Source organism: Silurus aristotelis (assembly GCF_946808225.1).
Source record: "Silurus aristotelis genome assembly, chromosome: 16".
NCBI classification, from domain to species: Eukaryota; Metazoa; Chordata; class Actinopteri; order Siluriformes; family Siluridae; genus Silurus; species Silurus aristotelis.
In genome coordinates this window covers 11,888,295-11,960,383 of record NC_139589.1, presented here as the reverse complement: position 1 = coordinate 11,960,383, position 72,089 = coordinate 11,888,295, and the positions used below count along the sequence as shown (strand labels likewise).

The 72,089-nt window shown below is 38.5% G+C and overlaps 3 protein-coding genes across 3 annotated transcripts in view; 1 reads left to right on the top strand and 2 right to left on the bottom strand.

Annotated features, from left to right (window-relative positions):
* Positions 1–3,290, bottom strand: part of LOC310739358 (granzyme K-like) — a 3,850-nt gene extending 560 nt beyond the window's left edge. The window contains exons 1-5 of the mRNA XM_083565276.1: positions 3,130–3,290; positions 2,898–3,042; positions 1,578–1,725; positions 1,223–1,492; positions 1–842 (exon numbers count right to left, since the gene is read on the bottom strand). The exon at positions 1–842 is cut by the window's left edge and continues 560 nt beyond it. Coding sequence (XP_083421402.1) covers positions 672–842; positions 1,223–1,492; positions 1,578–1,725; positions 2,898–3,042; positions 3,130–3,184 — 789 coding nt within the window. The 5' untranslated portion in view covers positions 3,185–3,290 and the 3' untranslated portion in view covers positions 1–671. The remainder of the gene's footprint in view (positions 843–1,222; positions 1,493–1,577; positions 1,726–2,897; positions 3,043–3,129) is intronic.
* Positions 3,291–30,566: 27,276 nt separating this feature from the next.
* rxfp3 (relaxin family peptide receptor 3) lies at positions 30,567–31,945 on the top strand. Its single transcript, XM_083564301.1, has one exon. The coding sequence runs from the start codon at positions 30,673–30,675 to the stop codon at positions 31,876–31,878; it is 1,206 nt and encodes a 401-aa protein (XP_083420427.1). The 5' UTR covers positions 30,567–30,672; the 3' UTR covers positions 31,879–31,945.
* Positions 31,946–35,756: 3,811 nt separating this feature from the next.
* Positions 35,757–65,672, bottom strand: slc45a2 (solute carrier family 45 member 2). Its single transcript, XM_083565166.1, has 7 exons — positions 65,144–65,672; positions 63,374–63,550; positions 54,762–55,102; positions 46,251–46,394; positions 39,408–39,531; positions 38,625–38,830; positions 35,757–36,018 (listed from the first exon to the last, which is right to left on the bottom strand). Exons 1-7 carry the CDS (start codon positions 65,595–65,597, stop codon positions 35,791–35,793), a joined length of 1,674 nt encoding a protein of 557 aa, XP_083421292.1. The 5' UTR covers positions 65,598–65,672; the 3' UTR covers positions 35,757–35,790.
* Positions 65,673–72,089: the final 6,417 nt, after the last annotated feature.

The following is a 72,089-nucleotide window of genomic DNA, read 5'->3' as shown; positions in this document are numbered from 1 at the left end:
CTCAAAACCGGTTTCAGCAAGACAATGCTCCTGTTCACAAAGTGAGCTCCATGAAGTTATATGGTTTACATGGAGTGAAAGATCTTGAGTAGAGCTCTGACCTCAACCCTGCTGAACACCTTTGGGATGAATCGGAAAATTGACATCGGTACCTGACTTTTCTAAATCCCTGTTGGCTGAATGAGCACAAACCTCCCCAAATCTAGTGGAACAATTACATAGAAGAAAGATCATTAATAAAAGCAATTACTGATCTGAATTATCAAAGAAACCCAAATGTTTCATAAAAGATGAGTCTAAAACTTGCTTTTTATTTATTTTTTTGCTTATAATGACTAACAATTGTGTTTTTGCAAATCACCCACTGGGGGGTTTCTCTCAAGCAAACTTTCTGATGTGGACTCCACAGACACAATGTTATCTATTGATAAAAAAAAAAAAAGAACAACACACAAAGTTGCTGACAAAAACAACCAAAACGGAAAGAAAAACACAAACGCAGCTTTCAAGACCACACAAATGTACATTTGTGATTTTGCAGTATGTGTGAAGTAAAAGATAAAGGAAAATCAAACAGTAAGTAAAGATCAAGTGAATATTACGTGGTGTATACACCAATTGACTACTGTATACAACTCCATCTATTGCAAGCATTGATGAACATCATGTTTTTAAACATTTGTGCTGTTGAAATGCTTTTTAAGTTTGTTGTTGATCCAGAGAACGTGCCTCTTGGAGAGAAGAGTGTAGACGCCAGGTTTCTTGGGATTGCCACAGCCATTTCCTCCTGACACCACACCCACAATATCTTTTTTACACTGCAAAGGTCCACCCGAATCTCCCTGAAAATAGATCAAGGCACAATTCATTCTTCTGGATGCTGAATGGAATCTTATTTCTTAGTTTGAGAAAATAAACTTAGTCAAACTCAGACTCTGCCCACATCAGTATAATCTTTATTCATGTGAGCCTCTGGTATTTTATTTATTTATTTTTTATCTTTAAACCACTTATTTTTTATAATTTAACACAGCTTTATGTTAATGCTCATGTTCAAATCTGTTTTTGTTTCTATAGTAACTCATTCACAAGGACATGCTTGACATGTTGTTTCTTCTTGACCACAAGTTAATATATTGTAGTCAAGAAGGACTTGTTCTGTGAATAATTTTAACGGTTGATATTAAATGTATTCCCCTAATAGTGAAACAGCTTGACTTACCCAGCATGCATCTTTGTTCCCTTGCTTGTTTTTTGCACACAGCATATCTTCAGTGATGTTAGGTTTGCCGTTGTAGAAGCAGTTGCACAACTCTCTGTCCACAACCGTCACCTCCAACTCTTGCAAGGTGTCACATGGTTTAAGGGCATCTGTCTGAGTGGTTCCCCAACCCATCACTTCACATTTTGTCCCTGTCTGGATTTTTATGCCCGATTTGGGAATTGTCTTCACTTGGATTTTGTTTTTCTGAAAATGGACATTGTTTTGGAGCTGGAAAAAAATAGTATCAAAATCTTAATGCACTGTGCTTTATGAAAACTTTTGACAATTTTTTCATTACAAGACTGCTCTTTACCTTCAGGAGCATGATGTCATCAATCTTTTTTTCAACACTGAACGTTTCGGGGATATAAGCGCTCTCAACTTTGACTCGTACTGCTTTTTTGTTCTTTGTCAGAGAGTGAGCACCTACAAGCACTGTCATTGGTTTAGATTTGGAAGAACTGAAACAAAATTCGAATTGTGGTTAAATTAGGGATAATGTGCATTTTATTCTTTTACTCTTCTTATATTTTTTTATTTATTTTATAAATATATATTAGAAATATCACTCAAGGACAGATTTATATAGGGTTATACTAATTTGATTTGCAGGTAACACTATTACATTTAATATTAATATTTTATATTAAATTTAGGAATGTATCTGTTATTTTAGTTCTTGTTATTGCTATCATGGCAACTACATGACTTGTAGCGGAGTTCAGCAATAAAAACAGCCACGTTTCTCAAATTTCTTTGATATCTGCTACACTGATTGATTCTGATTCAGTGCAACAACTTTTTTAGGTCAACTTTAATAGACCGAACTTTAATGACCTTATTTTTATTTACTTATTAAATTATCAACAAGCAGTTAATTAACAGTTTGCTGCTAAAGGTCGTATTTAAATGTTTTTTTAAATCAAATAATAATTTTTTTTTTTTTTTAAGAAAATGTCCATTTTATTTTGCCACCATTTTTTCAAGTATTTTTCAAAGGTTCTATGAAGGTCCTATTTAAACCTTTAGAACTATTAGCTTTTATGTGTATGCTGTGAACCCTTAAATGTATTTAAAATAAACCTCCATCTTTCCCAGGAAAAAAGTTTTATAATAAGAATAAAAAAAGCATATAAATGTATAAGACATTGTTTCAAACAAGGGAATAAAAAGCAATTATCAAAGAAAATTTTCAAGAACATATTTGCTAAAAAGTGAACCACCCCGAACTATTGAGTAAACCAGCAAAGCGCCTTTTAAGTGTATTTAATGTATGATTCAACACTTAAGTATTAAAAGACCACCTGAAAAAACATCTTAAAAAAGACCAGAGACCAAATATTACAAAAAAAAAAAAAAAGGAAAACACTTAGAGAAAACATACGGAACATGTGGTAGAAAGAAAACACTCAACTATTATCAGAAAGGAAAAAGACACAAAACAAAACACTGACCAACCATTTGTTCTAAAGAGTGAAAAAGTAACTCTTGAAAACTCTATTGAAGAACCCTTTTTCTAAGCAGTGCTGTAAACTAAAAAGAAACCACCAGAAGAGACAGAAGCTCGAAATGAACTCAAAATGATAACTGTTGGAACATTAGCACAAAATAAAATATATTCAAAAATGCATACAGTTTGCAGTGTGCAGCCGTCAGAACCCACTGCTTTTGAATAAGAGTTCCTCCACAAATGTGCATGTTCTCGACCTGGACTGACACCATCCATGGTTTGGGTTTTTTGACCTCATGGCCTCCTACAATAAGACTGCCTGAGCAAGCTGTAATAAGAGTAAGCGCTATTAGAGATTAAATTGTTCATTGGTCAGATATATATGGTTTCTATAAAATAAACAGAAGAATTTTACCTGTTGCTTGAAACAGAGTGAAAAGCAGAAGAAGAAAACACTCTTGAATGAACATGGTGTGCTCTGAGTAAAGAAATGGAGATTGGGTAAAGATCAGTGAAAACAAAACTTTTGAGATTAAAGACAGATGCTAAAGGAAACTGTGGTCAGTGTTGTGGGTGAAAACTTTCTCAGGAACACAGCTAGATCACAGACAGACAATGCTCCTCGTAGGTTTGTGATGTGATGCATGCAGCTTGCATAAACCCTTTTAGGTGTTATATGTGTGAGTTTTCAAAGCATCAGCAATGCAAAAAGGTATCTGTAAAAATCTGTATCTTTGGGCATTCTATAATAAAATATTATAAATTCTAAAAGGAAACTAGATATTGAAAAACTGTGTTCATAATTCAAATCTTTGTTGTCTACAATACAATGCATATATCTAAAATATACAAGGGGTTTTTCAGAATCTTAACCTTTATAAATACATATCTTGTAAAAAAAAAAAAAAAAATAATAATCATTAGCTTTTCCAAACACAAAAAAAATCTAACTTCTCTTTTCTGGTTATCCTGCTAAAGAACCCCTTAAATGTTCTGTGTATAAATAATGTTTTGAACACTTTTTGGAAGCAAAGTCCTGTAATTAAGTTAATAAATTATTGACAGACCAACTTTTCTAAGAAGAGAGAGTTGGAACCTTTTTTCTAAGAAGTGGAAAACAGTTAACTGTCAAAGCAGCCCTTAAAGGACCCCCTGTTGAAGTGTTTCAGTGAGGGTTCCAAAAAAACACTTAACTATTAATAAACTATTGATAAACCATCTTATCTAAAAACAACAGACAAAATAAATATTGTGTCTAAATGTATTACTACTCAGTTACTGGCAATAAATGGTTTTAATGTCAAACAGAAAAACAAATTAAATAACTAAATAAATTGGTGTAAGTGAGGAACCCAATCTATGTGTCAAATGATGTGTCCCTCCTCCTGACATTCACCTCCATCACCAATGTCATTAAGCCCTGCATGAGAGAACATGCTACATGTCGTAGGCGGTAAGAGGTGATGCTTACAAGAAATCTCACCAGGGAGAAACTAAGTCCTCTGCTCTAAGATAAATCAAAGTGGGGTAGAACTCAGCAGCAGCCACTTTTCACGCCTCTAATAATGATGTGAAAGCTGCAAAGCAAATACCCAAAAACTCAGCAGGAGGGCAAAAAGGCCGAGAAACACAACAGAAACAGAGAGAACACACTGCCCTGGTATAAATGTATGTACAGTACGGAATTGTGTGTGATTCTGAGAATGTAATTAAAAAAAAATTAAAAATGAATAAAATAAAACAAAAATATGCATAATGAAAATAAAAATATGCATGTGTTTGTCAATATGATTGGCATCTCTGGAATATTTTGTAGCTAAAACTTGCCTAGAAATACCGAAAAATTGCTAGGATAAATATTTATCCTAGTAAACTTGAATATTTATATATCCTTTTCTATCTTTTTTCATCTTTCAGTAAAAACAACATACATCATTAAAATAAATATTATACCCAATAGTCATTTTTGATAGCCATAGCAACTCTGGATGTAGTTCTTGTGCCACAAATTTTCAAAGTCAGTTGGAGGTTGCAGAAAAAGTCGCAGAAAAGATCACAATAGGATGCTGGAATGAAATGAGCTGGAAGATTACTCGGGCTCGCTTAGTGACTTGGAGAAAGTACAAATCGGCGCTTCCAGTTTTCACCTGCAGCATAACAGACAGCAGGAACCAGATATGTGGTCAATGCATCGCTGAAGAACAGTTGAAGAAAATTTTATTTTACAAGCAACAAAATATAAATAGCCAATTATATAACAGATGTCATTCAGTTTACTATCCATAGTGTAATCTGACAGGAGAGAGGTAAGAATGTATACAATGAAAATCACTCTAATCAAGATGATTTTGAAAATGTTGCCAAGGTAAGGGTCCATGTTCATGAAACCCAACTTATACAGCAATTGTATATTCAGCAATTTTTCCTGTAACTAATGTCCAAATAAAATTTCCAGATTGTGTGTAAATGTTGCTAACCTGTTGACATGGTGATTAGGTTTATGTTTTGAACATCTCCTTAAATAAAACTTCATCATATCATTACATGTGTTTTTGTGTTAAATAAAAACAGATGTTTCCTCTCTCTCCCACACGCACACCGACGCACACCCACATACACATATAGTCAGGATGTAATAATACATTATTGATTGATGATTGAGCACAATGACAAAACATTTATTTTTTTCTCTTTTTTTTCTCTTCTCTTTGTAACACCACTGCCTTTCAGTGTTGCTATGGCTTTGCTTTTTCTACAGCAAAGTCATACTGCTTTTTGTGTTGAAAATCAATTGACATATAATTTTAAAAAACAAATCTATCCCTGTACAATTCAGAGAGAAGATGAGAGGGTCTACACTTACAGCCACCATGAAATAATAATGACTAATTTCCAGATATTTGTCAGATTCCTTTTATCCTTCAACTAAAGTTTTTTTTCCCAGTGTTTTGCTATGCTAAAATGTTTAAATGTAGTAGCATTTGGTATCTATCGGATTGATTCTAATTATGGATTTCATCTTTCAAATTCTCTAAATAATTATCTGACCTTTCATGGGGAAGGCATTACATGTTTGGTTTATTGGGTATGAGTGGGGGCTTGGTAGCTATCATCCAGTTAAATATTATTACTCTACATGCAAACAAGGAAGCAATGGCAGTGCATTTATTCACAACCATGACTCCTGTGGAGAACTTAGAACAATGCCCACAGAGACTCAGGCTTTAATTTTGTGCTAAAGAACTGCTGAAAGAAGAGTCTCAAATACAGAAAAAAGTGATACAGGAGGTCGTTTGCACCAACAGTGACGTGTTGTGATACTACACAGTGATGTGATGTTATACATTTTCTTTTTAATAAAGTATACTTTTAGTGTAGAATAACTGTCTGTGTCAATTCAAATTGGGATGAGCCTAACTGCCAACCAAAATACCTTCATCCATCTTTCTATCTATCTATTTATTCATCCATCCATCCATCCATCCATCCATCCATCCATCCATCCATCCATCCATCCATCCATCCATCCATTTATCCATCCATCCATCCACAGAAAGAATTGTTAAAATTGGTTGTATCTATAGGTCAGTAATAGTGCTCCAGTTAAGGCCCCCAGAATATGTGGATTAGGAAGCCTTCTTCATGCTGACAGCTGTTACACAGCAGACTAGCTCATGGGTAGATTCCAGCTGATTTAACTTTTGACACATGAGCTTTGCCTACTACATAAAATTGGATGAGTGAGTGTGTGTGACGAGTGCACTATTTCTAAATGAGCTGCAATTACTTCCACTACAGATCAGATCCAGAATAGCTCTAAACTCGGAGTAGAAAGCCTCCCGTGATTCTGACCCTGTTCGACAGGAAGACGAACACTTCAAAATGGAAAACCTGTTGTTTAAGGAAGATGATAAAACAGCAAGAGCTAACAGAGAGTTTTAGCTGGAACATTCAAGCATCACAGTACCCGATTATTACCGAGTAACCCCCAGGATCCATTTTGCTTTCTCAAAGCTTACATTATCCTGTCAGGCTCAGGGATAAAGGAAACTGCTGTGAGCATCTTCCTCCTAAAGAAAAACTTTACAGCATTGGTTTGTGCAAAGCATAGAGCTTGTAAAATAATAAGCTGCCTTTCTGAATTCAGTGTAACATGAATATGATTACATATAAACACTAATGCTAATAATAGTAAAAGATGATGCTTAAAACATTATTATTGTTCATATTTGGGGGGTGAGATTTTAATAATTAGAAATTTGCTAAATATGTGTTAGCATACAGAAATGACAATAATGCAAAAAAAAAAAAAAGTCTTTTAAATATCTTTGAAAATATTAGAAAATTAACTTAAAAGGTCAAAATGTCAGGGTTTTAATAAACTTTTTTTTATTATTATTTTTTTTTTATTTACCAAAAATATACTAATCTGGCAAGAAATATAATTTAATCTTTTATTGACTGATGTATTTTAATACATTATAATAGCCATTGGTGTAACTGCAAATCACAGGCTTATATTGATGTCCCTGTTCTATCATCTTACAATAGTTAATAATTGTAAGGTACTTACCCAGTTTCTAGAGTTGCTAGAGTTACAGATTACACTGGAACTTTTATAATGTTGTATATTGTTGTTAATAAACACAAGAATGATAAGTTTAGAAGTTTTTCTTGTCATTGTCGTCACTGGATCACTTATTTAGGGTTCATTCTACTAATATAGGGACAAATCTATTAGTTAAAAAAATATATATACTTTATCTATTTATTTCTGCAAGGCTGCTCTGTAATAATGTACATTGATAAAAGTGCTATACAAATAAAATCTAATTGAATTGATTATATTGGGCAAGACAAGTAAGCAGATTCAAAACATAACATCATTAATTTGGTCTCCAGTTTCAGCACTTTGTAACATTAGTAAAGCTGGAATTTTTAAGATTTCGGAAACAGGGAAATTTACACTAATGTGAAAAAGGAGAGGTTGTGAGGGACTGGAATAATACTGTGGGTGTTGTTCTTCAACAAGTAGTAAAAGACTTCAGTACAGCTTTCACACTCTGTCAAGCTCTTTCTTTTTCACTTGTAGCTAAGCCATTCTAGTAGAGCAAATCACACATGCAATCTAACCACGAAGAGAAAGGACTTAATTAGACTAATAAAGAACTTTATTAAGATTGTTTTTTTTTACACAATGTAACTAAAATAAATTAATTTCTCTAAGTTCATATCTAAATAATCATTTTTATAAACACAAATACATACAACACAAATATTCTTGCATAATGATAGCAAATAGTGGCAGGCCACATTTACACCTGCTGCCCTAAATTTAGTAAAATATGTAGTCCTACTTTAGAGAGGACACCTGGGGGCACAGGGGAACACAGGACATGTACTGTATATACAGTGGTTTGGCTGTTTGCATATTGTTTTTTAATTTCCCTGTTTCTGACAATAGGAGCCGAGCAATGAATGTCTAATCAAATCTAATTACTGTTAAAATGATCTGCAATGTGTCACTGCAGAATATTACATATTATCTGTAATTACTATTAGGTGTTATCTGTATTATTGAATTATTTTTATTATTACATACATTGCACTTTGTTTTAGGCATAGTTATTGTGTTTTATTCTCAAAGAGCTCCGCCTTTTTTTCTCTTTCAGGCATAAACCAGAGGTGCAGATTTATTGTATAATTATTAATGATAGACATTTAAAGGCTTTATTTCACATTAATGAACATATCAAATATATCCATTTACTGTGACAGAAATCTAGAGCACTGCATTAGAACACTAGATCAGACAGATATAAAAAAGCATGCACATCTATACGACATCTGATATAGACAAAAGTTTGTATATACTTTACCATATGACTCGTATGTGCTTTTTGAACATCCCCTTTCACATTTAGTTTACATTTGTTGTTAAAATAACCTCCACTCTTCTGGCAAGGTGTTCCACTAGAGTTTGGAGTGTGCTTTGCACTAATTCAACCATAATGGTGTTCAGGGGTCAGGGGTCATTCAGTGTTTCAATTTATCCAAAGGTATTCATTAGGGTTGAGATCAGAGATCAATATCCACCTACGGTCTTTCACTCATCTCATTTTATCTTCTCCCGCTTATCTGGGGCCGGGTCGCGGGGGCAGTAGTCTAAGCAGAGATGCCCAGACTTCCCTCTCCCTAGACACTTCTTCCAGCTCTTCCAGGGGGACACCGAGGTGTTCCCAGGCCAGCCGGGATACATAGTCTCTCCAGCGTGTCCTAGGTCTTCCCCGGGGTCTCCTCCCAGTGGGACGCGCCCGGAATACCTTCTGCTCTGAAGGCGTCCAGGAGGCATCCGGAACAGATGCCCGAGCCACCTCAGCTGACCCCTCTCGATGTGGAGGAGCAGCGGCTCTACTCTGAGCTCCTCCCGAGTGACCGAGCTTCTCATTCTATCTCTAAGGGATCGCCCAGCCACCCTGCGGAGAAAGCTCATTTTGGCCGCCTGTATCCGGGATCTTGTCCTTTCGGTCATGACCCAGAGCTCATGACCATAGGTGAGAGTAGGAACGTAGATTGACCGGTAAATCGAGAGTTTCGCCTTGCGGCTCAGCTCATCCTTCACCACGACAGACCGGTACATCGACCGCATTACTGCAGAAGCTGCACCGATCCGTCTGTCAAACTCCCGTTCCATCCTTCCCTCACTCGTGAACAAAACCCCAAGATACTTGAACTCCTCCACTTGAGGCAGGAACTCTCCACCAACCTGAAGTGGGCAAGCCACCCTTTTCCGACTGAGGACCATGGCCTCGGATTTGGAGGTGCTGATTCTCATCCCAGCCGCTTCACACTCGGCTGCAAACCGTCCCAGTGACTGCCGAAGGTCTTGGTTTGATAAAGCCAACACGACAACATCATCTGCAAAGAGCAGAGACGAAATCGCATTGTCACCAAACCGGACACCCTCCGGCCCCTGGCTGCGCCTAGAAATTCTGTCCATAAAAATTATGAACAAAACCGGTGACAAAGGGCAGCCCTGCCGGAGTCCAACATGCACCGGGAACAAGTCTGACTTACTGCCGGCAAAGCGAACCAAGCTCCTGCTTCGGTCGTACAGGGACCGGACAGCCCTTAGTAAAGGACCCCGGACCCCATACTCCCAGAGCACCCTCCACAGGCCGCCGCGAGGGACACAGTCGAATGCCTTCTCCAAATCCACAAAACACATGTGGACTGGTTGGGCAAACTCCCATGAACCCTCCAGCACCCTGTAGAGGGTATAGAGCTGGTCCAGTGTTCCACGGCCTGGACGAAAACCACACTGTTCCTCCTGGATCCGAGGTTCTACTATCGGCCATATTCTCCTCTCCAGTACCCTGGCATAGACTTTCCCAGGGAGGCTAAGACGTGTGATCCCCCTATAGTTGGAACACACCCTCCGGTCCCCCTTCTTAAAAAGAGGGACCACCACCCCGGTCTGCCATCCCAGAGGCACTGTCCCCGACTGCCACTGCCAAGACAGCCCCACAACATCCAGAGACTTAAGGTACTCAGGGCGGATCTCATCAACCCCCGGTGCTTTGCCACCGAGGAGTTTCTTGCCTACCTCGGTGACTTTAGCTTGGGTGATGGACGAGTCCACCTCTGAGCCCTCAGCCTCTGCTTCCTCAATGGAAGACGTGACGGCGGGATTGAGGATATCCTCGAAGTATTCCTTCCACCGTCCAACGACCTCCCCAGGTGAGGTCAACAGCTCCCCACCTCTACTGTAAACAGCATTGGTAGGGCACTGCTCCCTTCTCCTGAGGCGCTGGACAGTTTGCCAGAATCTCTTCGAGGCCAGCCGATAGTCCTTCTCCATGGCCTCACCGAACTCCTCCCAGGCCCGAGTTTTTGCCTCCACAACCACCCGGGCTGCAGTTCACTTGGCCTGCTGGAACCCGTCGGCTGGAACCCCTCAGGAGTCCCACAAGCCAACCCGGCCCGATTGGACTCCTTCTTCAGCTTGACGGCATCCCTTACTTCCGGTGTCCACCACCGGGTTCGGGGATTGCTGCCTCGACAGGCACTGGAGACCTTACAGCCACAGCTCCGAGCGGCCGCTTCGACAATGAAGGTGGAGAACATGGTCCACTCGGACTCAATATCTCCAGCCTCCCTCGGGATCCGGTCGAAGCTTTGCCGGAGGTGGGAGTTGATGATCTCTTTGACAGGAGACTCGTCCAAACGTTCCCAGCAGACCCTCACAGTACGCTTGGGTCTGCCAGGTCTGTCCAGCTTCCTCCCCCGCCATCGGATCCAACTCACCACCAGGTGGTGATCAGTTGACAGCTCCGCCCCTCTGTTTACCCGAGTGTCCAAGACATACGGCCGCAGGTCAGATGAAACGACCACAAAGTCGATCGTCGACCTACGGCCTAGGGTGTCCTGGTGCCACGTGTACTGATGGACACCCTTATGCTTGAACATGGTGTTCGTTATGGACAAACTGTAACTAACACAGAAGTCCAATAACTGAACACCGCTCGGGTTCAGATCAGGGGGGCCGTTCCTCCCAATCACGCCCCTCCAGGTGTCACTGTCGCTGCCCACATGGGCATTGAAGTCTCCCAGTAGAACTACAGAGTCCCCAGTCGGAGCACTTTCCAGCACCCCTCCCAGAGACCCCAAGAAGGCCAAGTACTCTACACTGCCGTTTGGCCTGTAGGCACACACGACAGTGAGAGACCTATCCCTGACCCGTAGGCGAAGGGAAACGACCCTCTTATTCACCGGGGTAAACTCCAACACATGGCGGCTGAGCTGGGGGGCTATAAGCAAACCCACACCAGCCCGCCGCCTTGCACCATGGGCAACTCCAGAGTGGTGAAGAGTCCATCCTCTCTTGAGGAGTGTGGTTCCAGAGCTCAAGCCGTGCGTGGAGGTGATCTCTAGTCGGAACCTTTCAACCTCACGCACAATCTCAGGCTCCTTCCCTGCCAGCGAGGTGACATTCCACGTCCCTAGAGCTAGCTTCCGTGTCCAGGGATCAGGTTGTCGAGGCCCCCGCCTTTGACTGCCACCCGATCCTCTTCGCACCGGCCCCTTACGGTCCCTCCTGCAGGTGGTGAGCCCATGGGAAGGCGGCCCCACGTCGCTCCTTCGGGCTGAGCCCGGCCGGACCCTGTGGGGGAAGGCCCGGCCACCAGGCGCTCGCATACGAGCCCCAACCCCGGGCCTGGCTCCAGGGTGAGGCCCCGGCTGCGTCATACCGGGCGAAGTCACGGTCCTTGATCTGTTTTGTCTCATAAGGGTTTTTTTTAACCGCTCTTAGTCTGACCCGTCGCCTAGGACCTGTTTGCCTTGGGAGACCCTACCAGGGGCATATAGCCCCGGACAACATAGCTCCTAGGGTCATTCGGGTACTCAAACCCCTCCACCACGTTAAGGTGGCAGTTCGAGGAGGGATCTTTCACTCCAACCCATATCTTCATGGACCTGTCCTATGCACATTTTCATACAGGTTTGGGGTCTAATATTCTGGGAGAAGAACTAAAGACTTCTTCTTCTTCTTCTTTCGGCTGCTCCCATTAGGGGTCGCCCAGCGGATCATCCGTCTCCATACCACCCTGTCCTCTATATCTGCCTCTTTTACACCAACTACCTGCATGTCTTCCCTCACCACATCCAAGAACCTCCTCCTTGGCCTTCCTCTTTTCCTCCTACCTGGTGGCTCCATCTTCAGCATTTTTCTACCAATATAATTCATGTCCCTTCTCTGCACATGTCCAAACCATCTCAATCTCGCCTCCCTCACCTTGTCACCAAAACATCCTACATGTGCTGTCCCTCTAATAAACTCATTTCTAATCTTGTCCATCCTCGTCACTCCCAACGAAAACCTCAACATCTTCAGCTCTGCTACCTCCAGCTCCACCTCCTGTCTTTTACTCAATGCCACTGTCTCTAATCCATACAACATCGCAGGTCTCGCCACAGTCCTATAAACTTTCCCTTTCATTCTTGCAGATACTCTTCTATCACAAATCACTCCTGTCACTCTTCTCCACCCACTCCACCCTGCCTGCACTCTTTTCTTTACTTCTCTAACACACTCTCCATTACTTGCACTGTTGACCCCAGGTACCTGAACTCCTCCACCTTCTTCACCTCTTCTCCCTGCAACCGCATCACTCCACTGCCCTCCCTCTCATTCACACACATGTACTCTGTCTTACTCCTACTGACTTTCATTCCCCTTCTCTCCAGCGCATATCTCCACCTCTCCAGGCTCTTCTCAACCTGCTCTCTACTCTCACCACAAATCACAATATCATCTGCAAACATCATAGTCCAGGGAGACTCCTGTCTGACCTCGTCCGTCAACCTGTCCATCACCACTGCAAACAGGAAAGGGCTCAGGGCCGATCCTTGATGCAGTCCAACCTTCACCCTGAACCAGTCTGTCGTACCTACTGCACACTTTACTGCCGTCACACTGTCCTCATACATGTCCTGCACCACCCTCACATACTTCTCTGACACACCTGACTTCCTCATACAATACCACAACTCCTCTCTCGGCACCCTGTCGTACGCTTTCTCTAAATCCATAAATACACAATGCAGCTCCTTCTGTCCTTCTCTATACTTCTCCATCAACATCCTCAAAGCAAATAAGGCATCTGTGGTGCTCACAGATGGTCACCTCTTCTCTCAGCCTGGCTTCCACTACTCTTTCCCATAACTTCATGGTGTGACTGATCAACTTAATTCCCCTGTAGTTACTGCAGGTCTGCACATCTCCCTTATGCTTAAAGATCGGTACCAGCACACTCCTTCTCCATTCCTCAGGCATCCTCTCCCCTTCCAGAATCCTGTTAAACAATCTGGTTAAAAACTCCACTGCCATCTCTCCTAAACATCTCCACGCTTCTACCGGTATGTCATCTGGTCCAACCGACTTTCCATTCTTCATCCTCTTAATCGCTGCTCTCACTTCCTCCTTACTAATCCTATCTACATCCTGCTTCACCAACTCCACATCCTCCAACCTTCTCTCTCTCTGATTTTCCTCATTCATCAGCTGCTCAAAATACTCCCTCCATCTTCTCAACACACTCTCCTCACTAGTCAACACATTTCCCTCTCCATCCTTTATTGCTCTAACTTGCAGTACATCCTTCCCAGCTCGGTCCCTCTGTTTGGCCAATTGGTATAAATCCTTTTCTCCTTCCTTAGTGTCCAACCTCTTATACAGTTCCTCATATGCCTTTTCCTTGGCTTTCGCCACATCCCTTTTAACCTGCTGCCGCATCTCCTTGTACTCCTGCCTACTTTTCTCATCACTCTGTCGATCCCACTTCTGTTTTGCCAATCTCTTTTCCCTCATGCTCTCCTGCACTTCCTCATTCCACCACCACGTCTCCTTGTCTTGCTTTCTATTTCCAGATGTCACACCAAGTACTTTTCTAGCTGCCTCCCTCATCACTCCTGCAGTAGTTGCCCAATCATCCGGCACCTCTTCACCACCACCAAGCCCCTGTCTGACCTCTTCCCTGAACCTCACACTACACTCTTCCTCCTTCAGTTTCCACCATCTTATTCTTCTTTCAAACCTTACTTTCCCCCTCTTCTTCTTCGCCTCCAAAACCATCCTACAGACCACCATCCGATGCTGTCTAGCTACACTGTCCCCCGCCAACACCTTACAGTCTCCAATCTCCTTCAGGTTGCATCTCCTACACAGAAGATAATCCACCTGTGTGCACCTTCCTCCACTCTTATACGTCACCCTATGATCCTCCTTCTTCTTAAAATACGTGTTCACCACTGCCATTTCCATCCTTTTAGCAAAATCTACCACCATCTGCCCTTCCACATTCCTCTCCTTAAAACCATACCTACCCATCACCTCCTCATCACCTCTGTTCCCTTCACCTACATGCCCATTAAAGTCTGCCCCAATCACCAATCGTTCTTTCCTAGGTACACCATCTACCACTTCATCTAATTCACTCCAGAATCTTTCTTTCTCCTCCATCTCACAGCCAACTTGTGGAGCATAGGCACTGATGACATTTATCATCATCCCTTCAACTTCCACCTTCACGATCATCACCCTATCAGAAACTCTCTTCACCTCCACTACACTCTTACTGTACACTTCCTTCAGAATCACCCCTACACCATTTCTCTTCCCATCCACACCATGATAAAACAGTTTAAACCCACCTCCAATGTTCCTGGCCTTACTCCCTTTCCACTTGGTCTCCTAAACACACAACACATCTACCTTTCTCCTCTCCATCATATCAGCTCTCTCTCTCCCTTTACCCGTCATAGTACCAACATTTAAAGTACCAACCCGAACCTCTACTCTCCTACACTGCTCCTTTTCCTGCCGTCTCTGTAGACGCCTTCCTCCTCTCCTTCTCCTCCTTCGGCCAACAGTAGCCCAATTTCCACCGGTACCCTGTCGGCTAACGATACCTGTGGCGGTCGTTGTTAAACCGGGCCTCGACCGATCCGGTATGAAATTCTCATTTGTGATCCGCATATTTGATTTGGCACATGTTTTACGCTGGATGCCCTTCCTAACGCAACCCTCCCCATTTACCCGGGCTTGGGACCGGCACTAAGAGTACACTGGCTTGTGCCCCCCTAATGGCTGGGTTGGGAGAAGAACTAAAGACAAATATGACAAAATGCAAATGCACAGACCTGAAACAGCTATCTAATTTATTTAAAACCTCCAAACCAAATATTACACCTTAAAGGTGTGGAGTAAATCAAACGTACAAACTCGATTATACTTGGCTATTTTTCATGTGCAGGATGAGGAAATTAAACATGGTCCCACAGACAAGCTCTTGTATGCTCTTAATAGGATTTTATTACTTTAAGGCCTTTTTTTTTATTACTTTAATGCAGTGCTGGTTTAATATCTGCATCTATTCATAGTTTCAAAGCTATCTGCCTGGCTGTGATTAGTGCATGTATTAACTGAGATGAAAAGGTGTGTTAACACTACAAGCTGTTCAGTAATTCATTCATTCATTCATTCATTTTCTCCCGCTTATCCGTAATTCGGGTCGCAGGGGCAGCAGTCTAAGCAGGCCCCTGCCTTCGACTGCTGCCCAATCCTCACAGCACCGTCCCTTACGGTCCCTCCTGCAGGTGGTGAGCCCACGGGAAGGCGGCCCAACGTCACTCCGACGTCACGGACCTTGATATTTCCCTCGTAAGGGCTGTTCAGTAAATTACATTTTAATAATTTTTATAATTTAAGCACTAGACAAGGACTTTCCTAAGCTAATTCAGTAAACCTGAAAGTTTTCAGTAATTCATACAAAGGAGGACAACTTTCACTGATGATTTTGCTGTAGCATATTTATTGCTTAGGCTAACATTTGTTTTTACAACTAAAGCATAATTTAAAAGGGACTGGTACTACTGAAAATAAATAATAACAACATGAAAAATGCAGTGATGAAGCATATTCGAATACAATACTGCTATTTACTTACTGAGCAACACATGAAGAGGAAAAAAAATATTTCCCTATGAATAAATAGCTTTTAGGTTGTCGTTATTGGTGGGGTTTTGCGGGTAGCAGTCATTTTGAAAGTGAGGGGGATACAGAAGTTACTCTAATCTTAAGCTTAGGGGAAAAATACTTCATCTTAGAGTTCAGCTTATAAATTGTATTCACAACCACCTGGCTGGTATCTGCCAACAAAGGATAAGAATATATTAGTACAGTAGGTTCAATCGAATTATTTACAAAGCCTAACTAATAAGGAACTTAGTTGCAAAACAGCCACTAAGTTCTTTCATACAAAAATAACCTAAAACATATGTAAAACATAAAAAAATAAATTACATGATTAACAGGTTTGTGTCAGGTCACAACAGGTCAACAACTTAATAGCCCAGGAAACACAAATACAGTATTAATTTCAGAGCACAACAAAGTTTTTGCTTATTGAAGCTTGTTGGGTGTTCCTTATAGATTATTGGCTGCTGATCACGACAATCACATCCAAATTTGCCCATCACATATCGTTTCATTGCAATCCTTTGTTTTGTAATGTTTTTTTTTTTTTTTTTTTATATATATATATATTTGTTTCCAAATATTTTCATTTCTGTAAGAGATCTATGAACAATGTTTTGTGCAGTCTGGGCATTTCCAGGCAAGAAGTCAGGCCAGGTTGGAAGCTGTTCTGTGGAAGTATGCAGCCGGAGCATGCCTGGCAGACTGGAGCCAGCTCACACGGACTTAGCAGGCTAAAAAAGTGGCTTGCATACACAGATGCTCATTATTGGATTAATATAGACCTTATTGAGTAAACTGCAGATGAACTGCAATGCAGGGAACTGGCAGTGACATTGATTTGGATTTGGTAGATCTGTTAGCTGGGCCAGAAAAATTGCCTGGAAAGCCTTTAAAGATGTTGTTGACAATTTTCTTGCCAACTACAGAGCCCCACATTACATTCTGCTGGTGGACAAACTTCTCAAAGCATAAAAAACTGTGAAGTGCAACATGTCACACAAGATACATTTTCCTCCACTCACACTTCAAATCTCGGTGCTGTCAGCGACAAACATGGTTTCACCAGGACATTGCTACAATGGAAAAACGGTATCAGGGCAACTGGAATCCATCGATGTTGACTACTGTTGGACACAGAAACGTGATGCACATTAAATACAAACAAAAATTAGGAGCAAAACAATTTTAATTATGCTGAACTTAATAGCGTATAAGAAACATAAACACGATTAAATACGTTATTGCCGGTAAACAGTTAACTGCCCATTTCTCAGAGTTCCTACGTGATGCAGCAAAACCAAAACTATACTTGTGAATACCCACCAGGTACCTGTCACAATCAGCAAAAACGTTTCCGAAAGCAAACTTTAAAAAAAAAGTGGTGTGCGTGTTTTTAAAAAGTATGCTTCAGTGTTTTTTTTAGACCTTTTTGTCAGATGTTTCTATGGTATAATGACCACAAGTTCTCAATAAGTTTAAGTTCTGGCAAGGTGCTCCATCATGATGAAAAAGGCATTGTTATTCACGGAAGATGTTTTTATAAATTTATTTTTTTTTGGCCCATTCCATTGGCTGAGAAGCAACCCCACACATGAATGATCTCAGGATGCTTTACTGTTGGCATGACACAGGACTGATGGTAATGCTTATCAGTGCACTTTGTTTCAGTCTGCTGATGCCAATAAAGAGGAGCAAGACACCAGCCTTCGGGAGAGAGCCACCAATCAGAGACTGGAGGAAGGGTTGCCAAACAGTGACTGAACGCGGGCGGGCGACGGAGTAAAGATGTGTCGGCTGGCAAGTGCACTGAGGCGGATGCCAGGGAAAGTGTGTCGGGGTGCAAAAAAACTTGGACGAGCGCTATAAATGGAAAGTGTGCTGATCCGTGAGTGAGGCAGGTGGATGCTGGAGGACGGTGGGCCGATTCTTCAGTGGCCGCCGATGGACATCTAGACTGAGAGGGTGTGTGGGTGAGCCCACATGGGTGGGTACTAAAAAACGAAAGCAAATCAAAGAAAGCTCTGCTTGGTGAACTATTGCCTGTCTCTCTTTCTTTCAGCACAGAACCATTGAAATGCATTACAGTAGTGCCAAAACCCCGTGCTGGAAGAGAGGTATGACGTCAGGAAGACTTTGCCATGGAGGAAGTGGGACAAGGCACGGAGGAGTGCTGCAGCCGCAACAGCGCACACTGGCATCCTGTTTGGCGAGATGGGACCATCGGCAAAAACGGGCACTTCATCTTTCTGCTATGCCCCTTCAGGTAAGTCCATATGGTGACAGGCAGCTTCTCTCCCTCTTTCATTCCCTGTCTTCTGCTCCATCAACCTTCCCAACCCACCCACCCACCCCTCGGAGTCTAAGAGCACTTTCCACCAGCTTCTGCCTCTGGGGGTGGGGATTCAGCTTTGGCCGGACAGTTCCCTGGCCTGAGTCGGGCATTGGGGGTATGTGCCAGAAGTAAGCGAGTGGAGGGCAGAGCCGGATGCAACAAGCGGTAAGAAACACCTGCAGCTAATGAGAGTAATCAGTGTGCTCTGTTTCAGTCTGATGACACGAATAAAGTGAAGCGAGTCACCAGCTTTGGGAAGAGAGAATGCCCTGAAATAAATAAAGGATTGTGTTACTTGCGTTTGCATTTGTCTCTATCTCCATTAAGTGATATATGTGTGTGGCAGCGGGGGCGTGGTCGAGTGTCGGTTTGTGAATTAGGGGCGGGGCAGGACGCAGGTAAGCGGGGATTTGCCTCACCTGCAGCTAATAAGACCTGATGTCTGTGCTCTCTTTTTCAGTGATCAGGAGGCGCATAAAAGCAGAAGTGAGCGGAGGCGTGGGTGTGTATGTGTGTGTGCCAGAAGTGCCGGTTGAGCGCTGTGCGACCAGACACCAGTGAACAAAGAAATCATAAAATAAAAAAGGCGGTGATGATTGTGAACCCACCTGTTGTGGCTGTCCTTTTTCCTCACTCCCACCCGCTATCCCACAATGTGCTATATGTGCTATATGTTATATGTTATGTGACATGATATTATGTGATATTATGTGATGCGCCTCTGCACATACCGTAGCTATAGCTATAAAAAGGACAGTAGGTCTAGCACAGAGCAGCTAATATTTATATACACAGAAACCCCCCGCCGAAAGTAAAGTCATCTGAAAGTAAATTCAGATGACTTTACTTACATATAAATCATACACAGATAGTACATTCCTCTAGGATCAAGGTGCTACATACACTGATCAGATGTAATGTTACTACCATCAGCCTAATTGTGGCACAAAAGCAGGAATGTGTTTGTATAACTTTGCAGCTCTTTCTGCCCTCCGTCTCTTTGTTGTCTTGCCTTTTCTCAAATGCAGGTGCTGGTTTCTTTATTTAGGCATTATTTGGGATCTGCTACACCCCTATTGGAAGCGGATGTCACAAAGGCACATGGCATCAAGGATTAAAGGGGGGCAAATTGTGAGAAAAAAGGAACACAAAGATTTTGGTGCTAAAATCTAAAGCAACACTGTCTGTGGTTTATATCCCTGGTGAATAGCAATAACTTCTCTTTGGCATATGCATTCACACTTAATCTTACATCCCATTCTGCTGCTAACCTGCTGCTACTACCGGTTCGAACACGCCATGTGGACCGGTAATATTGGCACCTCTATATATACCCCACATAGAAGTTTCTCTGTTTAGACCACTATGGTTTGAGGCGAGTTCCACCTGCTGTACATAGGTAGGGAAGTTGTTTGTTTTGTTCTTTATTTTGGCACCGTCCCTTGTTCTGTTGTATATAGATCTGTGACTTACGCATTCAAATTTGTGTTCTACACTAGAAAGTTTATTGAAAGAAAAACTGAAACCAAGTCTCAGTTATATCCTTTCTTCCAACACCCATCACAAAACACCATATGTAACTTCCCTACTCTAGACTTCAAACACTAATATTTGTGTTGGTCCCCCTTTTGCTGCCAAAAACAGTCCTGACACTGATGCACTGTGTATTCTGACACAATTCTCTCAAAACCAGCATTAACTTTTTCAGCAATTTGAGCCCGAGAGACTGATACCCTTAAGAGACTTCCTGGCAGCCTGAAAATCCTTGCCAGATGTGTCTCAGTGGGTCCTGCGCACTGTAGAGCAAATCTATTCGATTTAGTTCGGGTCTTGTCCGCCCTGTTTCGACAGGGTTCTTCCCACTCTGGTAAGAACCAAGCAGGCTCTGGTCATTGAACAAGCAGTAAACACTCTCCTGAGGAAGGAGGCCATCAAGGTGGTTCCCCCTATCAGAACGAGAGTCCAGGTTCTACAGCCAGTACTTCATAGTTCCCAAAAAGGACGGTGGGTTGCGTCCTATTCTAGATCTACGTTAGCTGAACCACTCGCACGCAAGACAGGATGCTGACCCTCAAGCAGACCGTGTCTCAAATTAGATCCAAGGATTTAGATCCTTAAGATCTAAAGCTTGCGTACTTTCATGTATCCATCCATTTTTCTCACAGGAAGTTCCTGAGGTTTGCTTACAGGGGTCTCAACCCCTGTTTCAACAGGGTGTCTGCTGGTTAGTTCAACCGACCCAGGATGTAAGATGCTTTCACAGAGAGGCGCTTCCCCTGGGTCCACAGAAGGATCTGGTGCACCAGCCTGTACACAGGCTGAGCGCAGACCTCCTTGATGGTAGATTTATGAAACCTCATGACCGTTTGCTACCCCGTGAGAAACATATCCATCGTTAGCGTTAAGCGACAACCGGGAACTCCCAACACAGTCCAAACATCTAAGGCACGTAGGCATCACTGCGTGACCTTGATCATATGGAGGAGTTTGTGAGAACCTTCTGTGAGAACCCATGAGTCCTGAGCCACCACTGAAGAGGTCTTATTTACAGAAGGCCAAGTGGGATAACACTGGATGCAGCTGCCATGAGTCCTACCAGTTTCTGGAACTGCTTGACAGTAAGAGGCTGTCCTTCTCTAAACTTTCTGATGGCTGTAAGGATGGACACAATGCACGCAGGAGAAAGCTGCATGCGCAAAGTATTCGAATTCCAAATGACGCCAAGATTTTTGGTTTTCTGAAATGGAGAAAGCACACTCTTTATGGCATTCAGCCGAAACCCCAAAGCCTTCATGTGAGTGAAAAAGACATCTCGTGCTGGACCGGTAACTGCTCTGATTGACCCAATAGAGTGTCTGATCGAGCCACCTAGAGTGCCTGGGTGGGACCTGGCCATCTTGTTGGAGGCTCTGCCTGAACCCCCTTCAAGCCTCTGGCTGAGGCATCTTGAAGACACGTTTCTATTAAGACTGCGTTCTTCTTTGCCATTTGCACTTTCAAAAGAGTCTGCAATCTACAGGCCCTTTCTGTGGCCCCCTCCTTTCTGGAGTTTACTCCAGGTATGACCAGTGCCTTTTTATAACCTAGAACGGGTTATATCCCCAAGGTGCCCTCGGTCGTCCCACGACCCTTGGGATTACAGGCATTATACCTTCTCCATTTCAGGCCCCAGACCAGGAAAAACTAAACCAGCTGTGCCCGGCATGAGCACTGGACACTTACATCCACAGGACGGGTCTCTGAAAGAATTCTGACCAACTGTTTGTTTGCTACGGCCCTCCTAGGAGAGGCCTTCCTGCTAATAAGCAGACTCTGAGCAGATGGATCATTAATGCATCCGCTTATGAGTCCTCTGGTCTCCCCGCTCCATTCCGGCCTCTATGGCTTGGTCCTCTAGAGTACCCCTCCAAAACAGGCTGGTCCACCCCGCTGACCTTTGTCTGGTTTTACAACCTGGACAACATTTTCACTCCTGGTACCATTGTCCCTCAACCTAGCTGTGCCCATACACACTAGTCAGGGACTGGTCAGTCTGGTGTGATTGGACACTTGTTCCCAAAGCGTTGCGACACAGCTTAAGTTCCTGAAAGGGAATGCCTTTAGGTTATATATGTAACCCTAGTTCCCTGAGGGCCACACTGCCAGCATCCCTGCAGCGCTTCCTTCTCTTTTACAAAAGCTGGCGCCGGCTTCACTCAGTGTGTGTTTTATACTTCCTGGTCATGATAATTAATAATTTTTTATTATTATAATAATATAATTAATAATATTTTTTTGGTCTTTAAACGTATTTATTCATTCATGAAAGGCATGGTATGTCATTTAGTGTTTAATATAAAATATAAAAAATTTAAGTCATAGAATAAAAAAATAAAAAAATGTTTACAAAGAAGACTTTACCATATGATTTTATATATATATATATATATATATATATATATATATATATATATATATATATATATATATATATATATATATATACTTAATTTAATCATGTCACTTGTCACAACCCGACACAGAAACATTTTTGACCAGTTCGAATCAAGAATTCAATATATATTTTTAATGTTATCTTTTAAATTTCAAAATTGCACTACATGCTTTGGCTTTTCCAATAAAAAATGTATATTGAAGGGAATTTGTGAACCCTTCACCCTATAGTTTCATAACCTATTTTCTGGGTGTTTAAGTTGAGAGACGAAAGCAAATATTTATGTCAAGTTGTGATTAGGGTTCAATAGAAGGAATAAATAGTGCCACCTAGTGATGACCTATATAATTCAGCCTTTAACATACTTCAAAATGATACCAAAGGATTCAATGAAAGGATTCTTTATTTGATAAGTAAATATATTTTGGAGAAAACTCAGATTATATTACTTTGAATGGTATCACAAAAATAAGATGCCTTGGATGTTCTTCCTTAGATAGTCTAAAGACTGGAATTGCTAAGATCTGTCTTGATGAACAGCTGATAACTCCAGTTAATTAACAAGCTTACCATGGTTTGACTATTTATACACTGATCCCTAGAAGTATTCCTTCCCTTCCTGTTCAGAGTGAATAAGTATTGAGATAAAAAAAAAGGGACATTCTCTGGCCATTCAGGTCATGTTATATATATGATATCCGGTTAGGCCAATTTGTGGTCCTACCCCCTCCACAACTTTCTTGCTTTCTGCTTTGAGAGTCTGAGTCCCTATGATGTTTAATTATAGATAACAGGATGAGTGGCACTCAGAGGAAGTGTCATTTAGCTCGTAATGCATGGAGAAATGGAACGATCTTACAAACTTCAAAAGAAAAAGTTTGGCAGATCTTTGAGGCTGTTCTTGCGAGACACTACTGTCTGGATTTGCTTGGGAGATTGTGCGTTTGAAGCCTAATGATGGCTGAGAGAATGCATTTGTCCCACTGTCTGGTTTAGAAGACCCTTTAAGAGGTGCACTCTTGAGATCTAGTATACTTAGATAAATTTGAATCAACATCTCAGAAAGGTTCTGTTTTCTTTATATCAAAGAAAGTTAGAATAGTCCAGAATAACTGTCAAAGAAAACATAATATCAATGTTCATTAAATTAAATGATATCAATGTTCATTAAAAATAATTGCCTAAATTCTTTAATTTATAAAATAATAGGTCAGGCGAGGTTGCTGGCCAATCAAGCACATGGATACTATGTCCTTAAACTAGCTTTTAGTATTTTTGGCAGTGTGGGCAGATGCCACGTACTGTTGGAAAATGAAATCAGCATCTCCATAAAGCTGGTCAGCAGAGGGAAGCATTAAGTGTTCTAGAACTTCCTGGTAGACAGCTGTGCTGACCATGGACCCTATATAACACAGTGGACCAACACCAGCAGATGACATGACTCCCCAAACCACCACTGACTGTGCAAACTTTACACTGGACCTCAATAAACTCGGATTCTGTGCCTCTCCTCTCTTCTTCCAGACTCTGGGACCTTGAATCCAAATGAAATGCAAAATTTTCTTTTCTTTCACCTGAAAAGACGACTTTGGCCCACTGAGCAACAGTCCAGTCCTTTTTGTCCTTTGCCCAGGTAATACAACTCTGAAGTTGTCTCTGGGTCAGGAGTGGCTTACGTCTGTGTGTGGTGGCTCTTGAAGCACTGACTCCAGCTACAGTCCACTCTTTGTGAATCTCCCCCAAATTCTTGAATAGGCTTTGTTTCACCTTTTAATTTTTTTCCTTCCATTCAACTTTCCATTAATGTGCTTAGATACAGCACTCTGTGAACAGCAGCTTCTGTAGCAATGACCTTTTGTGTCTTATCCTCCATGTGCATGGTGTCAATGATCGTCTTCTGGACAACTGTCAATTCAGCAGTTTTTCCCCATGATTGTGTAGTCTAAACCAGACTGAGACACAATTTTAAGGCTCAGGGAACCTTTGCAGGTGTTTGGATTTAATCAGCTGATTAGAGTGTGACACCATGAGTCACCGATATTGAGAGGTACCAGACTCAAAAGGGAACCAAACATCTATTAATTAGAATTCCATTGTTGATGTTACCAACATAACAAGTTACCAACTGCTTAGTGATGGACACTTTAAAAGAAGAACTGACAGTCCAAAGTCATCCTTAAGCATCCTAAGATGAATCATTTCATAAATCATAAATAATTTCCATAAAAAAACACAATTTTTATCAGCAGAACATTTCTCTTGCAACAGTCTTTCAAGCAAAAAGATATTGCTTCAGTAGTAATGTCCCTACAGCTAAAATTGATTCATGATGCTGCATGCTGTGATATTTATGAATGATTTGCAAGAACACCAAGAAAGCCTGAGATGCTAAACAATATTGGATCCAAATGTTTAGACAATGTACTTCTTTCTACTCAGACATAGTGACATAGTTAGTTATATTGATCTATATAGAGCACTGCAATCCAGTGTGCCTCTATTAAAAAGGATTCTGAGGATTCTGAAAGCCGCAATAAAAAGCTTGAATTGAATTGAATGGTTAAAACTTGTGAATGTAATTCATTAGGAGAGAGAGAGAGAGAGAGAGAGAGAGAGAGAGAGAGAGAGAGAGAGAGAGAGAGAGAGAGAGAGAGAGATGGACACATAATGCTGAAGACTGAACTATATTTTCCTGATGTGCATAGTAATATATTAAAGCAGCACATGTGTGTGTCAAGGATGTACAATTCTTTGCTCATTCTAGGTCATTGTAAAGAAAGTACCTCAGCCATCAGTTACCTTGGATCAAGTAGGGTTGTAATAGGTTTTTTCCACTTAAAATGCAATTCTGTACAGCTCTAAATAAAGCACATTTTATTGTCTACATTGCTTCAGAATCTGTCAATGAGCAATGAGAAACATGGATAAACAAAAATGATACTAGCAATAAACTTCCTGCTTTGTTTTGTTTTTTTTTGTTTTTTTTTCATCTATTATCACTTTCCCAATACTTAAAACACTATTAAAGTAGCACTGTCTACTTTATCCAACATACATGAACTTACAGATGGCCACATTTGTTAATTGGACAGGAGTCTCTGTGGATAATGATGTTTGCGGATGATATTGTTATTTGTGGTAAGAGTAGGGAGAAGGATAAGAAGAGCCTGGAGAGGTGGAGGTACGCACTGGAGAGAAGGGGAATGAAAGTCATTAGGAGTAAGACAGAATACATGTGTGTGAACGAGAGGGAGGACAGTGGAGTGGTGTGGTTGCAGGAAGAAGAGGTGGAGAAGGTGGAGGAGTTCAGGTACCTGGGATCCACGGAGCAAAGTAATGGAGAATGTGTTAGAGAAGTGAAGAAAAGAGTGCAGGCAGGGTGGAGTGGGTGAAGAAGAGTCTCAGGAGTGATTTGTGATAGAAGGGTATCTGTGAGAGTTATAGGGAAAGTTATAGGGCTGTGGTAAAACCTGCAATGTTGTATGGTTTAGAGACAGTAGCATTAAGTAAAAGACAGGAGGTAGAGCTGGAGGTAGCAGAGCTGAAGATGTTAAGGTTTTTGTTGGGAGTGACGAGAATAGGCCGGATTAAAAATGAGTTTTTTAGAGGGACAGCGAATGTTTTACGTTTTGGAGACAAGGTGAGGGAAGCTCGATTGAGATGGTTTGGACATGTGCAGAGGAGGGACATGGGGTATATCGGTAGGAGAATGCTAAGGACGGGGCCACCAGGAAAAGAGGAAGGCCAAAAAGGAGTTTTACTGATGTGGTGAGGGAAGACATGCAGGTGGTTGGGGTGAAAAAGGCAGATGTACAGGACAGGGGGGTATAGAGACGGATGATCCGCTGTGGCGACCTCTAATGGGAGAAGCTGAAACAAGAAAAAGAAGAAGACAGTGCTTTCTCTTTAAGAATATACACTTGTATGTCACAAACATATTGTTTATGGCTTACATCACATAGCATTATGTAATGCATTAAATGGTAGCAGATCATATTTTAGAAAATTATAAAAGAAAATGACCTGACCTTGGCCTGAATCAATATATGGATATCAGTGCATCTCCAATTTTAATATATTAATGTAGGCAAGTGTTTAAATGCAGGGTTTGAGCAATATGCAGCCTATAATTAGCCATAACATCCATTGATAACACATTTTTGTCTTACTATCTTTGTGTGGAAAATTCACTGAACCAAGGGGAGACCTTCTGACTCTTTTTTGTTATTATTATTATTATTATTATTATTATTATTATTATTATTATTATTATTATTATTATTATTAATGGCTACAGTCATGGTGTTAAAAAATACAAACTGCTCTTTATTGATAGCTCAATTTAAGTCAAGAAGCTTTTTATTGTCATTTCAAACCATATATGACGCAGTACACAGTGAAATGATACAACCATTCCTCCAGAACCCTGGTGCTACATAAGGTGAAGGTTAGCCTTCACCCCCGAATTTGGGACTCACTGATTAATGTTAACAGTTCCTGACAAAAGTGGGCTACATACACAGTTTAAATATCTTTGGAAAAAAGGCAATGGGTTTTACTGTCTATCATTTAAAGTTAATATTGCTCAAAAAGATGTTATAGATAATGAAGTACCTTGAATATAAATGTCTTGCATTGAAATTTTTTTAATTTTATTTCATTTCATCTTCTCCCGCTTATCCGTAATTCGGGTCGCGGGGGCAGCAGTCTAAGCAGATTTCCCAGACACTTCTCCGTGTCCAGGGATCGGGCTGTCAAGGCCCCTGCCTTCGACTGCTGCCCAATCCTCTCAGCACTGGTCCCTTACGGTCCCTCCTGCAGGTGGTGAGCCCACGGAAGGCGGCCCCACGTCGCTCCGAGGTTTATTTTTCTCCCCTGGTAAGGGTCCCCCGGAGCATAGAGGGTTAAGGGCCTTGCTCAAGGGCCCAAGAGTGGCAGCTTGGCGATACCGGGGCTTGAACCCCCGACCTTCAGATCGGTAACCCACCGCCTTAACCACTGGAGCCACCACTCCCCCCATTTTTTTTAATATTTTTTTATTTTTATTTATTTCATATATTTTTTTTTTATTTCATATATAAATACTCTACATTAAATCTGTCCTAGAGCAATCCAGAAAAGTAATGGTTTAAATGTCCCATAAGTTTATAGTTAAATTGTCTCGTCCACCCTGCCCCGCCCAGCCACATGTCTCATGAGTTTATATTTCAAATTATATGAAGATGTAATGAAAAATGTGCTGCCTACAAACATTTATCTGAGACTATGTCTGATTCTTTTCTCCCTCCCCCTGTTTGAGAGCCAACAGGTGGTCATTTATACAGTCTACATTCAAATGATTATTATTATTATTATTATTATTATTATTATTATTATTATTATTATTATTATTATTATTATTATTATTAATAATAATATTATTATTATCATTTTGACAATCTTGTTTGTGAACAATGACAAAGGGACGTTTCATTATGATGGGAATGACATGTTTATTGACAAAAATACTTACTTTTGAGAGATGAACTAAGGATTAAAAAAAAAAAAAGTACAGGCTTTTGCAAAAAATCCAATATATTGTGCTGTTTGTACAAATTGTTATGAAAATGCACCTACTGGTTTGCAAATAGTAAGGATGATTCAAGAAACAGTCCAGAGCAACTGAGAAAAGCTGTAACAATTTTGCTTAGTTATTAAGCATCCACTGTCTAATGTCCTTTACACATTCCTCAAAATTGTACAAAACATCCTTCTGCTTAACTGTAATAAACCTGAAGTACTTTTATATGTTCTAGTAAGTGCACAAATAAGCTTCAGTTAGTCTAGCAAGAGTCCTTACCTGAACCAGGAAAAAAGACCACCCCTGTTTTAATCAGTCTACACTGGTTTCCCATTAAATCTCACACTGATTACAAAATTCTACTGCAAGCCTTTTGTCAGTAGGTCTTCCTTAGCTCTTAGATCTTTCCTCTATGCTCTCCCACTTAGTCCCTGATCACACTCCTTAAAAACGTAAACAGTGAGAATGTTTAACAACCTTTATTTTCTCTCTTCCTGCCTCAGTCTAATCGCTTTCTTTGTGTGTGTGTGTGTGTGTGTGTGTGTGTGTGTGTGTGTGTGTGTGTGTGTGTGTGTGTGTGTGTGTGTGTGTGTGTGTGTGTGTGTGTGTGTGTGTGGTATTTACATGAAGTTTTGACAGTGCTTGGCAAAAGTCTGGAAACACCTAGTCTTTAATTGATTTTAAAGTCACATGCATGTTCCTTTTATTTATATGCAAAAGAAAGTGAATGAATTGAAGAAAACTATGTGGACAGATGAGTAGATGAGTACAAATTTGACAGAAGAACTTAAGATAAGGAAGATGTAAAATGAAAGCGAAAATGTTACAAACATGGAGGTGGACGCTTAATGGCTTGGGAATGTTTTGGAGCAGGGAAGGTTGGAGACTTATTTCCAGATGAAAGGAATACTGAAACAACATGGCTACCATTTCATACTTCAACACCATGTTTTATAAGTGTTATTTACAAAGCAAGCAGTCAGCTGTAGTGTTATCTATCTAGCCTATACCTAGTCACTAAACCTAAATCCTTTTGAACTGCTGATATAAACAGGATTGCAAGGTCAGAAAGAAATATCCGAATAGCAAAGCATGGCAGAGCTGATATTTTTTACTGAGGTTTTCTTTTTATTATTATCCGGCACTGACTATATATGGGATTACAAACCTGATTCCAAAAAAGTTGGGACAGGTAGCAATAAGAGGCCGGATAATTTAAATGTACATATAAGGAACAGCTGGAGGACCAATTTGCAATTTATTAGGTCAATTGGCAACATGATTGGGTATAAAAAGAACCTCTCAGAGTGGCAGTGTCTCTTTTAGAAGTCAAGATGGGCAGAGGATCACCAATTCCCCCAATGCATGTGGCATGGGCAGCTTACACATCTGGAAAGGCACCATCAATGCTGAAAGGTATATCCAAGTTCTAGAACAACATATGCTTCCATCCAGACATCGTCTCTTTCAGGGAAGACCTTGCATTTTCCAACATGACAATGCCAGACCACACACTGCATCAATTACAACATCATGGCTGCGTAGAAGAAGGATCCGGGTACTGAAATGGCCAGCCTGCAGTCCAGATCACCTATAGAAAACATTAGGCGCACCATAAAGAGGAAGATGCGACAAAGAAGACATTACTATTCCTAAACTTGAGCAACTTGTCTCCTCAGTCCCCAGATGTTTGCTATGGACTGTTATAAAAAGAAGAGGGGATGCCACACAGTGGTAAACATGGCCTTGTCCCAACTTTTTTGAGATGTGTTGATGCCATGAAATTGAAAATCAACTTATTTTTCCCTTAAAATTATACATTTTCTCAGTTTAAACAATTGATATGTCGTCTATGTTGTATTCTGAATAAAATATTGCAATTTGAAACTTCCACATCATTGCATTGTGTTTTTATTCACAATTTGTACAGTTTCCCAACTTTTTTGGAATCAGGTTTGTATAAATCACTATAAAGAATGAACTGTTTTTTATTTTTTCAATTTTATAATTGTATAAGGTTGTAGGTGTATACCTATATTGAGAAGATACAATCAGGGCTTTATGCTAGAACAAAACTGGTGAAACGAACTATTGCGCATGAAAAATTTCTGGAAATTTTGCATGTCAGTTCTCAGGGAGTCCAATGCTGACATACCATTTTATGACCAATTACTTCCAGTCTTTGAGTAAACCATAAGGATGATTAAAATTGCCACAAAGCACGTTGGGTAGAGGTGTGTGCTGGAGCGTAAAAAGCGCGCGTCCAATCCACAGCTACGAGGGTCCATATAACGCGCCGCACAGAACGTAGTGTAAAGCATAGAGCACAGCTCACACACGGAGAGGAATAGAGGAGGAGAGAGGAACAAGATCTGAGCCCAAATGCTTGACAAACGCACACCATTCTCAACCGTTCCAAGGTTTTTTCTCGGAGCATCAGGAATATTTTAACACCCTTGGGATTTTTTTGAACTGCATTAATGCATTGCATTATTGAACTGCATATTTCAAGATGAGAATGTGTGACATGAAAAGTGTGAAAGTGCGCGTGTTTCACTAGTTCCCACGGAGCGGATACGATGAGCGTCGGCGATGCAGCACAGCTCAGAAATGCGCGACGACACCACGGAGCGCAACGCGAGTTTCTCACTCAACAAAAGCGGAAACCACTCATGGGCTGACTTCCAGGAGTTCTCCGAGAGGAGCGACTTGGTGAGCGATGGCTCAGCCGTGCTGCGCATCCTTATCTCTACTATTTACTCGGTGGTGTGCGCGCTCGGGCTGGTCGGCAACCTACTCGTGTTGCACCTCATGAAGTCTAAACACGCGTGGAAAAAGTCGTCCATTAACCTGTTCGTGACCGGACTCGCAGTGACCGACTTCCAGTTCGTGCTCACGCTGCCGTTCTGGGCGGTGGAGAACGCGCTGGATTTTACGTGGCCTTTCGGCAGAGCGATGTGTAAGATCGTGTCGTTTGTCACAGCGACCAGTATGTACGCCAGCGTGTTCTTCCTGACCGCCATGAGTGTGGCGAGGTACCGCTCCGTGGCGTCGGCGCTGAAAAGCAGGCGCAGGTGCAAGCGGCCGTCTGCGCGCTGCGTCAGCGCCGTGATCTGGGCTTCGGCAGTCGTGGCCGCGTTGCCGCATGCCGTTTTCTCCACCACAGCCACCGTGTCCAACGAGGACCTCTGCTTGGTCAAGTTCCCCGACTGCAACGGCGACGCGCAGTTCTGGCTCGGCCTCTATCACGCCCAGAAGGTATTACTTGGTTTCCTGGTGCCTTTTGGGATCATCTCAGCGTGCTACCTGCTGCTGCTGCGCTTCGTTACGCACAAGCGCGTCAACGCGTCCGGTGCCAGGAGACGCTCCAAAGTGACCAAATCTGTAACAATTGTGGTGCTCTGCTTCTTCTTGTGCTGGCTCCCCAACCAGGCTCTGACCACCTGGGGCATTCTGATTAAGCTCAACGCCGTGCACTTCAGCTACGAGTACTACACCGCGCAGGTTTACGTGTTCCCCGTGACCGTGTGCCTCGCGCACTCCAACAGCTGCCTCAACCCACTGCTTTATTGTCTCATGAGGCGAGAGTTCAGGAAGGCGCTCAAGGAACTCTTTTGGCAGATCGCCTCACCGTCCTTTACCAATACGCGACCTTTCACTGGATGCAGTAAGCCAGAGCATGAGAAACAGGCGCGCTCTGTGGTGCCACTCAGCACCCCCGATCCGGCCCTCGCCTTCTACCCACCTGGGGTTGTGGTGTATAGCGGCAGAAATGACATTTTGCCGAACAGCACGTAGACTGTAGGCCAGAACTGTTTTCCTAGAAGATATTTTAGTCATTATTACTGACTGAATAAACAGCAGAGCATTAACATTAATTCATTTTCTCCCGCTTATCCGTAATTCGGGTCGCGGGGGCAGCAGTCTAAGCAGGCCCCCGCCTTCGACTGCTGCCCAATCCTCACAGCACCGTCCCTCCTGCAGGTGGTGAGCCCACGGGAAGGCATTAACATTATATATATATATATATATATATATATATATATATATATATATATATATATATATATATATATATATATATATATATATATATTACAGAAAGGAGATGTATTTGAATATAAACTCCCAGTGTTCTGGGGAAAAAAAAAAAAAAAAATATATATATATATATATATATATATATATATATATATATATATATATATATATATATATATATATATATATATATATATATATAGCCATAATAAACTGCAAATTCGCAAACACATATTACCATATCTACCTACAGTATAAACAGCAGGATAGACAGTTTAATTATTTATTTATTGTTTGTTTGCTATACAGAATGACATACTTGAAAATGAATGACAAAATCCTTTTTTTTTTTTTTTTCAATATCAGTTTTTCTCCTAACGGATTGTTGTTAATTATTTGCAATGAAAAGTAAACCTTTATTCTATTAAAATTAATTTAATTTTTTAAAAACATTTTTTCCATTTAACTGCATTAACAGAAATATGTAAATGTGTCAAATCAAGCAGATGTTTTTATTATTATTATTATTATTATTATTATTATTATTATTATTATTATTATTATTATTATTATTATTCTACAGAGGTCATGTTACGGGTGTGTACAGTGTATTCATGTGCCGGTTTGTCAATGTACAGTAATCGATTTGTTCAGCTCAATTATCAATCAAAACACAATCAAGACCATTGTGTGTAAAAGTAAAATAAACAATGAAACATCAAAACCACAAATATTGAAATAAAGCTTATCAATGATTTAGTTTTTCTCTTTTTCTTTACTTTTTACTCTCAAAATTCTATCTCACAGAGACACTGTAAATATAGATAGTATCAATAATAATTACTTTTCACATATAAAATGCAGTGTACTGAATAAATGGATATTAAACTGACTAATGAGAGCCATGAATGTGGTAATATTAAATAAAAATTAGTTATAAACAGTCACACAACAATGTTAAATAAAAATAAAATATATCTGCTTAATTTACTGAATCACATCACTAAAATAGTCATATGCTTATATACAAATACCTATAATTGATTTACTAATAGTTCATATATTCAGTATAAACAAGTATGTAATTTTCAATAAACATCTGCACTCTAACAAAATCTGCAAATTGAACTGTTTTTGACTTTAGTTATGATTTGTTTATGCCAGTGGTTTGCTTTTCTAATGAATCATTAGCATGGAAAGATGGAATTTAAACTGTTGTTTAAAACCATTCTCTTACTATCATGTTCTCTTTCTTTCTTGGTTCAATAAACTTTAAAGAATTTCTCTAAAGAAATGAATTTACCAATTTAACATTACAAATGCCTGAACATAACTGTGTTTAAAAAACAAATAGAGGTGAGACAGCTTTCCAAAAACAATATGATAATAACAAACAGAATAAAATAAACCCCTTTTATGAAAGCATCATTATCTGATTAATCTCGAAGAATACACCCTGTTTCCAAGGCCCTGATTTTCCACACATTTAATAAATGTTCGATAATAAATAATATATTACAGATGTTCATGGACCGGCTGCTTCCAAAAAGATATTTTCCTTTTAACATGAGTCATAATTGAAACACATTCCATGATAGACTCTAGATTTAAGTAAAAAAAATAAAAATAAAAAAGATCAAGCTCTTCACACAGCAGATACATTTTTATTCTAATACAAATAATGACCAGATTATAAACTTCAAACATGCACCCAACAAAATGGTTATGTATGTCAATGTTTTATCATTTTTTTACTTAACTGACCACAATTTATAGAATAAAGAATAATGTATTTATTTATTTATTTATTTATTTATTTATTTATTTATTTATTTATTTATTTATTTATTTATTTTTCAAATTCAACCTTTAAATTAGGATTAACCAGTGGTTAATGAAACCTATAAATTTAAACCTATAAATGTAAAGATTTTTTTTTTTTATGTAAACTTTTCAAAGTGCTTGAATCTGTAATTACTATACATTTTTAGGTACTTTGTTTCTCCCATACAAACAGAGCAAGACCACCATGACCTTCTTTAAGACTATCATCTTCTATTAAATAAAAAAATATGACAAAATACAATATTTTGCATATTAATTACATGTAGGGCACTTGGCAGATGCTGTTATCCAGAGCAAAAATTATATTATTTATACAACTGAGCAGTGGAAGGTTAAGTCCAACATCCTAACCACTGAGCTACCACTTCTCTAAATATTGAAAACTTTAATTAACATATTTGAATAAAAGGCTCACAGAACTTTAACCCTGCTTTGTCTCACAGCTTGCCAAGTTTGTCACATTTCCTTTTTGTTAGATATGGGGACCCTGAGGACTGTGATTCTTGAATGTGGAGTTCACTTTTCTTGATATATTTTCAATTTATTGACATATATTGTTGTAAAAAAAAAAAAGGTATTTTGATAAAAATGTTTGCTGAAAAACCTGACTCACAGCTGACTAACAGCAGGCAGTCAACTCTTGATAAGTCATTTTAGTGCAAAGCAAAGGCATGCGTTTTATCCGTTCATACTTCTTCTGCATTGTTTTTCCTACAAGGGGAGCATGCAAATTATACTCGGGGCACAAAGTGGGGGACACCTTGGATGGGGTACCGACCTAGTGTAGGACACAATCGCCTTCATTTACTATGGACAATTCAGAACTGACAAACAGCCAACACATCTTTATATTTGGAATTAAAAGTAAAAAGCATGCAAACTGTGTCCACACAGTCCAATAGGCATTTTTTTTAACCCTAAACACCCAAGGCACCACCAATCACTAAAGCCTTTATGCTTTTTGTATTTTATTGTTTAATTTTACTTTCTTTCGGCTTCTCCCGTTAGGGGTCGCCACAGCGGATCATCCGTATTCATGATCCGCTTGTTTGATTTGGCGCATGTTTTTACGCTGGATGCCCTTCCTAACGCAACCCTCCCCGTTAATCCGGGCTTGGGACCGGCACTAAGAGTGCACTGGTGTGCAACCCTAATGGCTGGGGTTGGTTCCCTGACCGGGGATCGAACCTGGGCCGCAGCGGTGAGAGCGCCGCATCCTAACCACTAGACCACCAGGGAACCTGTTTTATTGTTTCATTAACTTTTGCAATTTTTTATGGTAACATATGAGAAAAAAGCAAAATTGTAAAGTTGATTTTACAAACCCTAGACACTGAAATGGAATTACACTAATAGCATGGTTGAGCCTCTTGTTAAAAGGTGAAATGTTAGAAGATTTGAAGGTTCACTAAACCATTGACCTGAAAAGTACTTACTAAAGAGAAATTGATTGAATTGCAATGATTTTTATCTGTCTCATTTAAGTCTGTGACCCCATGACCCAAACCATTGATTGTATTAAAGGAACTAAAATAATATCTACTGTAGACTGGACTGTTACCTTATAAAGACAGTTAATTGCACATGGTAGCTGTGGAGGTCCGATTGAAATAAAAAAGTGTTTGAGATAAGTGAACTATGAGGTGATCAGCATGGTACACATTGAACATAGACATATTATGTATTGTAAAAAACAGTCATTTTATATAATAGAGAATATAGATAATTTATTATAATTTATACCTTCAAATTTAAGACTAAAATTATGTCACAAATATGAGACTGATATAAAGCATTTATTTTGTTTATTTCAATGTGTTGAGTTTAATGTACATGCTTAATAAAGATAGTAATAAACAGACAGCCGACAAGAGACATGGTTGAAGCTGACAGAACCACCACTACCACGCTCCCGGCCATATTTACTAGAGCTCCTAGTCCAGCTCCCACTATGATCTGAGCTAACTGCACCATACAGGTCAGAGCTGCACAGTCCATTCCCGTCCCTCTGCTCTGCAGAGACACCTTTGTCCCACTCTGCTTCCTCCGCTCCTGCATGACAGATTGGAAGTCATTAGAGATAAGCCATCTATATTATATCATAAACACTTTATTGGTACTCTTTTATTAATTTTTTTTTTATTATTTGTTTTTTTTTTTTAAGTCTTTCATTCTTTTTACTTTTTAATTTTTTTTTAATGCTTTTAATCAGTATTTGCCCTAAAATTATTATTTTAATTAGAGCCCAACTTAGGATTGTTTCACCCACCTGCAATATATTTAAACAATTTTAGTTTTTTTTTAAACGTCCTGTCTTTAAAATAGAAAAAGTGCAGTTCCCAACTTTGACTTGGTAAAAGTGTAATCTTTAATATAGTGTAATTCCCCTGTTTTGACTAGAAAAGTGTAATATGTAGCATCCATTTGAGAAATTTTATAATCCCCGCTGTTCAGATGGATAACAATGGAATTACCAGTTTCAGAATGTGAAATGTGTAATTTTCAACATCCAACTTGAATAAAATATCATTTTCACATTCCGACTGGAAAATGAGTAATCCCTACTTTTCAACTGGAAAAAAAGAATCTCCACCTTTTTGCCTGTCAAACTGTAATTTCCAGTTTCTGTGTGAGAACTAATAACTTCTCTCCTTATGAAATTTGCAGTTATGTTAAACACAATTTGGACAAAGTGTAATTTTCACATTTGACTGCTGGAAATAAAAATGCCACCATCTGACTGGGGATAAAATGGAATTCCCACATTCTGTCTGGGAAAAGGTTTTATTTATCAACCACTTGGAAAACTTATTTCTCACTTTAAGACTGGGGGAAATTAGCACAACTCACCTTTTTGGCAGCTTTCTGTCAACCCTTTGAATTAATTCCAGGGTAATTCAATTTTAAAATCGAAATTTCTTTCTATATTTTAATATTTTATAAATTACAGCTTGTAATCCATGACCAACTTTTTTATTAAAGATTTAGATGATATAATGCTATAAATATCAAAAACATAGCAATAACTAGATGAAACCCTCCTATTTTTACCATGTAAACAATTAAATGACATGTCAATGTCATCAAAAATTCTTCCACATGACTTAAATGCAACAAAAGGGCCTTGACTTATCTAGAATACTAATCTAATGTGCTAACTACTAATTATCTTATTAACTAGCAGGTGAACAGGTACCTAAAAATATCTACAAAAACATTTGTTTTGTATAGGATACAGTGTTCTCAAGCTGCTGTTTCAGGACTTAAGTTAAAGGAATCCATTCATTGGTTATTGTTTATTGTGGTTTTTAAGAAAGTCATAATTAAAACCTCCCCGCCAGTGTTTTAGTTTCTAATCAACACCTTCAGTGTTAATCAGTTGTAGTTTCAGAGCCTGATGGATTTGCAAGGTAGCATTTTTAATTAATCATATGAACATACTACTGGTGAAAGGAAAGCATCAAATTAATCAAAGGTGAGAGCACATCTCTAGCAAATTAAATCACCATTGGAATAGAAAAAAAAATAATGGGTTGTACTGTAATAGGAAAATAGTCTCTAAAAGGATGATCTGATGAAACAGAGTTATAGTTACCACATCAGTCTACAAGACAGAGCGAGAGAGAGGACTGTTTTGGTGGCTTCTCACTGTTTGGGTTTACAATGTGGGCTTCATAGATAATTGGAGCAATTTTAAGGGCAAGGCTGGCATGTTAGAGCAGAACAGTATCCGTCCCACTTGGGAAGGAGCTGCTCTCATTTCTTGTAGTATAAGACATAGTCTCAGAACAGCACTAGTTAAACCAGTGACTGTCCAGAGCCAGGGCTAGGGAGCAGACAAATAGGCTAAAGCTGCATGGGGTCGTCACTCAGGGTCAACCAAATTGAGACTGTCTGTCTCCCAAGCAAAACCAAAATAAAGAAACCTAATTAACATTAAATTGAATAAGAATGAATGCACAGCCAGCGCCTCTGATTTAAATATACAAATTCATGTCAGTAGCGCTGACTATAAATGAATTACCGGGCTTGTCAATTTCTCTGACCTCACCTGCCCGGTCCAGCACTCATTTATGGGCTTCGGAAGCATGCCTTTCAGCAGTTTCTTTCCCCTGTGAAGAAAACTAGATCAGCCGGATCTAGTTGGCTGGCCGATGAGCAGAAAGGCTGGTAAGCTTGACGAGCGCTTTCTGTTAACGGCATCACAACCTCCATGTCAGGGTCAACCGTTCTTTCCAGGCCTGCACACTGGGGTGTTGAGGTCCTGGACAAAGCCCTTTTTGGCCCGCCCGTTTAGCCTCAAAGCGGCGTTGTACTCTAACGTCATGGGACTAAAAGAATATTCAGCCCCGGGTTCAAGAGAGCCAACTGGCCTATTCGGCAATTTCATTAATGCGCTAGGCTAAAAAACAGGTGGAATGAGACGTTCCCATCAATAACACATATAGGGTAAAGTGTCCCAATGTGATAAAGCAATCTGTACTTATACTGTACCTATATAGTGTGTCCCTGACTGAGACAATCACCACTACACACTATCAAACCCTCTGCCTCCAGTTTTACTTTTATTCTGATATGAATGAACTGCCTCGCTTCAAACCACACACAGGCATATATGCATGCATGCACACATAGAACACACATACACACACATGCACCTCCTCCTTCCTGTGGTATTCTGAAATCAGGTTGAATGGGACGGTGTAAAGTGTGCTAGACATCACACCAAACACACAGCACAGCGTCAGTGTGGAGATGATGTTAGGAAACAGACCAATCAGACTGGTGCCCAGTCCAAACAGGAAGTAGCCCAGGAAGTAGAGACCTTTTAATCCAATATAGGGCAGTAGTAGCCTCTGTACATCTGCACATGCAAAACAAACACATCATAACCACAATTAAATAAGTAATAAAATAGAGGAATAATTTAAAGTTTGAGAATAATATAGTTATATGAATGGCAACATAGTCCTATTATTAGGATTGAAACACTCAGCATAAATAGTCATTAGAGCTCATAGCTTAGAGGATCTGCAAAGCATACAGAAAATTACGGAAGATAATTCTAGAGACAAAACTATGATGCATTTAAGCAGTGATGTTTTCAGAGTGAAAACACCATTCACAACATTCATAATTATTTTAATCTTGTGACTCCAGAATAAAAATTCAAGCAAAAATGTAAAATCCCAAAGCATGTCCTAGCTAAACAACTTTGTTTTCGATAATAGCAAAATTATGCAATTGTGTTTCTTGGCAGAACTTTTGCTTTGCAAATTTGCTTTAGATATAATCGCTTAAAGTCTCCTTTTGATGAATAGCAACTCCTGTTCTCTTATCTCTAAATAGTGTTGCACATCTGTTCTAATGTATTCTGTGCATGCATTAGGAGAGTGTTGGTGAAACACTGCAGGACATGTCACAACAGGGTAAATACTCACAGGAATAAAGAGCAGAGGACACAGCATTGATGCACAGTCCCCAGCAGCCCACCTCCACCCCCCTCTCATAGGTGGCAAATGCAGTTGAGTTATGAGGTGCGTACGGGTTCCCCTTATACACAATCTACAAGAAAAAGAAGCAAATAATACCAAAAATTTAAGAACGTTAAAACATATTGTACTATGTTACCAAGAAAACAAAACATCTGGTGCATGGAAGGAAACAGTAACATAATTTTTAAAATCTACCCAGACATTTATTATGGCTCATCATAAAAAAAAACTGATATCTGTGTCTGTACTACAACAATCAAGATTTTATGTCAAATATGCAGTTGTGTACTGTAAATAAGTTAAACTGAATAAAAATGTGGCCAAATTGTCTTTAAACTGTGCATTGAATAACTAAAGTAAAAAAAAAAAGGAAAGAAAAAGAAATGAGGAAGATAAAGGAAATATAAGCAATAACAAATAATAAGAAATAAGAAATGTTTCACAGAAATGTGCAAAAATTAGTTATGTACATCAGAATCTGCAGAGTGCAGGGTGGAGTGAGAGTATTTATGGAGTAATAATGGATCTGTATGGTGAACATATTAATGTTGAGAATTCTGATGGCCAGAAAGAAGAAGCTCCTTCTGAGCCTCTCAATTATATAAATGAGGTTACAAAAGAGCTTGCCTGATTGCAGCAGGCTGCACAGACATTTATCACAATAGGAGGATTTTATTAGCTCTGGTACTCTACCGCCTGTAAATGTCTTGCAGAGAGAGTAAAGCAGATCTGGAGGTGCACCTAGCTCAAGACACCACACTCCGAAGGGCTTTCTGGTCCCAATCCATGATGAGATGCATAGAAAATCAGTAATCTTTTTATAGCACATATTCAAGATTGGTGTGGAGACGCTGAATTTTCTCAGCAGTTCGCAGATGATCCAACCCTTGTCTGTCTCTGATTGCAGAGTAGTTTTACAGTAGTTACAGACTTTTCAGTCTCAGAGTGATGAAATCACAGACCATTAACTTATACTGTACACACTACCGGTAGAGCAGATTAGCCGTGTTGCACCACGCTATCGACCTGGTAGGACTATTGTTCCGACCACTAAGGACAGATTCATAAATAACCTGCCTGATTTATCTCAGTTTCTCACTAAACCCAAAACTACTAATGATCTTGATAAAATGGCTAACATCATAGACGCTATCCTCACTAGCACATTAGAGAACAAGCACCTTAGGTTAGAGAACAAGCACCTGCACCTTGGTATAATAGTCATACGCATGCCCTCAAGAGAACAGTCCGTAATCTGGAGAGAAAATGGAGGAAAACTAAATTGGAGGTATTTAGAATTGTGTATAAAATCAGTATGCTCAGCTACAGACAGGCGCTAAAAGCTGCTAGAGCTGAACATCTGAGCGAACTCATGGAAAACAACAAAAACAATCCCAGGTTCCTTTTTCTACAGTAGCTAAACTAACTACAAATCAGGGATCTGAAAATTGTGTTCCATCACAGTTTAGTAGTGAGGACTTTATGAATTTCTTCACTGAAAAAATAGATAACATTAGAAAAACAATAGTGGCAGTTCAACCTCTGAGACCATCCCCTGAGACAGTGTTACCTTCAACTCCACAACTCCATTATTTGACATGTATAGGACAGGAAGAGCTGTATGATGTTATTATCAAAGCTAAATCAACAACATGTCAGTTAGATCCCATTCCAACAAATCTACTAAAGGAAGTGTTATATACAGCTGGTGAGTCTCTTCTGAATATTATTAACTCCTCACTATCGTTAGGTCACTTTCCTAAATCCCTCAAGCTAGCAGTTATTAAGCCCCTTATTAAAAAACCTAATCTGGATCCAAACACGCTATCGAATTATAAACCAATTTCAAATCTGCCATTTATGTCTAAGATTTTAGAAAAAATTGTCGCTGCCCAGTTATGTTCGCACTTGCAAGAGAATAATATCTTTGAGGAGTTTTAGTCAGGTTTTAGGCCCCATCATAGTACAGAAACTGCCCTAGTTAAAATCACTAATGACCTGTTTTTAGCTTCAGACCAAGGCTTCATCTCGCTGTTAGTTTTACTAGATCTTAGTGCTGCGTTTAACACTATAGATCATGATCTTCTCCTAGATCCATTACAGAATTACATTAACATTCAGGGACAGGCATTAAGCTGGTTTAAATCCTACCTGTCTGATCGTTACCACTTCGTAGATTTAAATAGAGAGCTATCCAGGCTAATGCTAGTGAACTATGGCATGCCACAAGGTTCAGTTCTAGGACCCCTGCTCTTCACAATATACATGCTTCCCTTAGGAAATATTATTAGAAGGCATGGAATTAGCTTCCATTGTTATGCTGATGATACTCAGCTATATATCTCATCTAAACCAGGCGATATAGCTCAATTAACCCGGATAACTGAGTGTGTTAAGGAAATAAGAGACTGGATGACCCATAACTTTCCACTTTTAAATTCTGATAAGACGGAGATTTTGCTCATTGGCCCAAAAACTAGTATACAGAAGCACCAGCATCTCAACCTGCATTTAGACGGATGCTCTGTAACCACTAGTTCAACAGTAAAAGACCTGGGAGTTATTTTAGACAACAACTTATCTTTTAAAAATCATATCAACCAAGTTACAAAAACAATCTTCTTTCACCTTAGAAATATTTCTAAGCTAAGAAATATGTTGTCTATATCCGATGCAGAGAAGCTCGTCCATGCGTTCATGACCTACAGAATAGACTACTGTAATGCGTTACTAGGTGAATGTCCTGCGTCATTAATAAACAAGCTTCAGTTAGTTCAGAATGCGGCAGCCAGAATTCTCACAAGTTCAAGAAAATATGATCACATAACCCCGATCTTATCGTCCCTACATTGGCTTCCGGTTAAGTTTCGAATAGACTACAAACTACTGCTACTCACTTATAAAGCACTAAATGGTTTGGCTCCCATGTATCTCTCCAGTCTTCTAACACGCTACAATCCATTACGCTCCCTGAAATCTCAAAACTCTGGGCTTCTAGTAGTTCCTAGAATAGCAAAGTCCACTAAAGGTGGTAGAGCATTTTCACATTTAGCTCCTAAACTCTGGAATAGTCTTCCTGACAGGGTTCGGGGCTCAGACACACTCACCCAGTTTAAGTGTAGATTAAAAACATATCTTTTTAGCAAAGCCTACACATAACACACATCACATCATAACCTTGTGCTCCAGAACATCTGATCACATGCACATTATCAACTTGTGCTGTTAATATCATGAACAGCAGCTACGCTAATTGCTCTCCACTGCTTCTCTTTCTCTCCCCATTCCGAGGCTTCCTGAGGTTTGGCCAGCTGCAGTCACGTCCCACCTCATGAAGATTATGGACTTTAAAGAAGTAGATGCCAAACTCGCAAACATCCTGAACCATCTAAAAACGTACCAGTGCCAATTGGATCCCACTGCATGTGTGTAGTTTAACATTGGACTTCCTGAAGTGTTTAAAGGTTCTGGCATGGAGAAGCTGATGCTGGATCTGTGATGATCACAAATGTTGAGCTCAGTAGCTCCTACTTTTATACCAAAGACTGTAGAAAGAACATTTACTTATTATCTTATACTCCGGTGCTCATGTTAGTTCTCACTCTTCAGTGTTCTGTATTGTTGAAAGATTTATGATCAAACTCTTGATGTCACCCAAATGAGGATGGGTTCCCCTTATGAGTCTGGTTCCTCTCAAGGTTTCTTTCTCATTACATCTAAGGGAGTTTTTTCTTGCCACAGTCGCCATGGCTTGCTCATCAGGGATAAATACACACCATTCTCCTTGACTGTTGATTTCTGTAAAGCTGATTTGAGACAATGTCTGTTGTGAAAAGTGCTATAGAAATAAACTTGACTTGACTTGACTTGACTTTTCCTGCAGTCCACAAGCAATTCCTTGGTTTTGATAAAATTTTAAGAGAGACAGATAGGCTTAAACTTGATGGTAGAGAGAGAGATCATGTGTGTAAAGACAGCAGGGGGCTCCAGTGTTTGGCAATGATGAACTGCCCCACTCTCACTACTTGGGGTCTCCCAGTGAGGAAGTCCATGTCCCAGTCACAGACTGGTGAATTAAGTTCTAGATCCCAGAGCTTGAAGCTGAACCCTTTTGGTATTGAAGTCAGAGCTATAGTATTTAAACAACAGCCATACATGGTCCTCTGTGTTGCTGTCAGTGTGGTTGATGGTTGTTGATTATTTGACACAATCCAGGTTTTTAGTTGTCTTGGCAACAAGGCTTGTTTGTGCAACAAGACAGAACAACAAGCTCACAATTCTGCTCGAAAGGAGGCTTATTCATGTAAATAAGGCCATTACATTAAAATGCGTTTATACCTTTATATTAATAAATATTGTTTTTCTAAATTTTGGTTAATTTGTATTTTTAATTTAATGTAGTGACTAAATAAATTATTGTTAAATATTTTTTTGAGACCTGTTGCAGATGTCGAATTCAAAATGATCTTATTTTTTCCTTAAAATAGTATATATACAGTGAGGAAAATAAGTATTTGAACACCCTGCTATTTTGCAAGTTCTCCCACTTAGAAATCATGGAGGGGTCTGAAATTGTCTTCGTAGGTGCATGTCCACTGTGAGAGACATAATCTAAAAAAAAAATCCAGAAATCACAATGTATGATTTTTTTAACTATTTATTTGTATGATACAGCTGCAAATAAGTATTTGAACATCTGAGAAAGTCAATGTTAATATTTGGTACAGGAGCCTTTGTTTGCAATTACAGAGGTCAAACGTTTCCTGTAGTTTTTTACCAGGTTTGCACACACTGCAGGAGGGATTTTGGCCCACTCCTCCACACAGATCTTCTCTAGATCAGTCAGGTTTCTGGCCTGTCGCTGAGAAACACGGAGTTTGAGCTCCCTCCAAAGATTCTCTATTGGGTTTAGTTCTGGAGACTGGCTAGGCCACACCAGAACCTTGATATGCTTTTACAGAGCCACTCCTTGGTTATTCTGGCTGTGTGCTTCGGGTCATTGTCATGTTGGAAGACCCAGCCTCGACCCATCTTCAATGCTCTAACTGAGGGAAGGAGGTTGTTCCCCAAAATCTCGCAATACATGGCCCCGGTCATCCTCTCCTTAATACAGTGCAGTCACCCTGTCCCATGTGCAGAAAAACACCCCCAAAGCATGATGCTACCACCCCCATGCTTCACAGTAGGGATGGTGTTCTTGGGATGGTACTCATCATTCTTCTTCCTCCAAACACGTTTAGTGGAATTATGACCCAAAAGTTCTATTTTGGTCTCATCTGACCACATGACTTTCTCCCATGACTCCTCTGGATCATCCAAATGGTCATTAGCAAACTTAAGACGTGCCTGGACATGTGCTGGTTTAAGCAGGGGAACCTTCCGTGCCATGCATGATTTCAAACCATGACGTCTTAGTGTATTACCAACAGTAACCTTGGAAATGGTGGTCCCAGCTCTTTTCAGGTCATTGACCAGCTCCTCCCATGTAGTTCTGGGCTGATTTCTCACCTTCCTTAGGATCATTGAGACCCCACGAGGTGAGATCTTGCATGAAGCCCCAGTCCGAGGGAGATTGACAGTCATGTTTAGCTTCTTCCATTTTCTAATGATTGCTCCAACAGTGGACCTTTTTTCACCAAGCTGCTTGGCAATTTCCCCGTAGCCCTTTCCAGCCTTGTGGAGATGTACAATTTTGTCTCTAGTGTCTTTGGACAGCTCTTTGGTCTTGGCCATGTTAGTAGTTGGATTCTTATTGATTGTATGGGGTGGACAGGTGTTTTTATGCAGCTAACGACCTCAAACAGGTGCATCTAATTTAGGATAATAAATGTAGTGGAGGTGGACATTTTAAAGGCAGACTAACAGGTCTTTGAGGGTCAGAATTCTAGCTGATAGACAGGTGTTCAAATACTTATTTGCAGCTGTTTCATACAAATAAATAGTTTAAAAATAATATATTGTGATTTCTGGATTTTTTTTTTTAGATTATGTCTCTCACAGTGGACATCCACCTACGATGACAATTTCAGACCCCTCCATGATTTCTAAGTGGGAGAACTTGCAAAATAGCAGGGTGTTCAAATACTTATTTTCCTCACTGTATATTCTCAAATCAAACATTTGATATGTTTTTTGTTTTATTGTTAATAGGATGTGGATTTATGAGATTTGCAAATCATTGCATTCTGTTTTTATTTCCAGGGCAATACGTTTACAAGAGGCATGGCAAAGTATTTCAGGTGAATACTTTGAAGCTAAGAAGCATACTTTTAATGGTATGAAATTACCTAGTTCACTGCATCTAAACAGGAACATGGACAGGTCTCTCAAAAACAAAATAAAAAACAGGGTGTTCTCAAATATTTCACATGCGCTGAACATCTACCAGAAATATCAGAATCATTTAATGAACATACTATCAGAATCTAATAAGAAACTAAGATACACCTAAAAGGCTCATTTTGTTTTTGCCATTTTTTAGATTCACCAGCAATTACCTAATAGAGAGGTGAAAGAAAAACAAGTAAATCCTCCATTATAATATGCTGTGCTTTGCATGATGCATGATCTGTGTCGGCTACATAGAGGGGCTGCTCTATAAATAAAAGCATTTAATTAATATATATTTTAGCCCATTTTAAAAAAAATATATATATACTAGAAAATATATAGTGTGGTTTATCTGTTCAGTGTATAGTGTTCAGATAATATTTTTTGTAAACAGTTACATCCTTAGTTGGAGTTTAAGTAGCATGTTTCATGCTTAGCCACACATGAGCTGCATCTCACCTGACCCATAAAGTCAGTGAAGAAGAGCATGTTGCAGAGGAAAGCGGTCCAGCCCAGCAGGTGGCTAATACATAGGCAGCGGTAGTGACTGGGCATGTTTATCATGGCAGACAGCAATGATTTTAGAGTCATCCTCTTCTGTACCTGCAACACATAAATGCACACACACACACACACACACACACACACGCAGGCACACACACGCACACAGTTTATTACACAAATCTGAATCTGTAATGATTGCGGTATATTGCCAAAGGTTTGTAGATACCTGGCCATAAGTATGGTATGTGCTTTTTAAGCATAACATTCCACATTTGGTCCCAATTTTATAATTCCCTGAATGTTCTTGTGGAGATTTGTGCTCATTCAGACACAAGTGTGTTAGTAAAGTCAGGTACTGATGTAGGTGAGGTTAGGAGGGCAGGGGGTGCAGTCAGCAATCCAATTCATTCCAAGGTGTTTATTAAGGTTCAGGTCTGCTTTATAGCAGGAGATCTACCACTCCAACCCGTACAAAGCATATCTTTACTTTTTTCACTGAGTTTGCTTTGTGTGCGGGGGCAGTTTTGGGTCTCCTAGTTCAAGTGAAGGAAAAATGTAATGCTGCTGCATCCAAAGACCACCAATACAATACCCTTCAGCTTTGCAATAACAGTTTGGGAAAAAACACATATGCCAGGAAAATTTAGGGGTCCCAAATCTGTAATACTTTTGGCCATATATTTTATGTGTATCTGAATGTTTATATGCTCTGCATATATGTTCCTATGGGATATATTCCCTTTATTATGTAAGAGACTCTCTTCACATCAACTACACTCTTCCTGTACTCTTCCTTCAGAATTAATCCTACACCATATCCCTTTTTATCAGCACCATAAAAGAAGAGTTTAAACCCACCTCCAATGCTCCTGGCCTTACTCCCTTTCCCCTTGGTCTTCCTAACACACAACATATCTACCTTTTTCATCTCCATCATACCATCTCTCTCCCTTTACCAGTCATAGTACCAACATTTAAAATACCAACCCGAACCTCCACTCTCCTACACTGCTCCTTTCCCTGCTGTCTCTGTAGACGTCTTCCTCCACTCATTCTCCTACCTCGGCCAACAGTAGCCCAATTTCCCCCGGTACTCTGTTGGCTAACAATACCTGTGGCGGTCGTTGGTAACCCAGGCCTCAACAGATCCAGTATGAAATTTCATGTATATTATTTAATTAAATCAGATAATTTTGTGTTAAATAATTTCATTACTTAATTTAATCAATATAATAAAAAGTGTATTGCATTAATTTGATTTATTTTTTTTATTTATTTAAAATTGCTTTAAAAATACTGCTTAAGAAAACTGTTCGAATGTTGATCACAAATGTTAATAATATTAAATTGCATTATAAAAAAAAAAATAAATGACAAGCAATTTTTTTTGCATCTCTTCTCCATAACTGTACTAAAATTGAACCTTAAAAACCAATGTACCAAACCATGAATTGTGTGTATTGTTTTACCCATAATTTATATATACAGTATATATATATATATATATATATATATATATATATATATATATATATATATATATATATATATATATATATATATATATATAATTATTGGGACACCAGATTTTCCAGCCTTGAAAACTATAAAAAAAAAACATAATAATGAAAATGTTACATAATAAAATAAATTATCTATCCAAAACTAGATTCTGCGATTGGATAGGGGTGAAGTCTTCAACTGCTCAATGAAATTATCTTTTCTTTAACTTCTGAAGCATCCTCCTCAAAGTTTTGCTTGCTGAGCATTCACAGTGCTTACCACTGTTAAAAAATAACACAATTATTTGTATAACCATAGCCTTTTATTCAGATTAAATCAATTTGTCTATTCTCTTTTAAACTGCTTACATCAGCAATACATTTCTGCCCGCAGAACTTCTGTTTACTGGATTCGTTTTTTTCCTGACCATTCTGTGTAAACACTAAAGACTGTTGTGTATGAAATTCCCAAAAGTTAATCCATTTGCTCAAATATTTAAAACTACCCATGACCATTCTGATGTTTGAGGTTACCTCTTGATCTCAGTCAGTACGATTTTCTGAATTGTGTTGCTGCAAACAGATTAGTCGAATTATTATTTGCATAAATCTGCAGGTGTACACAGTAATTCATCCATATAGTGTGTTGTGTGTGTGTGTGTGTGTGTGTGTGTGTGTGTGTGTGTGTGTGTGTGTGTGTGTGTGTGTGTGTGTGTGTATGTGTGTGTGTGTGTGTCAAATTTAAAGTGATTAATCATTGATATGTTTTATTTTTTTTTTTTGGGGAGGAGACATAATAATCAAAGCTTAAGCTGTAGCTTTCTCACAAGGGAACATGTTCAGTAGAGTGTGGTTTACATCATGTGTTTTCCTAGAAACATCACAGTGTTCTTTTAAGAATGAAATAAGGGTTCGCAAGGGAATGACTGTTGTACTCCAGTAATAACTAGCAACAGCAAACTGCAGTTTATTTATAGCAAGCTATTGTGAGTAGATAACCATGTAGGTGATTTCAGTCGAGGGGAGAGGTTAGGGTGGAATTACACAGTGTTCATGCTGCAAGAACATTCATTTGGACTGCTGTTTTTAAACAAGATATTTTCCATTGCCAGTACAAGCTGACTAAGTTTTTCCCTTGTGATCTAGGGTCTCCTCTTAAAATGTAATATATTATATAGCTGCTAAATAAAATTCTATCATTGACAGTGAATACTATGCAGCTCATATAGCATGAGAGTTTTAATGCTTTTCAAAAAATGGTTTCCAAAAATGCTCTGGAGAATAAAAAGTCTTTGCAGTTTTGTTGTAGGAAATAAATAAAGATTTAGGCACGAATTAAGGCATTACCCAGGATCCTCTGATCAAAAGTATGTAAATAAATAAAAGCCAGTGATGCAAAAATGACGAAAATCTATTCAAGCCCATTATCAAAGCCATGGAAGCAGAAAATGGAGGGATGCAAGAAAATAAAGATGTCACAAAATAGAGGCAAGGGCAGCGAATGCAAGAAAAAAAGGGTTTGTGACATGCAGGGACTGAATGGGAAATAACATTACAAGAGAGGGCCAAGGCAATCATAGAAGACAAGAATGCTTAAGTGTAAAAAGGTTAAAGCTACTGACCCTAAACATAACTATGGCAGGCAAAGCAATAAAGCTGACATGCAACAGCATCTTCACACACACAAAAAAAACCATACAAAAACTTGAACATACAACTTGTACATAGTGGTGCTGACAGTGGCGGGCGGTCAGGGCCAGCAAAGCCTTCTCTGATGGCCTAAACCCTATCAGAAGCACTGACCTACATTTACAGCCTAAATTCTAAGATTTGTTCCATGAAATTGTATTATTTTATTTCGTAGCGTTTCTCTTGGTTGCACTGCTTTCAGTACGTGTATGTGGATGTTAGATTTTCTGTCCAATCAGATTTCATCCTCTATGTGCTGCCATGTCAGTCTAATCTGCCCAGGGCCTTTAAAGTCTGTATTACTGGCCTTTTTACCATAGTCTCTATAATAAATAAATCTGTTTCTTTAACAAATCAGATTTCAGCTAGCTGTCCCAGAATAGTGTCAGCATGTTTTCGTCATCTGATTGGTTGGTCAAAGGGTTACAGGCAAGTTTGACTGGAAAAACTCGTCTGTAGCGCTCTGCACACATTAATACATCTGAGTTAGACTTTTTATGCCTACAATGGCTGATGAAGGAAGAGAAATTGATTTGGTCTCAGACATACTTAAAAATCCATTTTCAAGAAAAGCTAGACATTGTGAGGAGAGGTCGGCTAATCCCGAAGCTAGCTAGCTTGTCTCAGCCCAGGAAATGGTTTGTTCGCCACTGGATTACAGCCTCTGAGGAGCGATGCAATTTATGACTATTCATCTCTGTTAAGTAGGTTGTATTTTATGTATATTTTTAGGTTTTTGTCATGTTATTAGACAAATATTGATTCTGAACTGCTTCAGATGATGTGGGTGGCACAATTTCAGTTGTAGTGTAGAGGTTTTGAGCTAGCTTTAGTAAAAACGGTACTAATATGTACCATTTTTTTTGTACTCATATGTAAAATGCCCCTCTCTGTAATGCCACACGCTGTTATATTTTGTTTTTGTATTGTACTGACGGTTTCTATAATCCCGACGTGATAGTGGTGGTATTAAGAGGTGGATTAAGTCAGGTATGTCCCCACTAAAGGCCCAGGTACCAAATCCACAGCCCGCCACTGGGTGCTGAAATATTTGACAAATATTTGGAATAGAAATCACTTGCTCAAGAGATAGTTGCTTCTTAATCTGAATGACTTGCTAATGGAAAAAAGAATATATATAGCGCCTAAACCGCTGGAGCCACCACTTGATAGGAAGACAGGATGACAAAATGTACCATTGTGTATCAAGGTCAGTATCGAGGTCATAAATATTCATTATTTGTTCTCCTCCTTCAGAACTAATTAAGATAATAGATGCAAAGGGCAAGCTAAATGTAAGACACTTTGTCAGAGCACTAAACATGTGAGAGATTATGCTTTGTCTATTTATATATATATATATATATATATATATATATATTTTTTTTTTCATTTCTCATGAAACTATTCTAAACCAAATCATACAGGTTTCTTGATGTATAATATCATTTATATACGTTTATAGCTTTATACTTATTGTAAATAAAAAAATAAAAAAATAAGCTATATATTTTTTTCTTTTCTTTGCTATCTGAAGCATGACTCAATGTTGATGACAGGGGCAACAAAAGGCTGTTAAGTGTTACAAAAAGCAACAGCTAGAGGAAAATGTTGCAACTAATTAGGCTTATTCACAAAAAGTCAGTAACATGAATAGGTATAAAAAAAAAAAGAGAGGTAAAAATAGTCAGAGGTTGAACAACCTGTGAAAAAAAAAAACTGCATCTAAAAATTGTGGAAAAATTTCAGAGTAATGCTCCTCAAAATAAAATTGTGAACTCTTTGAATGTTTTATCACCTACAGTACATAATATCAATAAAAGATCTGGAGAAACCTCTGTGGGACAAGGGCGGAAATCAATATCGAATGCCCGTGATCGTCATTGCCCATAGGCAATACTGCATTAAATCCAGGCACGATTCTGTAAGGGGAATTACTGCATGAGCTCAAAAACACTTCAGAAATCATTAATGCAGGTTAAAGCTCTATTATGCAAAAAAAAAAAGCCATATATGAACATGATCCAGAAGCACCGCCATCTACTTCAGGCAAACCGTTATTTAAAATTCGTTTTGGAAACCATGGACGCAACATCCTCTGGACTGCAGTGAAGAGGGATCGCTTGGCTTGTTATCAGAGATTAGTTCAAAAGCTTGCATCACTTGTAGTATTCGGGTGAATTAGTGCCTATGGAGTGGGCAGCTCTTACATCTGGAAATGCTCCATCAATGCTGAAAGGTATATGCAGGTTTTAAAGCAACATTTACTTGTTTAGGAAAGCATATTTCAGCTACAATTCTAAAATGCATCTGTTATAACAGCATGTCGTCGTAATATTTGGAACATTATCAAATGAAAAATCTCACCAAAAAAAAGGCAAAGGAATTGCTAGTCAGGTTTAATCCTGTCAGATATAAATGTGACATCATTCCTTTTACCAAAACTTCAGCAGCTGGTCTTTCATGTTCCAAGACGTATTTGGACTGTTGGTAAAAATGGAAGGCATGCAAATGTTTAGAGACGCATTGCAGCCATTAAATTATAAATAACCTTTTATCCTATTTAAAATGGCACAGTTTCTCAGTTTAAACATAATATTATTAAACATAAGATATGTTTTCTGTGTACTATTGTGAATAAAATATAGGTGTATGAGATTTGCAAATCATTGCATTCTCTTTTATAATTACATTTTACACATTCTTAGTATTCTTGGTGCCCAACTTTTGGCTGAGCTGAATGCAATGCTTGCCATCTGATCAATCGAGAAATGATTGGAGAAGCTCAGTGGGCATAATCATTTACTAATTGGCAGCACCATCTGAGGACTGTCCTCAAATCCATGTGCCATGTGGGGCTCACTGCAAACACAAAGAAGTGTGCATTTGGATTTTACATAGACCATGGGCATTTGTGTCCTGAAATTGCTAAGAGAGCACTGATTGGAGATAGTTGGGGATAGTTTGTGGGTGATTTTTTGTCAACCAGTCCATTGAGAATTCACTCTAGATGGTAATGTGATTATTCTCACTTGTGTCTTATTAACGCAAAGTCTACTTATTTGTGTGTTTGTGCTTACAGTGTGCTATCGTGTCCTATCATAACCAGTGATGTGATGAGAAGAGAGTGATGAGAAGCAAAAGGGAGAGTGTCAAAGACAGACAGACAGACAGACAGACAGACAGACAGACAGACAGAGTAACTTAGACGTTAGAGCTAGCGAGACATGGACACACACACACACACACACACACACACACACACACACACACTGGGGAGTGTGATCTTGAACATGACTTAGCAAAAGTTCATTAAGGACACAAATTCTTGATGAACACTTCTTTTTTGTCCCTTTTTGAGCACACACAGAATAGACACAAGTCTATATGGCTCAATTTGGACTCTTCTTCAGCACCCTTACACACTGGGTTCTAATGTAAAAATTAGTTATCTTTAAGTGGGAAAAGTCTGCTGACATAACATTCCAACATTCTGTGTGGTTTGATTTATATATTTAGATCAAGGAAATCCCATTTTCTCTAACACCACATCAGCCTGTCTCTGTGACATCACTAAAGAACTGGATGTCATTTAAGATATTTTCGTAAAGCTTGTAATCGCAAAGCCCAAAATATGTCTTGGCTGTACAGGTAAACCAGCTATAAGGGAGCTGTTGTGTGCATGATTAATTTTTTTGCTGAACTGTCACTCTAATATGATACAACAGTTAAACCATTTATTGTCCTTTTTAGCTGCTTAAACTGAGAGCCAGAGGTTCATGAAGCAGAAGAAGACCTCTTTTGACAATCTCAGGGACAGATGGTCTATTGTGTAATACAAGCCGCCGGTTCATCATTGAAGGACTCTACTGCAGAAGCTCTGAAATAACAAGCCCACTGAAAAAAAAATGCCTGATTATTACTGATTTGTTTATAAATGGGGGGAATAAAAAACATAACAGCAAACACGAATCATGCTTAGATAAAGTTACTGGTTATTTTAGATGTAGGCCACACTGTGATCGTTTTAATTAGATACTGAATACTCACAGTCCTTGAACAGCATTAACAGCTCGTTCACATGAACTTGTGTGCTGGACTAAGTGTGTGGTGTCTAACAATAAAAATATATACATTTCCACTTTATTGGGAACACCTGCACACCTGCACATTCATGCAGGTATCTAATCAGCCAATCACATGGCAGCGGTGTGAAGCGAAAGATAATGCAATTAGAAAGCTTCGGCTACATGAAATATCAAAAAAGAATTAAAAAATTGCCAGTTTTCCAGACTTCCGGTAAGCATATATTTACGTAATAATCATTCTTTCCAACTGTGGTGAGAAGAAAAGCATCTTAGCATGCACAGAACATTAACTTAAGATGGATTAAAATGCAGAAGACTACATCAGTTACACTCCTATCAGAAATGAACAGGAATCTGAGGATATAGTTATCACAGACTCACAGTGGACGGTTGATAACTAAAAAAAAATCACATTCTTTTTCCAGTATTCAACTGTTCAGATAGGGTGAATCTGTCTGTCCCTATTAAAGCCTCAGAGTTCCTGTCAGCTCAGCTCATTCTCCTCGGTAGTCTCATCAACAGGGTGTTTTAGCCTGCAGGCTCTCTACACAAAGGTTGTTGGGTTTTCCTTTTTTCAGACAATGTAATGTAAACTCTAGAGATTGTTGTGTGTAAAAATCAGAAGTCAGCAGTTTCTGTAATACTCATCATATCTGGTACCAACATCCACAATTAAAATAACTGAGAATACATTTTTTCTCCAATCAGGTAAACAGTAGCTGCTCTTGACCTGTAGCTGTTGACTGTATGCATTGTGCTGCTGCCACATGTTAAAGATAACTGCATAAATGTACAAATATACATGTATATAAAGTGCATGGTGAGTGCATAATCAATTATATAATCAAGTTTTCTATGAAGATCTGTTTATGTAACCTTCACAAAAGTAGTCTTCAATGTCAGTGCTTTGTAACAGTCAGTTATGAAGTGAAAGAGGTGTGAAAATGAGTATGGTGTTTGATAATAGGACTTAAAAGTATGATGTGTCATTCATTAATAATATAATAATACTACACTCGTTTGCAATCTGTTGTGATATAAGATGAATAAACAATAAATTCCTCAGGACTGTTACAGGAAAATAATCTGTTGTGGTAACATAACTATAACAGCACCACAGCAAGTGCTTTCTTCACTTTATACTATTTATTGCTTGCAAAAAAATAAAAATGAGTGATTCAACTCGCCTCATTACTCGGCTGCTTTGAGCTGGATGTGACTGAGTTGGCCTCACTTAGAGCCGAGAATGAGCGAGGTCTCAGATCAGGTTCTTTAGTCACAGCGCCATATGAGGAACCATTCATTACTGTTGGCTGCAGCAAGGGGGCACTGGGAACCAACTGCTCATTGGAATGCTGTTTTCCCAAAGGCTTTTCAGGAATGCTGAAGAGGTGCACAGTGAGGAAGAAGCCCCAGGTGATGGCTGAGAAGAAATAAATGACCTGGTACTCTGAGCCCAGTAAAGCTCCCAGTGCAGAATGTCCCCAATCCATTGCTCCAGTCAGGTACCCACATGCACCACCCAGACCTGGAAAGGAACAGGACATGAGATGTTATGCTCAATGAGAATAACTTTTATCTTAAAGAGGAACCATTAGTTTCTCAAAGCTGTACATTTAAATGTAATTATACAACAGCTCTGTTGATTTCTAAATGAGGATGGTCAGTGTTATCTGTAGGTACAGTGGACATAAAAAAAAAAATCTAGATAAAATGTTCTATTTATAATCTGTAACTGTATGTTTATTAATTTCTCTGTCAACTGTGCAAGCAAAATGTACTTTTCATCACTTTAAGTGTACTTGAAGCACTTTATGCTTCAATATTGATGCACCTAACATTAATGACATCTCTGTTGGTATTGCTAGTTGTTATTACATTGGCAATGAAGTGAGGAAATGAAAGAAAAGGCTAATTTACACTCTTGAAACTCTGGAGCCCCATGGAATTAATGTCACTTTTTGACATGTTTTGGCTATTACAGCTTCAGAAGATTTCTGCTTGCACAGATAATGGAGTATTTGTCTAAAACACCCTGTTTCAATCAATATGTTATGAAATACTTAAAAAAAAAAAATTTTGTTATGTTTTTTTTACTACATCTAATTATATTTTTTTGGACAAAAACAGCTTAATAACTATGCAATTTGAATGCTTCTTGGGGTGCAGGTAGTGAAACTTCCAGTTAATTTTGAATGCTTATAATGAACAATTGTAAGTATTTACATTGGCTAGATTGTGCTTACTATTGTTGTAAAGAGTGGTCATTTAAATTGCCATAGATGTCATGAATAAGTCAGCTTGATAGTTATCCTAATCCATTCTTTTCATTTTCTTCTGATACAAGCAGTATGCTTCTGCCTACAGAAGTGTTACTCACTGGATTTTTTTCCACACTTTTCTATGTAGAGATGTTTATTCTATGTCTATTATGCATAAAACCCCACAGAGAATAACAGAATATAAAATACTTAAAACAGCCTTTCTGGCACCAGTGCCCATGCCATGCCCATGAAAAGTCAAATAATCCACATTTTTCCCAATTCTAATGTGAACAATAAGTAAAGCGCTCAAATACATACATACATACATACATACATACATACATACATACATACATACATACATACATACATACATACATATACATACATGCATACATACATACATATTGTAATATGATTTCATTTTGAACACTTATTTTATTTATCAATATATACTTCCCTCCTACAGTCATTATTTATGTATGCTCTATTAACTTAGAAAATAACAAAAAAAGCCATGCCTGCCTACACTTCCCTCATTTTGAATAAAAAAAAATATATATGAGTAAAATATATTTGACATATATAATACCTAAGGGTTTTTAAATGATAATTTTAAGAAATAATCTTTTCTTAAATATAAACCTCATCCTTTTCTTTCCTATGGTGATTAAGAGCAGCCTATGTGATTAAGAGATTTTCTGCTGTTTTACAACAGATTCATTATGCAAGCATAAAATGCACATTAGAAGAGTCATAAGAATGCAATCATGCCGAACGTGCACAAGTGCTGCGTAAAATGGACAAAAACAGCATTATGTTAAAACCCATGTGATATCTAGAAAATCACCCAGCTTGATTTGGTGACACACACAGCTGAAACATTTTTACAGCCAGTTCCAAATTACAAAATTACAAAATTCGATTATTCCTTTGTCCATTTCACTGTAATATGTAACAAATAGTACTCCAAGCTCAAGAGATTTTAGATGTGTTAAGCAGTTTTGAATGTTTTTACTTAAATTTTTCTTTTAAATTGTTACCACCACAATATCCAGAATGTAGGTGTTAAATGGTGTCTAGATGACAGCGTTTCTGCACATGGATTATGGGTGCAAATCAGACGTGTGTAAGGCTTTATATAGGAATCAGGGATATGGTAGTTCACAGGTGCAGTGGACTCAGATCCAGTCCTATCTCAGGTTGTTAATAAAAAAAAAACCCTTGCAAAACCTCCAGGCACAAGGTCTGGCACACATTAAACATTTCACATAAACTATAAACATACTGTGTAGGATTTAGATGCTTCATATTCATATATATATATATATATATATATATATATATATATATATATATATATATATATATATATATATATATATATAGGATTATTCAAAAGGAATGAACCGATTTCATTACACAATATTTTATTAAGGAAAAGTAATACAAAACTCCAGCAAAGTCACAAGTATTATACTCATAATCAACTTAGATAACTCCTTTTTTAAATGGTCACTGACTCATTACATGACGATGCTTGAGAAATGAAGCAATGCATCATGATATTGATATATACAGTGAGGAAAATAAGTATTTGAACACCCTGCTTTTTTGCAAGTTCTCCCACTTAGAAATCATGGAGGGGTCTGAAATTGTCATCGTAGGTGCATGTCCACTGTAAGAGACATTATCTAAAAAAAAATCCAGGAATCACAATGTATGATTTTTTAACTATTTATTTGTATTGTTACGACTTCTTGTTGTTAGTCTAGGCTGCAAATAAGTATTTGAACACCTGAGAAAGTCAATGTTAATATTTGGTACAGTAGCCTTTGTTTGCAATTACAGAGGTCAAACGTTTCCTGTAGTTTTTCACCAGGTTTGCACACACTGCAGGAGGGATTTTGGCCCACTCCTCCACACAGATCTTCTCTAAATCAGTCAGGTTTCTGGCCTGTCGCTGAGAAACACGAATTTTGAGCTCCCTCCAAAGATTCTCTATTGGGTTTAGGTCTGGAGACTGGTTAGGCCACGCCAGAACCTTGAAATGCTTTTTACAGAGCCACTCCTTGGTTATCCTGGCTGTGTTCTTTGGGTCATTGTCATGTTGGAAGACCCAGCCTCGACCCATCTTCAATGCTCTAACTGAGGGAAGGAGGTTGTTCCCCAAAATCTCGCAATACATGGCCCCGGTCATCCTCTCTGGATCGCCCTGTCCCATGTGCAGAAAAACACCCCCAAAGCATCATAGTAGGGATGGTGTTCTTGGGATGGTACTCATCATTCTTCTTCCTCCAAACACATTTAGTGGAATTATGACCCAAAAGTTCTATTTTGGTCTCATCTGACCACATGACTTTCTCCCATGACTCCTCTGGATCATCCAAATGGTCATTGGCAAACTTAAGACGTGCCTGGACATGTGCTGGTTTAAGCAGGGGAACCTTCCGTACCATGCATGATTTCAAACCATGACGTCTTAGTGTATTACCAACAGTAACCTTGAAAACGGTGGTCCCAGCTCTTTTTAGGTCATTGACCAGCTCCTCCCGTGTAGTTCTGGGCTGATTTCTCACCTTCCTTAGGATCATTGAGACCCCACGAGGTGAGATCTTGCATGGAGCCCCAGTCCGAGGGAGATTGACAGTCATGTTTAGCTTCTTCCATTTTCTAATGATTACTCCAACAGTGGACCTTTTTTCACCAGGTTGCTTGGCAATTTCCCCGTAGCCCTTTCCAGCCTTGTGGAGGTGTACAAGTTTGTCTCTAGTGTCTTTGGACAGCTCTTTGCTCTTGGCCATGTTAGTAGTTGGATTCTTACTGATTGTATGGAGTGGACAGGTGTCTTTATGCAGCTAACGACCTCAAACAGGTGCATCTAATTTAGGATAATAAATGTAGTGGAGGTGGACATTTTAAAGGCAGACTAACAAGTCTTTGAGGGTCAGAATTCTAGCTGATAGACAGGTGTTCAAATACTTATTTGCAGCTGTATCATACAAATAAATAGTTAAAAAATCATACATTGTGATTTCTGGATTTTGTTTTTAGATTATGTCTCTCACAGTGGACATGCATCTATGATGACAATTTCAGGGAGAAAAGCTTTATATATATATATATATATATATATATATATATATATATATATATATATATATATATATATATATATATATATATATAAAGCTCAAATACCACTGACTGACTCACTCACTCATCACGAAATCTCAAAAACCACTGAACGGATTGCAATGAAATTTGGAACATACCTTCCTCTTGGGTCTTAGGTGCTCACTAAGAAAGGGTTTTGAAAAATTCGCCCTGGATCGCGGCTAACACGCAAAAAACCCGATTTCTCACGCATTGTACATTCTTCGAAATAACAGTACGGATCCTAATGAAACTTAGAACATTGTTTCTTATTAGATGTTAGATGCACAATAAAAATTATTTTCACAGTAGTTTGCCCTGTATCGGTACTACAAAGGGGTAGTACGTTATTTGTTGACGTTACGTTCTGATCTCTGATCATCCAGTCCTGCTCAGTGCTTACTGCTTATTGCCATATTGCTTAGCTTTCTGCCTTCCGTAGCGAAGCATGGGTACTTTCAGTTCCAATTTTTTGTTGTAATAACCAATAACATCCATGTTTCTGGGAGGATGACTACATTTAGAGTGTGATTGTGTAGATTTATGTTTATTTAGCCAAGATTGGTAAAGCACTGATGTAGGCTGAGGAGGTTCAGTCAGCGTTCCAAATCATTCACTGGTTTGAGTCTCATATTTAAAGTGAAAAGAATATTTTACTTTACCACATCCAAATACATCCTATAAAATGTTGTGTATACTTTTTAAGATTTCATATATATATATATATATATATATATATATATATATATATATATATATATATATATATATATATATATATATATATATATATATATATATTATTATTATTATTATTTTTTTATTTTTTTTTTTTTTTACATATTCTGGGTTAACACTGCATTTATCTTTCTTATAATATAGTACATTTCCACCACTAGTTCACTGTCCATCTCCTTCTCCTTATCAAATGAAAGCTACCCATGAAAGCAGTCTTGAAGCACATGCTTACTCCGAGACAGCTAAAGCCAACAAACTGTGTCTTTTTGATATTGCTGCTCAAACTGTATCAGGAGGCAGCATAAGACACATGAAGGAAAGTGTGTATGAGTTTACAAATGATGAACATCCACCGGAAAGATAGTATGCCACCCTTTCCACCCAAAAATAATTCATCTTTGCCCTTTAAACTTACATCACCAACTATTAACTTTTGTTGTACATACAGTACAGGAAGCAGCCACAATTTCAGTGAGGAAGTGATAAGCAACATTTAAATATAAATCTATGAAAATGAGTTAATATGTGACAAATGACTGACTCTAATAATTTCTCTAACTTCCCCTAGCCTCTAACATTTTTTTACCTATAAAAATAAAGCTTAGGTAAAACAAAACAGAATGAACCAAACTGAGTGGTTTGTTCAGGTCCACTCCTGCCTAGTCATGTGCTGGGATCATGGGTTGAAGCTGAGAGCAACAGAAGTAGCACATGATCAGAGCGCATTACTGTAGCTCAGTGGTGTGTGTGTGTGTGTGTGTATGTGTGTACGTGCATATTCACGTGTTTACTGACGTGTAAATGTAAAAATTTTTATTTTTCTGCTAAAACTATATCTATAACTTATATAACTATATAACAATATCTATAACTTATTAAACTTATTAAAGTTATATAATGCGCACCATTTGTGGTGCGCATTATCTTCATCTTCACATTTTAACCTGTGTTCAAAAAACAGATGAAGATAATGCGCACAAATTCTCGACTACTGGCTGTTAGATTATGGTTGTTTTTATTTTTCCCAATTTTTTCTCAGTGATGTCATTAAAATTCAGATTTTATTCAGCATGTATTTCCACACAGGCCCATTTGTATATCCGCCAGAAATGTGTCGCTTATCTAAATATTAAGGGTGACTTCAATAAAGTACCTTTCAGGATTCTTGATTTAGTATATTTGAAGAAAGATTTAAAAAAAAAGTTTTATTGATGGATTAGTGGTTTTACTCTGAGATTTTTCAACCAACTGATAAAATAAGTGTTTTTCTGTTGTAAAAGTAAAAATTTTTGAAGCTCTCCAAAGATAAATAATACAAATAATTAGCTTTTTTTTATTTCCACTGACTTTACAATGAATTTGCTTTATTTTTATATCAAAGCCTTTCAATCTCAAGTGCAAGCTGGTGAAAGCTTTGTGAAATTCTGTAAAAGAGCTTATTTAAATACTTCAACCAGGCAAAAAAACATCGTCTGAAGATAAACTTCAATTTCCTGTTTACTGACTAAAGCAAATATCCTATGCCTTTCTAAAATTGCTCAATATGAACGTAAAATGTCACACATGCATTCTCACTAACACAGGTAAATAAGTCATTAGTCTTTGCTTAGTTTCAAATGTGATTCGGTATAAATTTAGGCATGTGCAATTAAGACTCCTGAGCCAGAACCTTCAGCATGAACTTGCGCTCATTAATAATGTTGCAGATTTAACTTTGGAAAAAGCACACGGAATAGATTTGATCTCCCGACTGATGTCCTTCTAATGCCTCACTGTCAGACTTCTTTACATCGCTGTTCAGACAGCATTCCGGCAGAACGTCTGTTATAGCAAGATAGCTATACGCATTTTGTTTACTGAGTGGAAAAATATAGAAGAGACTGCTTTAGCAGCAACATTCAGCAATTTCACACAAATTCAGCACTGTATGAGACAAATCTGGTGTCAAACCGGCAAGCATACTGTCTGGCTCATATTTACAGAGCAAGTGATAAACATGTGCATGTTACTATATGTTGCATCATGTCAAAATATTTGTAAATTCTTTGAGTAAGTTAAGCAATAAAGGGAAATTATTTATTAAAACTAATTATTGATTAATAGAATAATTGCAATTATTCTGTTGAATAATTACAATTTGGCATATTAATTAAGTTGGCACCTCATTTTCAGAAATTATGCCATATATTATAAGGAGTTTTAGATTATGTAAAAAACATTTTATAGTCAGAAACTTCCACATTTTGCTATGTATCCAGCCGCGTGTTTTTATTTGTCTGTCAAGTGTCTTTAATGTAAATTATTTCCTCTGCTATCGTGAGAGCTCCCATAACATGATAAACATGTAATACCTTATTATTTACTCCACTACATTTCAGAAAATGGTCCTCACTATTCAGAAGTGGATAAATTGTGTTAAAAGAGAGCCTGTTGTAAAATAACCAGTGTAACCCCATGGTTCTTGCAAAAATTTGTTTAGAGTAAGGGTCTTTAAAAATTTTTACTTTACTGCATTTTTATTGTCTGTAACAATAACACAACAAAGGAACTCTCCTTTAAATTGTGTAATGTGCAGGAGAATGGAACATTGAATTGCATATTTAAATATTTAAATATTTAAATACAGTTCTCACGAATCAGTACTTTTACAGTAGTAATATTTAAGCAGGATACTTTTATTTGTACTCAAGTAAAGGAATGATGTATGTTATCCACCACTGGAATAAATTCACCAATGTATAATTCACACATTCAAGATAGTGAGATATTTCATGGGTAAAAGTGGTACAAGGTACAAGACTGAGTGTTTTAACAGCACCTAGTCCACCAACTATAAATGTTCATCCCATTGTCCAGAGATTGGGAGGTCAAAGGGAGCAAAATCCCCAAAACTACATATGGGGAAAAATTTGTAAAATTCAAGTAAAACTCAATGTCAACAGCATTAATAAGATTAATTATTACCATTTATATTTATATTAGCATTAATAGTTTTGCCTGGTCCTGCTTGTTTATTGTATGCCTTAAATATCCTTAAATATTTTAAATTAGGAGAAGGCTATACAAGAACAATTGTTTTAGAAATTCAGAAACTTGTTGTGGACTTGTCCCTTTTTGAATTAATACCAAAACCTAATACTGTACAATAATGTTATGGTTACAGTGATAATTCTTAATACCTTAAAATTCTGTGCTAATAAGAATCTAGAATAGAGGAAATTAAAGACAAGCAGGCACACACACCGTGAACATGTAGGTAACATATTTGTATGACATAAAGGGAGGAAGCATTTAAAGTTTAACGATTTCAAACATTTCACCTTGTGAATTTTAAAATCTATTGAAATTCGTATTCCATATCATACAAAACAATTAAGTACTCATTCTTGAGATATTCAGCTATCTCAGAGGGGTGATATAACAGTAGGGGATGGAAAAACAAAAACTGCCAAGTGGCAGAAGCATTAAATTGTAAAACAAATACACATTATAAAAATAGGCTTTAGAGCGGCTCAACAGAAATGTATTCAGCTTGAATAAACTGGGGGAAATAATACACTGGGATGGTAAACGTTCAAAATGTAACTATTTGCAACACTTTCAGTTCATTTCACAAAATACATTTAAACATCTCCACTTACCAGTAAGCAGGGCATGGTAATGCAGGCCTCTCTCCTTATCCTGGTAAGAGCACACATCAAAAAGGTAGGCCTTCACTGGCCCATCTATGAAATCTGCTGAAAAGTCAAACATGACCACTCCAAACATGACCACCACTATGGACCAGGTTCTCTTCCAACCTATGTTTTGCACTAGTACTGAAACAAGACACAGAGGAAACATGGCTTTACTTTCAACATATATGAAACATTTCAACATTACTATAATTATTATTATTATTATTATTATTATTATTATTATTATTATTATTATTATTATTATTATTATTATTATTATTATCATTATTATTATTATTGCTGGGGATGGGGTTGGTCTGCCAGTAAACAAAAGCTAAAGAAAACCCCATAGACATTTCGACTAAAAGTACATTATATGGTCAAATGTTTGGGAATACCTGACCACAGTCATATGTTGGTTTTCTTTAAACTGTTAGCTATATCATGTATTGATGATTTCTCTAGGATGATGACTCTAGGACATTCACAGAGTTGCCCCTAAGCCACTCCTCTGTTGCCTTGTCTTTGTGCTTAGGGTTGTTGTCATGTAGGAAGGTTTCCAGATTGAGGTCCTGAGTGCTCTAGAACAGGTTTTTATTGATGATATCTCTCTGTACTTTGCTCCACTCATGATGCTGCCTACAACATGCTTAATGTTCGGGATTGTTTTGGGCAGGTGATGAGTGATACCTTACAGTTCAATCTTGAGTCAATCAGACTAGAGATTTTGTTCCAAACAGTCTTGAAATCCTTTGTTGGTGAACTTCAAGCAGGCTTCCATGGGTTTTGCACTAAGGAAAGGCTTCCTTAGCCACTCTGTCATGATGCCTAGAATAGTGGAGGGCTGCAGTGCCCAGATTGGATGGGCTTGGAAGAGCCCTGGTTGTGCCACACATATATTTAAAGAAACTATATATGGCTAAAGAAATGAAAACACCTGTCTTCTGGATACTGTTGCTACATATTTCAACATGACATGTTTTTGCTGGAACTTTATGATTTACCATCAATAGAACTAAGAAAACCAAACCTTGTTCCTGCATGGCAAATCCCCTGTGCGCAAAATTAGCTTCATGAATGAATGGTTAAAAAGGTTGGTGGGTAGATCTCAAATGTACTTTAAAGTGACCTGACCTCAACTGAACCGAGCAAATTTGGAATGACATGGAACACCTGTGTACCAGCGTCCAACCTCACTTAGAATAAATAGAAAGGACATTTCCACGGCCACATTCCAAAATCTACCAGATCGCATTTGTAGAAGAATAGGAGTTATATCTGGGCCAAAATATAGTTTTGGCCATATAGTGTAGCATTAAGGATTGTATATGTTTCCCTCAAACACTTTGCATCATTGTTAAGAAATTCTAAATCAGATAAAAAATAGAGGCTTTTCTGATTATGATCAAGCCAATAAGTAGAATTATGTAACTGATAATTATGCACACACACACACACACACACACACACACACACACACACACACACACACACACACACACACACAAAGGATTTCACATTCCTGGAGCAGGTTTGAGGGAATTGCAAGAAAGTATTACAGCTAAAACAGATAGAAGACAATTTCTTTCCTTTTCTAATTACTGTCAGGTTTCTTGCAAAGCAAAAACAATCGCCAGCTAGCCAAAGAGCTACAGCCTCTTAAATAATTACATATTTTAAACTGCAGGTAAACTCTAACTTTAAAACTGTAAAGTCAATAATTGAAAGTCTCACCTGACACCAGAGCGTCTCCGTTAAGAAACAGGCTGATGCCAACGAGCATCATAACCCCCAAAGTGAGGATGTAGGGTCTCCTGCGTCCCCAAGGTGAGCGGCAGTAGTCACTAGCTGAGCCGATCACTGGCTGCAGAACAAAGCCCAGAATAGGGCTTATGAGCCACACAAGGCTGTAAAGACTTCTTGGTAGTCCCACACTGAGCAAGACAGGTGTGACGAATGCAGCTTCCACAGCATAGCAGAATTCCCTACCAAACATCACCATGGCATGCATAATGAGGCGTCCACGCGACCTCCTCAGAGGCTCCACTGCCATAAACACAGACCCCTCTGTGGCATCCACATAGTCACTGTTTGGACCACAGTCCATGGAGAGACCCTTCACAGTGGAAGTGTAGCTGCCCAAGTCCTCTGGGAACTTGTAGGGTTTTTCCTCTGTCAGGAGAGTCATGATTTAAGCTTTCACAGAGGCTCAAAATGTAGACCTGATGGTGTCTACTGAATAACTGAGTGATGTGGAAGAGTAGTACTAAAGCTTGCCTAGTTGAATGAATGGAAGTCTTTTGTAAGCACGTGACAGATTAGAAAAAGCTTAGAAAACCACCCTCCACCCATCTCTCTCTCTCTCTCTCTCTCTCTCTCTCTCTCTCTCTCTCTCTCTCTCTCTCTCTCTCTCTCTCTCTCTCTTCTCTTTCTCTTTCTCTCTGAATGGAACCTTAATAGTTTAGGTTTTTAAAGGTTGGTGTTTGTTGTCATCGACATACTGAATTAAGCATTATTTTGCTGAGTCTAATCACTTTGCTTCAAGTACATCAAATAATTTAATTATAAACTGAAATCAAAATGACTGTGTTTTAGGAAATATTTAAAAAGACAAAAGAAAAGACCTTCACTCCAAAATGTATTTTAGGTTTGGACTAATGTCCGACTAAGCATCATGAGACATCATGTCTGTGGAGAGATCATGTGAGAGGCAGCACTCTGACTTCTCGTGGTTCATTGCTTATGAAAGTCAATCTGAAGAGGTTTAGCTCATGGAGAACAGAACCCATGGCATCATTTGAAATAAAATACTGCATTCTTTGCACAGCAATACAAACTGATTAATTTATTTAACATTAGATAATTTGCTAATAACTTTTCATTTAACAAAAGCAATATGATGAAAAACAAGAGCAAACTTTAGACTAAGTGCCATTTTAAATATTACTTAGAAAAATGTTCTTGACAGAATGTTGGACATTTTTGGAAAAAGACAGAATCTGTTCTAACAATGTTCATGGTGGGGTTTTTTTTTAGGGTTTTTTTTGTTTTTTTTTACCAGTGTACCTTTTTAATGGACTTGTTTTAAATTGTTATCACTTATACAGTAACAGCTTATTCATGGGGATATTACATTAGAGATTTAACAAATAATCAGAATCAGAATCAGAAATAGCTTTATTACCAAGTATGCTTACACACACAAGGAATTTGACTTGGTGTCAGAAGCTTCCAGTGCAGGAGTACAGACATAATGTAACAAAATAGTAAACCAGACAGTTAAATAATGCAACATACAGTATACAGAGTAAAAGTGTTGTTAAATAAATGTACAAATGTTATTTACAAGTGTTCAGTTTACAAATATAGCATTGGATACTATGTACAAATGTGACAGTTATGGACAATGTGTAGTTATGAATATTTTAATTGCTCATGCTGATTATAGCTTGCAGGAAAAAACTGTGTTTGTGCCTGGCTGCTCTGGTGAACGATTGCTCTGTAGCGCCAATGAGAAGGCAACAGTTCGAAGAGAGAGTGGGCTGGGTGCGTGGGGTCCAAAGTGCTTTTCTTAGCCCTTTTCGCCACTTTGGAGAAGTGAAGATCTTAAAGGTTGGGCAGTGGGGCACCAATAATCCTTTCAGTAGTCCAGACCATCCGCTGTAGCATCTTGATGTCTGATTTGGTATCCAAACCAAACCAGACAGTTATGGATCTACACAGGACAGACTCAATGATGGCTGAGTAGAATTGTTTTAGCAGCTCTTGTGGCAGGTTGAATTTCCTCAGTTGACAAAGGAAGTACCTTGTTACAATGCTGTTCATGATGGTGAGTTAGAGGATTGCTGGGGGATTTCTCCTGAAGTCCACAATCATCTCCACTGTTTTGAACGTGTTGAGCTCCAGGTTGTGGTGGTTGCACCAGACAGCCAGCTCTTTAACCTCCTGTCTATAAGCAGACTCGTCTGCATCTTGAATGAGGCCGATGACTGTAGTGTTGTCTGCAAACAATTTTTGCCAAACTGAAGTCTACAAACAAGAACCTTGCGTAGGTACCAGGTCTGTCAAGATGTTGCAGTATATAATGCAGTTCCATGTTGACTGCATCATCGGCAGATATGTTTGCTCTGTAGGCAAACTGTAAAAACATATAATTGTTTATATGTTGAAGTGTTCAGTAAGAAGCCATTTATTATCCATTTAATTGATGGAACAAATCTGTAGTGCCAGCTACAATTACTACCCATGTCGCGCTCTAAACTACTCACAAAGTGGCAAGGACCCTTTGAGGTTATACTGCAAAATTGGAGATGTCGACTATGAAGCTAGATGCACAGATAGAGGCCATTCACTCCAGGTAAATGAACTATATGGATATAAATAAACAGTCACAGAAGGCGACTATATACAATTAATACAATGAAGGATATAATGTATACGGTGTTTATAAAAAAGCTATAGATGTGCAAAATTATATGGAGAGTGCAAAGAAAGAAGGCTATTATATACAATATGTGCAACAGGTTATAGTGCAACCTTGAGTATTAAAGTATGTATATATATATATATATATATATATATATATATATATATATATATATATATATATATATATATATATATATATATATACAGTGAGAAAAATAAGTATTTGAACACCCTGCTATTTTGCAAGTTCTCCCACTTAGAAATCATGGAGGGGTCTGAAATTGTCATCGTAGGTGCATGTCCACTGTGAGAGACATAATCTAAAAAAAAAAAATCCAGAAATCACAATGTATGATTTTTTAACTATTTATTTATATGATACAGCTGCAAATAAGTATTTGAACACCTGAGAAAGTCAATGTTAATATTTGGTACAATAGCCTTTGTTTGCAATTACAGAGGTCAAACGTTTCCTGTAGTTTTTTACCAGGTTTGCACACACTGCAGGAGGGATTTTGGCCCACTCCTCCACACAGATCTTCTCTAGATCAGTCAGGTTTCTGGCCTGACGATGAGAAACACGGAGTTTGAGCTTCCTCCAAAGATTCTCTATTGGGTTTAGGTCTGGAGACTGGCTAGGCCACGCCAGAACCTTGATATGCTTCTTACAGAACCACTCCTTGGTTATCCTGGCTGTGTTCTTCGGGTCATTGTCATGTTGGAAGACCCAGCCTCGACCCATCTTCAATGCTCTAACTGAGGGAAGGAGGTTGTTCCCCAAAATCTCGCAATACATGGCCCCGGTCTTCCTCTCCTTAATACAGTGCAGTCGCCCTGTCCCATGTGCAGAAAAACACCAACAAAGCATGATGTTACCACCCCCCATGCTTCACAGTAGGGATGGTGTTCTTGGGATGGTACTCATCATTCTTCTTCCTCCAAACACATTTAGTGGCATTATGACCCAAAAGTTCTATTTTGGTCTCATCTGACCACATGACTTTCTCCCATGACTCCTCTGGATCATCCAAATGGTCATTGGCAAACTTAAGACGTGCCTGGACATGTGCTGGTTTAAGCAGGGGAATCTTCCCTGCCATGCATGATTTCAAACCATGACGTCTTAGTGTATTACCAACAGAAACCTTGGAAACGGTGGTCCCAGCTCTTTTCAGGTCATTGACCAGCTCCTCCCGTGTAGTTCTGGGCTGAATACTCACCTTCCTTAGGATCATTGAGACCCCATGAGGTAAAATCTTGGAGCCCCAGTCCGAGGGAGATTGACAGTCATGTTTAGCTTCTTCCATTTTCTAACGATTGCTCCAACAGTGGACCTTTTTTCACCAACCTACTTGGGAATTTCCCCGTAGCCCTTTCCAGCCTTGTGGAGGTGTGCAATTTTGTCTCTAGTGTCTTTGGACAGCTCTTTGGTCTTGGCCATGTTAGTAGTTGGATTCTTACTGATTGTATGGGGTGGACAGGTGTCTTTATGCAGCTAATGACCTGAAACAGGTGCATCTAATTTAGGATAATAAATGTAGTGGAGGTGGACATTTTAAAGGCAGACTAACAAGTCTTTAAGGGTCAGAATTCTAGCTGATAGACAGGTGTTCAAATACTTATTTGCAGCTGTATCATACAAATAAATAGTAAAAAAAATCATACATTGTGATTTCTGGATTTTCTTTTTAGATTATGTCTCTCACAGTGGACATGCACCTACAATGACAATTTCAGACCCCTCCATGATTTCTAAGTGGGAGAACTTGCAAAATAGCAGGGTGTTCAAATACTTATTTTCCTCACTGTATATATATATATATATATATATATATATATATATATATATATATATATATATATATATATATATATATATATTCCCCCTTGTGAATGTGAATACTTTCTGGATGCACTGTAAGTGTCTTCATTGTCCAGGTGAGAGAGGACAGAGTGCAGCGCTGTGGAAACTGTGTCCTCTATGCTCTTGTTTTTATGGTAGGCAAATTGGTTTGGGTCCAGGGTGGAAGACTTGTTTTGGGGTGTGCCAGGATCACCCGTTGAATGATGCTGGTGCTACTGGGCAGTGATCATTAAGGACCATTGCATTGGAGTGTTTTGGTATTAGCAAAAGAAAAAAATCTTCACATTCTAAAACTTCATAAATAAATTAAAACCAACATAGCATGGCAAAATCTTTATTTTAAAAGAAAAAAAATCCACAAAATCCACAAAAAGGTTCTTCATTTAAACAAAATGAGATTTTAAAACTTTACATAGAAATAGCACAAATTGAAAGACAAAAAGAAAGGTCATTAATAAACAACACAATCCTCTTTTTGCACAGACTGAATGCGTGTTATTCCTACTAACATGAGAACAGAAATCCCTGATGCCTTTTTGAGTCTGCATTGTCTTAGTCCTTTATCTTCAGCTACTCTTGTCTTTTTCATTTTTTACTGGCCTCTTAATTAAATCTAACCATTTTTAAACCATCTTCAATATACAGAAATACTTTTGAAAAAACATTTTGTGAAAGACAACGTTAAAACCAAGAATATTATGGTATAATGCATTCATTACTAATAATTAAAAGACATTATACATGTGGGCAAATTTATTGAAGAGAACGCATTACATCATATAGCATTATATACTCTATTTTTATCATCAATAACTTAAATTGATCTGTATCTTAATATTATGACAGTAGTACCAAAAAAGCCGAGTTCTTTTATATATTGCATGAATCATCTTTTTTTTTTCTTAATACAAAATGTGGAATTCCACTTAGCATATATAAATTAAAACAAGGTGCATAATATTCTGGAACTGCACTTTTTTTAGCTTAATATATATTGAGGCTGTCCTAACATCGAAGGGAAACAGAAAATAGTGAATATATTAAGGTATCCTTTATTTCGAATAAACTAGAACTACAGTTTAATACCTCAGTGAGAAAACAATTTTCGATTAGATATGACGCTGGCTCAACTTAAACATATACTGTGTATTCCAGTGTTGTGAAGGCAGATTTAAATTTTCTGCTTTATAACTATATATAAATTTATATCTCTGGCTTTCCGGTTCAATCAATTTCCCATCCACCAGACTTCTGTTGTTCCTTTTTTAGACCATCCCCACCACTTGTTAGTGTTATTTATTGCCAGATCCTACATCATTATTGAAACACACAAAGTCCATGACGTACCCTTTCTTATGATTGGTCAGAACACGTCTTACAGTATGTGTCATATATGCACCTGTTTTTGTATTAAATAAAATGTAGAGTCTCATGTAACAATAGGCAAAAATGGGAAGTAATGAAATACAAATACTCTCATTAAATTTTTTACACAAATATCTGATCTATTTGGTGACATTATTAATATTTTTTTTGTTCTCATTGCGCATCGCCTTTTAGCCTATCAACATATTTCTTGTCATTGCACGGCAACCTACGAAGCTAACAACAAGCAAAGCAGAACACAACAAAAATGTCTGGGGCTAATGTGGATGAGACAGAGGGAGTCAGTGATGTAATCATGACTGAGAACAGAGACATTCATCACCTTGTGGCTTGTGGTTTATATGGTGGTTTAATATATTCATTGGGTAACAAAATTTTAACTTATTTTGTATTAATATATAAATAAGATGTGAGGTCCAGTTACCAGCGTGACACTACAAAAGATTGTGTAGTAATGTTTGCACTTGAGTGAAGAAGTGTAGTCAGAACTTTAACCTTTACCAGAGTTTAAAACATGAGTGTCTGTACTTCTACTTGAGTGAAGGATGTGTGCACTTTGCCATCTTTGACTTTAGGTTATATAAGGAATAATATTTATTATTAAATCTTTCATGAAAATTGATTATATCAATAATGACAAGTTAGTTCATTCATGTTATAGCGGCGATAAATAGCTATTCTCTCATCAGCCTCTCTTTTTCAGTTTATTAAGACAAAAAAAAACAGCATTCCACATTTTTTGTGTATGAAAGTGATAGATTATTTGAATTAACATTAATATAAACAGCTTCTGACCAATCAGATTTGATCATTTGGCATCACTGTAGTATGATTGTGTTTTAATGACTCATTGTTCTGTGAGGTTAAAAAAAAAAATGCTACAGTAAAAATTACTAAGAAACTAAGTTTTTCAAATTTGGGATAAAGTCCATATTAACCCTTTGTAAATCATATCTTCAAGTAGCTGGCTTTGTGCACATGAATATTGTCATGCTGGAACAG

What these genes read in the sequence shown, in the direction of transcription:
- rxfp3 (XM_083564301.1), top strand. Translation starts at nt 30,673, where the DNA reads ATGCAGCACAGCTCAGAAATGCGCGACGACACCACGGAGCGCAACGCG.
- slc45a2 (XM_083565166.1), bottom strand. Translation starts at nt 65,597, where the DNA reads ATGACTCTCCTGACAGAGGAAAAACCCTACAAGTTCCCAGAGGACTTG. An exon ending in CAAAGCAGCCGAGTAATGAG is followed by an intron (nt 46,395 to 54,761) that starts GCGAGTTGAATC and finishes TATGTGTTGCAG; the next exon opens with GTACAGAAGAGGATGACTCT. An exon ending in TCACTGACTTTATGGGTCAG is followed by an intron (nt 39,532 to 46,250) that starts GTGAGATGCAGC and finishes TTTTTCTTGTAG; the next exon opens with ATTGTGTATAAGGGGAACCC.